Below are 71049 nucleotides of genomic sequence, written 5' to 3'. Positions count from 1 at the left end.
AATTTAAACAATCCATATGCCATAACATGCCCCCAAATGTTTAGTTGAGTGTCCCCAAATTTGTTTTGCATGTTTATCTTTCCATTCGTTAGGAACATAAATGTTCTTTGACTTCGCCCTGTGCCTTTCAGCATTATTTTATGGAAATTCCGATTTCCTGTCCTGAAAGAAACCCTGATGATAATGAGAGGCTTGAAGCTTTTCAAACAAAAAAAGCAGTTTGAGTCAATTCTGCATTTTGTTCTTAATCAAAACTAGTTGTGTGCATTTGCATCAACAATGAGCTCAGCACACAATGCTCCATATGGGTTTGGCTGCTGGCATTCAGTGAATGGCAGGAGCCACTGAAAAAGCACCCTGGCTTTCAAAGATTTAGGGATGACCTTGCAAAAGTGTCATTTGTCACTGCCTTGTCCAGAATCACGAGAAAAATCCCTGGAAACACGCTATGGAATCGCAGAGCCCAGTGCCCGCATTGCTGAAGTAGTGCAGCAGCACTTAACTACAGACAGACAGCGGGAAATAACAAACTGGAAGTTTTTGAAGGAGCCTGAAAAAGACTTTTTTCATGATGCTTTATCTGGATATTGGTCTTCCACTTCAGATGTAACTCATTTTTCAGGCACACTATGTCAGCTCGGTTTATACCAAGTCTACCATAAATATGAATGCAAACAAGCTACGGTCCATTAATCTGGACACCTATTTGCAATTCTAAAGCATCTAAAACACTTGGAAACAGCCCACAAACTTTTACTGTTCCCCAGTTCAGACCTGATCTCGCAGAACCCCCTTCACACTAATTCCAGTTGAGTTACACCCGGGAGGGGGTATCCATGTACGTGCAGTTTTAGGAGCAGGTCCCCATTTTTGAGCACGTTAATAGCACCCAGAAGGGCCGCGGCACATGGGCTTTGCAGGTCTGTTCTGCAGAGCATGAACAATTAGGAGAAATAGGGACAGCGAGTCACACAGGCATCCCTGGACGCGCTGTCGTGAGTGGCTGGACAAGTTCTGCTCAGAAAGGATTTATTTCCACTCATTTTGGTCTTGTGGCTGTGAAAGGCTTGCAAAACCTTTCACCTTCTTTCCCTGGAGTCATATATATTTTATGAGAAATTTAAGAATTACCTCTTATTAAAATGGGGATAGTGTAATTACCAATAAAAAGCAGATGTTATGGCATGACTAATGCTTGAAAACGTGTATGTAGCAAGCAGAACATACCAGCACATCCAGGCTTTTCACTAAGATAATAAAAGTTGTCTTTGTTGAAACTAACTGGCCCGGTTGCAGAGGTCTGAAGTCGCAGGGAAATCGTTATGGAAAACACTGACAGGCTCCACGAAAGGGCAGCTTTGCTCCCACCGATCTCAGCAGCAAAATGTAACTCCAGAAGGTTGAAATGGAAAACCCTCACCCCTGTTCATCTTGCCCACATCAGGAGGTGTCTGAAAAGGTGTCCTGCTAAAGCACCCCAGCTCCCCGTGCTGAGAGCATCCTTCCCCTACGAGCTGTAATGAGCCATAATTAGTGAACTCTCTGACACCTCCGGCACCTCTCGGGGGTCCATAACCCACCTGCAACAGTCAAGATCATTCCCTTGGATCAGTCCCAAGTATTTTGGCAAGGCGTATCTGGAGCGATTCGCGTAGGCTGACTTTTGAAACAGGAATGCACAAACATCATGTAAATGGAGTTGTTCAGCAAATCTGCTCAAGTCAGTCCCAGGGTTCACAAACTTCCGTAGTTCCTCTCCCTTCCTTCCCAGCAAATTGCATTTATGGCCGTAAAAGCATCTTTAAAGACATGCTTGGTTTGCATAAGAGCGTTTGCAGCTCAGGAAGACGGTCTGGTCTTCAGGGTGTGGGTCTGAATTTGGGGACACAGGGAGGATCTGCGCCTTGGTGGGGGAGGCTGTGAGGGTCATGGGAGCTCAGCACCCAGGGAGCCCACCCCTGCCTTTTCTGTCTTCGAATCCCATGTCTTTGAGTCCTCCTCTGGCCCAAACCCTGTGCCTTGCCCAAAGCCCAGTGATTCAGGGCGCACTGGAGGCAGCAGAGACCTCCCCATGTCTTTTCCTTAAGACCCTCCCATACTCCATCATTATTTCCTCTGCACGTTAACGCCATATTTCAATTTAAAGGAAAAAAGTATCCAAATCCTCAGACTGTTCTTGGCCCTGCAGGAGTGTCAGCTCACTGGAGAAACCTCCTGCAACGTGCTGAGTGTGTTGCAGGCTCCAGGGTTTTTTTTACGTTGGTTTGTACCAGCATTAGCTCTGTCATTTTGTGAAATGAAACTAAGACATATGCATAAGCAGCCTTGACAGCAATTAGTTCTGGCAGAATCATTGTGGTAATGAATTTCAATGAGGCTGGGGTTTTGGGTGCCTGAACACTTCATTAGCAGCCGGTATATCATACTGATGCAGTTGAGAAATCACATTATCAGAAACCACTTTTTACTGCAGGCAGCAACCAGGATAATAAATGGGATGAATAATAATGTAGTCCATTCAAAATAATTTCTGTGCTTTAGAGTGCTGGAATTTCAGTAAACAGATAAAATACTATGTGGGAAAGAATCTTATTCTGAATTTCTCTGTTACCCAGGTATTTACGAGCATTTTTAATGTATTGTCAGAGGAGCTGCTCCGCTCTATTACACTTGCCAGTTAAATGCTGAAATACATACATGTTGATGCAGTAATAAAATCATCTGTCATTTAGCACAAAATAGTTGAAGCTTGAATGGAGGAAAATAGATAATAACTATTGCAGTGTGGAATATCCAGGAGTCTTTGTTGGTTTCTATATATTTACAGGATATATTCTTTTTTTAAAGTATGGAAATACATGGCTTTAAAAATGCACAACTGAGGGATGACTGAGGCATTCCCCTACCTTCTTCTGTGTTTATAAACCAGGGAGAGACGCATTATTATGTCACAGTATCACCGTCTTTGCAGTGATTGTTATGAAAATGAAAGAATGCATTAATCTGATGCCATTTCTATTGAAATTTATCCTTTTGAATGTGTCACTTTGGCTGCTGGTTGCTTGGTTTGGAGTCCATCAAACAGGCTCTCCCGTGCCAGTGCAGAACAAGGTGCAGGAAGGGGATGACTGGTTTGCTGGGGTTTAGATCAGCAGTTTGTCACCTCACTGGCAGGGAGAAAAGCAACCGATGCTTCCTTAGAAAGAAGCCAGGCTGCCTGTGAGCCTCCCAGTAATCCCAGGATGTCTACAAGACTGTACTGGGGAGGAGGAAGGAGAGAGCTCTGCTAGCAGGGAGATGGGGTAGGTGGGTGGGGTGTCCTCCCATTTGTGATGCTGCCCTGGAACCCTGTCACCAAGGCAGCCAGGCGGATCCGGGACGATGCTCTCCCCACTGGCTTTCCCTTCTTGGGTGCTTCTTGGCTACCTGGTAACTATAGAAAATATCCTTTTTCTCTCACTGGTGAACTGGGTTGCAGTTATGTTACCCAATGTGTAGATTCAGGCCTATTTGAACGAGATATTTGTAAGAAATCCTTAAAATGCAAAAAGCCCTAGAGACAGGTCTTTTGATCAGAAAAAAACAGAAGAAAGTTGATGTGGATGGGGATTTAACAGCAGTAGCGAGCAGGCAAGAGGCAGACAATTTTTCCAGTAGCAATATATTAGTGTGTGTTTATCTATAACAGCAAGATGACCTTTTTTTTTTTTTCAATGAAATAGTGTCTTGTAGCAGTGGTGATCTTTAGCTTTTCACATAAAGACAGGGATAAAACAGGAGCTGAATTGAAACATCAAGTCCAAACTGTTTTAAAGACTCGAATTGTGTATGCCAGTTTTGATTGTATGGAAAACTCGAAAAGAGAATATCTGGAGGAAAAGAGGGTTCTACAGATATTTTTTCAGGTTCTACCCAAATTTTATTGTTCTTCCATTTTCAGAATGCTCACAAGCACCGCTGATCTACCAAGATTTTCAGGAGGCTGTAAATCACCCTAAGCAGCCCAAGCCTGTGGGAGTCTCATTTCTTTGTCTTGGGACGTGCCAAGGCAGCTCATGAAATCAGACGCAGGTTTAACCTCGGATCAGGTACAGACGCTGTCTCCGCAGGCTGTGGTTTCAGCTGGTGCCAACCAGCAGGCTGTAAAAAGTCAGGCAGCAGGGCATGGAGACCGAGTTTTTTATCTCTGAAGCCTGGTTATTGCTCCTCTTCATCAACACAGGGAAAACATGGAATTTCATATTTCTCCTGTGTGAACTACTAGAGACTGTTTGAGAGTATATGAGCTAACGTGGCATTAAATTTAACTGAAAACCCTATATGAGAAACCATTTCATTGCTAGTGGCTTTTGCCCATTGATAGCATCATTTTACCATATTTGATTAAATATAAATTCCTTCAAGGAGCTTCTAGGAGATCTGGAGACAAGGGATGGGACCATTCCCCCACCATCCAGCCCAGGAGTCTTGGAGCAAATCCTGCTGACCAGGGACAGTCCTGAAGATCTGAACACCAAGCTCCCACTTTGCAGTGACCCGTTATCCCCTGAGTACCTGGCGTTTGCTCTTCCCTACCTGCCCTACTACGGAACGTCTCACATTTTGATCAGCCCATCTTCCCTCACCACACTGCACATCAGAACAGAAAGAGAAGAAAGCTTCAATGAGGACAAGTTTAACACTAAGCAGGATGAGACAGTGAGTTATTTGCCCTATCTCCACAGGATTTTATCCATGTTACAGAATATATGAAGAGCTTCTTGGCCAGCCACTCACATATGGGTTAAATGCAGAGAGAGAAAAGCCTGATAATGATGAGAAAGACGAAAGCAAAGATGTTGAGACAGCAAGTTGCAAGGGTAATTGCTAAATCACTCCCCAAGGTTGCACAGCCAGGGAATGCTCCTTCTGCCACGAGCGGGAGCACCCACCCCACCAGCCTCAGCGCATCCCGCTTGCCCCAGGGCTTCGGTGGCCTTTCCGATGGCACCAGCGCTGCAGCTGAACCAGACACACTTCACCTGAACCAGACATGGTGACGTGCTTTGCCCGGGTATTGCTACTGCACCGTCCTTTAGTTGAGGTCACGCACAGCGGCACACAGAATTGGTGCAGGCAGCGCTTTGCATGAACACATACTTTAAGGGCAGGAAGAGCTATAGCTGGGGAAAAACTCCAAACAGGTTAAGCCAAAGGGGAGAGCAGGAACCCTTGCAGCTGCCTTCAGGTGTGTGTGGTGGGATGTGCCCCCTGTTCTGAGCAAGCACCTCGGCTCGCTCTGTCGTGTAAGGTCTCTCTTATGGGTGCTTATCACCCTGCACAGGCTGTTTCAATGTCTACGTGGTTAAATTGGGTTAAATACCTGCAAAGTAGTTGGGGTGAATCTCAACCTGTAGTGTTTCTGAAAGGGGGAGGAAGGGAGGAAAGGAGGTGGGCACATCTCACACCATACTGTTCCCCAAAATTAGTCCCTTAAGGACAAAATAAGGAATTGTGCTCTGAAAAGATAATGCAGGAGCAGAGCTATCTGTGAGGAGAAGATACTCGAAGCAGCCATGGCAAGGCCCCTGTCCCTTGAAACAGCCCTGTGGTCCCGGTCTCCTGCTGGGGGGACATGGCTGGCTCTGGATGAGATCTGCCCCGTTGCTGTGGGGGACAGCCACCTCCCCAAAGGCAACATAAGTTCCAATGTCTCATCACTGCTTTTTCATGCATTTAAGACCTTAGGTCTTAGTCCTCTATGTTTTTTTCAGACCATCCCACCAAGTTTGGGGTTGGACAAGAGGGTACTTTCTTCTATGACAGATGAAGAGCCACCAGCCCACCAGCTCCTAAGAGACAGCACCTCTGAACACTGCCTGGTCACCACCTCCTTCCCCAGCGGGCTGCCAGGTCCGAACCAGCCCTGTCCCTCCAGTGGGTACCTTCCTTACTACAGGACAGAGGGAGGGCTCTGCACTGGCCCAGCTCTGGGGGACAGGTTCTTCACCGGGACAGAAGGTTGGGAGAACAAGGAGGGAGGACAAGGGGAAGAAACAACTATTTGGAGTCTCAGTGCCAGCTGCCTGATGTGCTTGAGAAGAAAGCAGGGGGGTTGTCTTTGTCAGTGAAAGACTGAGTCAATGCAGGCATGAATGAGAAGCTCTTTAAACCTACAACAAGAAAATCTGCATAAATATGGAGTAAAAATCCACCTCGCTTCAAATAAAATGAGAAGAGAACCCAGACTGCGTAATGACAGCAGAAAGCAGCAGAGAGGGAAATGACTGATCTGGGGGAATCCAGGTAAACTTGCTCTATAAAACATCCCGAAGGAGGAGGGTGAGGAAGAGAACTGTGTTTTTCTGCAGGTAATCCCAAAGGCTAGATGCTCACTTGAGGGATGTGCAGCTATGAGGAAAGCCCAATGGGAAAAGAGTAAGAATTATTTAAATCCTAGCTGCTTGGAGGAATTAAGCAGAGACATAATTTCCAGTAGGGATTGGGAAATACATTTCCTCTCCCTTTCACTACAATCCTTCCATTGTATTAATGGCATCTGCTAGACCTGGTTACAGTGCACAACAGCCATACACTGGAGAAAAAAAATATTATTTAAATTCTTTGTCAGTAAATTTTTTTGAACACATTTCCATTATGTCTGTCTTCGTTTCACTTGCACAGTCAGTAATGAAAATAGCCCTGATTACTTTAATATGTGCAGCTATGAGCTTCTAATAAAACATCAGTTTTGACTCTGGAAAACTGAGCAACAGCATCCAGGAACAACTTGGCTTTGATGAATCTGGACCGATTTACACCAGATAAGGATCTGACCGAAAAAAAAGGCCAGCTTGGTGTTTTCTTTGCAATTGTGAAATCTTGCAGCAGACTCTCCTTACTGCTATGTCACCTCTCTGAGATGCCACACAAGTTGATGAAACACGGCTCTTTCCCATTCCTGCTGTGTGTGTGGACAATTTCTGGTCAAAATGGGTGTGTTTACCCCAACCAGTCAGTTAATCTTTGAGTGCTTCTGTAATGATTACACATGGGTATTGACAGCCTGCACCTAACCATACCAGCACTAGCTATTTTCTCTTAGTGATCGAAGAAGCATTTAGTAATTTCACATCTCCATAGTTAGACCAGTTTCCCTGGGAGTAAGCATGACACTGAGACCAGGAAGGCTACAGCCATGTAAGGTACATAATTATTTTGGTAATTTCTGGTCACACTGCACTGGCAGGGAAGGGCTTTTAGCTGGATGCTGGGACCAGGCAGAGGACAGGAGTTTCGATCCCGGTCTTTCCACTAGGGACTGCTCGGGATGAAGTGAAGCATCACCTCTGTTTCAAGGAACCTGGGGTCAGCCAAACTGAAGAAAATTCATCCCAATGTCCATGCACAGCTGCCCTGGCTGGAAATAGGAACATGACTAGAGCAGCCGGCGTGCCCCCTGCATCCCTGCACCCTTGTGGGCACCTCAGTATCATTCTGGCAGCTTCTCACTAAAAACCAAGATGAATCAGACTCTGGATGAACCAGGTCAGGCTGTCTGAAATGGCTTCTGGTTTTAAGCAGAAAGAAGGCCTGCGTCTTGGGCATGTTGAAAGAAAGCCATGCAAAATATAGTGAGATTATCCAAACTCAAGGGATCAGGCAGAGGAGGGAGGGAGTTCTGTCTGAAAAGCAGGTGTGATTCGTTCTGAGAATATTAAATTCAGCATTTCCATAAATTTGGCATATTAAAATAGTTTAAACTACATAGCATCAAATCCACAAGTCTGCCTGACTTCCACTAGATAGAAATTAGCTGCCTTCTATTGGCTTACTTGACAATTTATGGGAACAACGAACATCAGAAATCAAGGAATTGGGAGATGAGAATATTACAAGCTTTGCCCTTATGGATCAGAAAAGCCTAATTTTAATCAAAAGCTGGCAAATATCATATCATATGTTGCCATCTGGAAATTGGAGCTGAACAAAACTCATGATTTTAATATATTTTCCATACAGCCTTGCTCAGAGGTAGAAAGGAAAGGATGGAGGGCAATGTTGGAAGCTTCTGTGTTTCTCTCAGAGGCTTACGCTGCTTTATTACTTTTCCACATAGTTAACATCCTGTACACAGACAGCAAATGATTTTTCTCAAACTGCTCCATAGATCAGGTTGCTACCTTAGAGGGGACATCATGTACCTTTACCCCAGGAGAGGTCCTAGTCAACTGGAAACAACAAATAGTTCAGTTCAGCCTCGTATACTGATAATGTATCTCCTTTCATCTCTTCATTTGAAAAATTCATGATTATTGCTCTAAACCCTTAGTACTTCAGTACTAGTGGTCCTCTGGAGTTTGAAAAACAATCTGCAATTACTTTGATGCATGCTGTGTAGTCTTCATTGATCCCATTTAAGCTTTTAATCTCCTGAATTCACAAACTTAATTCATAAAACAAAACAAACAAACCACAGCAAAAGATGCCTTCTGATAACAAAAGTGGTGATGACCGTCACTGTCTTTGGGGATGTCTTATAACGCAGGTTCTTCTTACTCAAGAGCTGATGTTAGATTTCATTTGGAAAGGGGGGAAAGGGCTTAGTCACAGTATTTGTTCATCTGTGTACCCCTAGGGAAAAACCTACTTCAAAGTCAATAAAAAGACTCACACAGACATTGCAGGGCATGGAATGTGTCTCTGAGATCAGGTACAAGAGGCCTTCTTTACTAAAACACTGTGGGCCTTTGAGATCTAGACGTAAAGCTTCCTAAAAGCAGTAAGACACCCCCCCCCTCAGCCTCAGCAAGGTGGGGCTGGGCCTCCAGCCGCCCCCCCTGGTGCAGAGCAGCAGGCTGGAACGTTCCCTTGGCAAACCTGAACTCCACCACATGCTGTTTTAGGGAGAAAATTAGCTCACCGATGTTTAACTCCATTGCTATGCATCCTGCCCCAAGGACTGTGATTAGCTAAGCTCTCCTTCCTCTCCAAAATCCCAACTACATCGACGTATATGACTTAATAACTTTACTTTGAACTCTGTTAGAAATGAAGCTATTGGCAAGTAGCACTTATCACAGCGGAGCAGAACCCAGCATTAAACAAAGAAGCTTAAACAGGTCTCTTCCCAACGACGTGACAGGGAGGAATGGAAGCGATTCATTAATATGGAACAACTTGGCTTCCATTCAGAACTGTATTTATGGTGAGTGATTAGAGAATACCTCGAACATACACCTCCCATACAAAAACCAGCACACACACATCACCGGGTGAGCCCAGTGATGGTGGAACCACAGAGCCCTCCTGCTGAGACAGTCTAATCCAGGCTTCTTTGCTTTGCAAATGCAATTTATGAACCACAGCAGATACTAGGAACTGTGTTTTGCAGAACAGGGATCGGCTGAAGGTAGTGCCTGCAGGCTGTGCTGAATGCTAAGCATCGGTGGGAATAAATGGAAATGCAAAGGGATGAAGCAGTGAGGGATGCAAGCTCCACTGCTCCACATGGAAGCTGGTGCATCAGGAGGGGAAGCAGCTGTGCTTCCCGTCACACCTGGACCCTCGAACAGATTTGATTAGCCTATCGTGACACAGAGATGCATTCCTGTATCTATCTAGAGCTATATCTTAATCCTCACCAGAAGGAGTGTGCGTGGAACCCGAGTGAGGCATCTGCCCAGAGCGACTGTTCCCCAGCACACAATGAGGAAAGCTGCGCTGGGATGGAGGCGCAGGCTGGACCTGCCCGTAATCCTTCTGGGCTAATGACACAGATGGGAACGGATGGCATGGCGAAAAAGCCAATAGCCCACTGACCTACATAATGCCCCATAAATCTCCCTGTCCCTGCCCCAGCGCTACCAGTTCTCATTAACTCCCTCCAGGCTCCCAGGCTGCTGGGGGCACTTTCGCCTTTCCCAGGAACGCAGGCTGATGGGATCTGCAGGTGTGGGTAAGGCAGAAAGGCCAGCACCTGATCCAAGTTATGTAGCCTTTATTTTGACTTCTGCAGTGAACATTAGCCTCTCACACATGGAAAAACGGCATGTGCTATGTTTTTTAGTTAGCAGTCTTTTATCGAGGCTGGTGTCCTTGGGCTAGTTTCTGCTACTGGTAAATATAAATGGAGAAATGAATTCCCCAGGACAGCCTTACAACAGGATCACCTGAGTTGTGGGAGTCCTCCCAGTTAATGTTATAATAAATATATACATTGTGCAGGGGAATGAGTGTGTTTCTGCTTTTCTGAGCACCTCCCTCCTGTGCAGGGTGTTCTTGTGCATCAGTTACTGCCTGGGGCGCAGCAACCCGCATGGCAATTGCCTGTGGTCTGGGGTGAAACCGGGGCACCTTCTTGTGTTATTAGCTGGGAAGAAAAAAATAATGCCAAAGATGAGAGGTGGCACAAAACTGATTCTGTTGCAGTTGCACCAAGGAGCAAGCACACTCCACGGTGGCTAGGGCTGAGCAAAATTATCAAGTCAAAGCAGCTAAAATGGGAAATCTTGATGGAGCAAGATCTGAAGGCAACTGGCAACACATGCAATGCAAAGGGAGTGTGGCTGGGAGCGAGGAGTTAAGCTTGCCTGGCTGGACAAAGGGCTGTGAAAACGGACACCAACCTGGTTGGGAAGCCCGAGGACAGGACGAAGTGGCCTCTCTTTCCCACTCGAAAGCTCTGCAATGGCTGAGACATCAAAACCCCCAACACAATATAAACCTGAACAATAGGGCTCTGACAGCTGCAGAGCGTTTGAACAACGTGTCAGATGGGAAAGTTTGTAAAATCTTCTACATCCCACCGGAGCATGGGAGTTGCAGCTTTTCCTGGTTTCTCTGACTGTATTTTCCCTGGACAGCAGAGTTCCCGTCAGCGTGTGGGGTGAGCGTGGGTCCCGTCTGCAGAGGCGAGAGCAGAGGGAATCACCCCGGCGATGCTGAGACAGTGGCTGCGGTGCCACTTGCTTCGACCAGAGGCCGTGCCCCCGTCCCACCACATCCTCCCAGGGACCCGGCGCACACCCACAGCCACCACACTTTGCATTTGCTCCCTAAATCCATCTCCTCCTGCAGAAGCCTGCTTATTGCTTCCTTTGAAGACCTCATTTTCTTACAGCATCCTCACGAATGTGTGTGCTAGGTCAAGGTGACGGTAACTCACTCCAAGCAGCTGCCCCGTTAGCACCTGATGCTGGATAATAATAATGATTAATGAATCTTAATCTTTCTGTCACAATTCTCTTTCATTAATATTTATATCTGGCAGATGTACCCCCAAGGGGGAACTTGAATTGCTAAGTATTAGTCTGCTATGTACAGCTGGTATTTTCTGCAGCAACTCTGAGGATATTCTTCTAAACAGCGTATTATGTGCAATTTTATTTTCAACTCATTGTTAATGCTGTCACGTGTCGGCTTAGAGAAGAATGTTTATTTTAGGCCCCCTCATCTGATGAAGTAAAAAAACCAACAACCAACCTTAATACCAATATTCTTAGGAAAGAGGTTCTGATGTAAAAGAATGATTACATGCTTAAACAACTGGCATTATCACAGAGGTCAAGCTCAGCTATGGATACACCACTGAGCCTCCTAATTAGAACACGGTGTAATTTAAGGCATCTTTAGCAGCCAGTGATTTTAAATGTGTGCCATTTTCCAGTTAGACTTATGTGTTCAGCTGCTAAAAAAGAGTCTTGTGCAGCACTTTCGGAAGAATAAACATTCAATTAAATGATCTAGTCGAGTCCTTATGATTGGGCTGAAGTCTGTTTATAACTAATTCATAATATAGCATCATTAGCCAAATGATTAATTGCTAATTACTCTATGAAAACAAATTAATCACTGTGCTTCCCAAACCACAATCCTCTCTCTACACCATTGCAAACCATTTGGCTCTGGTCTACGATTGCCTTGATTTATTTCTAGTTATCCATCTAAGCCCTAGCTATTAAATTCAGAGGAATCTCCTCCCCGCTCTCAGCAATGCGCTGTCAGCTGCAGCAATAGGCAGCATGAAAAACATTTTCCATTTTTTAAATATTTTATTACCCTCCTCAGCCATGCCTGAACCCTGGCTGGCTGGATGTGATTTCTTTGATTGTGCTTTCACTTGAAAGTAGGAACATGAATCTTACAACTACGTTCATGTAAAGACTAAGAAAATCAGCAGATGAGGATGTAAAATACGGTCAGCCTTTGTGCCTGAAGCATTTCTCAGCCTGCAAAGACTTCAACCTTAGAGTCACGCTTTCCGAAAGAAGTTGTTAAACCAGGTGGGCCCAGAGAAAGCATGAACAGGTTGTATGTAAAAATAAAAATAGTTGTGTGCATAGTTGTGAGTTTTCTTCAGGAAAGCGATGGAAATGCCCTAGCACCTGGGAAAACGTGGATCTCAAGACTCGAGTCCTATGGAGACGCACCCTGCCGGTCCCACGCTGAGCTTGTGGTCCCTAAAAAGCACCGTGCTGGCTTCTGACACACGGCCACAAGAAGATAATGAGATTGTATGATTATATATGTAAGATCCTATATATAAGATTCAGATATACAGCCATGAGAGATTAACCACAAAGCACAGCTGGCACATCACTGCTGTCTGGTGGGTAATTTGCCAAATAGCCCCCAATTGACCCAAATCAGATCCACCTGAAGCCCCATGACAACGAATCAGATTTCTATCATCAATTTGTTCCAGCTTTTTAGGAAAAAACTGTGAAGTTGATTGTTGTAGCAGCTAGAAATTGGGCACAAAAGCCCTCTCTCTGGGTGATGGCACTACCATAGCACTTCACCGGGTGATTTTTATTAGAAAGGAAGCTGACATTGCTAGTGACAGAAGACATTGCCTTCTTCATGCTGTAGGTATGATTCATAGCAGCTTTAGTATTTTAACAGAGTAAGTAGCTTCAGTGGTGTGCTAGAAATAAGGGTCGAACCTGTTTTTCAGCTTGGATACCCCATGGACCCTGTGTCGATTGCCAGATTGCTTCCTGGATGAGAGCGTGACTCGGCCATCAAACATTTTTACTCTTTGTATTCAGCTTTATGTACCCAAAGCTGCTCCTAATGGGGTGCAGATGTTTCTCAGACTGAGTTATCACAGAAAACAGACAGGAGAAGGAACTACTGAAAACTCCAGAGGAGCTGAAGCACTCTTGAATCACCAGCAAGGAAATAGTTGGGTAAAAAAACCCACAAATTACTTTTTTTTTCTTTTTCTTTTTTTTTTTTTTCCTAGCAATCACTGCTGCTGTCTCATGGGGGAGAGAGGGGACAGAGATGAGAATGATCCTTCTTATGGACCATCAAGAAATTCTGAAGTTTAATGAACCATAAAAACACATAGAAGGGAAAGGAAAGGAGACAGCCCAGGCTGCAGGTCCATGCTGGAGGTGAGCTGGCAGGGAGCAGCAGCAGCTCAGGTTCCTCAATCCTGGCCCCAGCATGTGTGTGTGCTAACAGCACTAACGCTGCTAATTGCATTAATTGCACCAGCTGTGTGACTTTGGGGCTCGCAGCAAGCAGCCACAGCGCTACCTGCTCCAGGTATTTCCCTCTGTGCTCCCCAGAGCCTTCACTGCTGGAGCAGCTCTGCTGATGGAGCCGAGATAGCTGAGGAGTGAAGGGGATGAAGTCAAAGCACATCGGGACATGGTGCCTACAGGTGCAGCTCTGAGGTTTGGGTCACACAGACGAAAGAAAACACTGTGCAGCAGCAAGCAGCCATGGGGTAAGAAAACAAGCTGAAAATTTCTGTTTGCCTTCACATGCACCATAGTTCTGGAATGTTTTTTTATAGATTTTTCACTGTTTTTCCACTGAGCAGCAGCAGTGGATGGAGTGGGATGATCTTGGGATAACTGGGGAACTAGTCTTCTGATGTTTCCTTTAAGTCCCTCGCTGGGAACATTTTTCTCCCTCTTACCTTCCTTCTCTGCCTTTTTACAATCAAACTGCTGTGGTTTGAGAGGCAGGACTTGAGGGATGCTGAGGCTGGAAATAGGAGCTTTCTGCCTCCTCCCCACACAGCCCCAGCCTGCCCTCATTCTCCAGTGTCTACTCCTCCTCCCATCCTCACGCAACAGCAATAACAAAAATGCAGTCAGCTTTGGACTGACTCCTCTGACATTACTCTTCCTGATAGGTATAGGCAGAAAGCCAGAGAAATAATCCTGGAACTATTCTTTAAAAAACCCAGAACCCCCCCAAAAAACTCCACAGGGAACCTAAGAAGGTAACAATATTCTATATGTAAAAACGTCACTGTCCCAACTCAAAAGGGCATCCTTGGCCCCTTCAGATGAGTCTGTAGGCTGCATCTGCTAGCTGGCACCTGCGTGTACTCAGTGTACGGAAAAGAATTGCATAGGTGGTAGCCAAATGCTAAAAATCATGGTCCTCAAGGTGGTCTGCATCAGAGCAGAGGCATGCGAGAGCTGCAGCCGCCTTCGCTGGAGCGGCAAGATTAGAGGAAACCCAAGAGCAACCAGAAGCAAAACCATGGAAGGATTTTTAAGAGAAGAAAACAGCTTGTTAAACCATCGCCTAGCTGATGATGAGCAAGGCATATGCATTTGATGCTGAAATGAAATGGATTTAAAAGCCATCTTCAAAAAATGATCTCAGCTGCTGAGTGCTGTGAAAGCTCCTCCAAGATGTCTAGTGGCTGGAGTGGGCTCAACGGCCCCCACCATCACCCGCCACCCGCATCCATGTCCTCATCCCTGCCCTGACCTGGTGCCCCCCGCAAGCGCGGCAGTGAAACCTCCAGTGTGCTCTCAGCCCGGCAGCGATCTCCTCCAAATTAGGCAAAATCAAAGGAAAGGGCACAAGGCAGCGTTTGGTGGTGGGTGCACAGCCTGGTTTTATCATTACTTAGGGCAAGAAGCTGCCTTTGAAAACAGAAAATGAAGCTTTGGGTCATACCAAAGGAGTGATATACTTTTTACTGCCTCCTGAGACGTGATGCTGCAGGAGAACTCCAGCCTTCAGCCACGAGGGTAGGACTGACACTGTGCCTGGGTGGCTCGCCACAAACCAACCCGTCACTTTCAGATTGGTAAAATAAATAACAACTGCTGTTCTCATCGCTAATGAAATTCAAATGTTGGGAAGGGGCAAGGATCCTTAGGACAGTGATAAAGGACTATTTTTATACTTCAGCAGAGCAGGGAGGCCAAGCTGTGGTTTCCTCATCAGCAGATTAAAAAGAAATACAGACATACAGCCTCCCCCACCAGCAAAGAAAACACAACTTGTGTGAAGCTCACTGATCCTTTCTGCTCTGCTCCAAGCAATTAGCCTGGTCTCACCAAACTCCCTTTGCTGGCTTTGTCCTCCGCAAACATGCCTGTCTGGGGACACCCAGGGCATGCTGAAACCCAGCAGGGACTTGAAAGATTCCTCTACGCCCAGTAGCAAACCCAAGAACATTTTTTTGAAGATTTTTCCCAACTCAAAGCAGCTGGGTGGGATGTGCCAACAGGACCCAGCCTTTCTCTGTCATATTCAATGAAAGTCTTCAGGTGGGGTTGGAGCAGACAGGTCTGTGCAGAGCCTGACTTGACATCCTAAAAGTAAACCCCTTAAATATCTCCCTGAAGGCTCACCCAGCCTGCAGCGGGGTCTGTCCTGCTGCTGAGTCCCGGTTTCGGAGCGGGTGTACGCAGGTTAACAGCACCCTCTGCAGCCACCCCGGCCGCGAGAGCCGGGGAAACCAGCCTCGAGAAGCGTTTTAATCCATCTTGCCCTATAAATGGGGACCGTTATTCTGGCTTCTCGTTAATTGAAGAGAAACTTGCAGTTGTGCTATCAGCTTGATGTGAAGTCGCTCATCCCTCCCCGGCAGATCCAGGCTTCAGGCGGGTGGCAGCCGTGGCGAGCGGGCGATGTGGCTGTGGCCAGCCAGGCCACGGACCGTGACCGCTGTGTCCTGGGGCCAGGTCAGCGCCTGCAGCACCCACTCCCATGCAGCCATGCTTGAAATACCTTTAATTTCTTGTTGATAGTGCCTGCTTTGAAACAAAATGAAAAAAATATTCCAGGTCATCACAAGCAAATAAAGCATTGTTTTGCAGAATGTAGGGGAATACGTTATGTAAAAACTCTCAAAGAGTAAGATTTCTCTATGTGTTGCAATTTAGTATTCAAGCAATTTTGTAAGATTGTACTGTATAGGGCTGGAAAAATGTGTAGCTGTTAGGCTGAAAAGAGACTCTCCCTTAGCGGAACGACTACAACACTAATTTCTCAGCCCCGGTGCCTTCGGAGGGCGGTGTGTGTTTCTGACAGAGACATGCACCCCAGCACCGTCTGGGGAGCTGATGGGGGAACAAGGCAGAGGTCTGTGGAGGGAGGGTAGGCATGGCAACTGCCCGAAAAACACCAGCAAAAGAATTTTTAGCCTGGGCAGTTTATCATGTTTCCTTTTGGTGGCACTGTCTGCCCAAATATTATCAAATCATCAGCGGCTGTTAGGTGGAAATCCTTCCTTGGGCGTCTGGCTTCCTCCAGGGACAGAAATGCGACTCTTGCTGCTGGGGGAAATATATTGCAGCAAATTGTTTCTGTTGCTTCGACAGATTTTGGAGGAAAGGTGTTGATCTACACCATTAAGTTATTAGTCAGCGTTGCAGCAGCAAAAAATATCCACTGGGTAAACGCTGCTCCAGGCTGCAGCTGAAGTTTTGGTGTGTAACTTCCTTTTGGTAGTGGTCACACCGACGGGGACTCTGAAATGACAGCAAGGCTGCACAGTCATGAGCCACTTACCAAAATAACACATTTTGAGGAACAAGCATTTCCATAAGCTTTGGATGGATCCCGCAAAATTGATGGACTACATCTGGGCTCTGAATGGTGTACCTCTAGAGGGAAAAGCATCCACACAAAGCTCCAGCCCCTGCTAGAAGGCCCATCAGCCTGACCTATGTGGAGCCCAGCATGGGGAGACGAGTGCTGAGACAGCCCCGTGTCCCATGGCAGCACCAAAACCCAGCACCAGATGCTGGTGTGCAGGAAGGTGACCCTTCATGGCACCCAGGCTGTTGAGACTCAACTACCTGGTCGCCAGTGTGACTGTGTCTGATGAGCAATTGGATTTGCCAGCATTACGTTGACTTTATTTTTTTCTTTGAAATATGTGTTACAGCTTCATTCTGTTAAAGGCCAGCAGAAGACCTGGCTCTTTGCTCCAGCGTGTTTGCTTTCCCTGGTTATCCAAGCAGCTGGAGATGGGTAGCTCTTAATCCCGCAGCCTCTCACTGAGCACTAAGGCAGGTCCCACACATGTCCGAGGGAAAGGCGGTAGTGTTTGAGGTGCTTCTCATCTTTAATAGCTGGTAGAGCCAAGATGCTCAAGGAGCATCCAGCCCCAGCTAAAGCTGCGGTGTTCTTCCCTGCCTTACTGGCCTTTGAGGAGCCTCCAGAGGGACCTTCTGTGTGTCCTGATTTATAAGGTTAGACAATTGTCATGAAAAAGTTTGCAAAGGGTGGATTCCTGGCTCAGATAACTGCCAGGATTTCTTCAGCATACCCAAGATTCCCCTCTTAATTTTCCAGTTTTCACTGCTGATTTTTCATATCCGAGCCCTTCTCAGCTGCTGTCTTGATTTTTCCTTTCACCAGCACTGATGCTGCGGGTCCTGCCAGCAAGGATGAACGAAAATTCTTCCTATAGGCTCCACAGTGAATTAATGGAGCTTAAACAGGACATTGTGAGCAGGGAATCAGTGGGACTGAACACAAACAAAGGATTCTTCTCCATTAACACAAATGAGAAACCGTCTGACTGTGCTTGTTTAACCAAACTGTTGCCAACAAAGAAGTGGTGTTTGCTTCTCTCATGTAAATTTTCCTGCAGCTTTCAAGCACTCTGCTTAGTATTTGCAACTTCGAAGATCTCACTTCGACCCTCTTGTTTGCCATTCTTCTTCCCAATGTTGTTGATTGCAGAGATGTCTCCACGCAAATATGAGTGTTCACCTTGTAAAATTAGCCTGCTCCTCTTTCCCTGATGACGAGCTTCTACCCCAGCCCAGCTGGGCTTGGCAACCTAACAAAATCCTAAAAAAAAATAATAATAAAAAAAAAATAGAAAAAAGGGTGGAAAGATGTTTGGAGGGGCAAACACGGAGGAAACTATTGAGCTGAAGCCAATCATACACACTCAAAACCCCATTCAAACTACATTTTAGGACTAAATACTTAAATTACAATTACTGAGATTTTCAAGGCAATTTACAAAAGCTAAGGTCCAAATTTGTATTTCTAGGCAGTTAGATATCCAGCTTCCACAAGCTGAAAAGAATGATTTATTGTAATTTTCAATTGCCAGTGGGGTTTGCGTGAGGAGCTGTGCTTTCATGTGCTGCTATTACAGATGTGGTATTTAGCATATGCATATAAGTAGGAGGGGTTTGATCACATGAAGCCGGAGACCAAACAGAACTGACCTCATCTGGTGAGTCTCTGTCTGGTGTCTGACTTGACACAAGTCCTGAAAGCCAAGAATGGGAATAATTTTACCTAAATGTAGATTTCTGTAGTGGAAACATGTACATCTGAGCTTAGGTTCCCACTGGATCCCAAGCCACAGCTCAACTTCGATGCCCAAGGGTGCTGAGATGACCAGCTCAGGCAGACAACTGCAGAAGGGAAATGTGACGTTCAAAGAGACAAGTCCTGTCTCAAATATTGAGAAGATTCCTCCCCACCACCATCCCTTTCTCCAGGACCTTCTCATGTCTTGTCCCTGCAGACCTGTGCCCTGCCTCCTGCCTCCACCTCCCCTTCTGCTCCCCTTTGCTTCTGCTCCTGCCCACCCTCATGGACCCTGCTTTGGCTCCAGTCCTCCCAGCTCCCCTCCACCCTTGGAGAGGGCAGGACAACTGTTACAGCTGACAAACACCTCTTAGGGCTACACACACCTTTCAAAGTTTTTTCCATGTTTCTACTGTTGTTTTCCAATAAAAGCTGGCTAAGGCTCAGGTTTTCTCATTCATGTGTTTGACCAAAATTGCTCAACTTTCTGCTTGAAACATTAACCGTTGTCGAAGAAATGAAAATATAGAGAGCATGGCAAACTTCCAAGGGCGTTTTATGAGGACCTTTGTCCATCAGGAGGTCACTGTCAGGGTCATACTTGGAGCATTTTGGGGTTTAGAAAGAGAGTGTGAGCAGCCTGGGCAGGGCTTTGCCTTTCAACCACAGGTGGGTCGGAGGGCAGCAAATGCAGGATCTTTCCTGCAGCTATTTGTGGTGCAAGTACTTTGGAGTGGCTGTTGCAGATGCTTGCCTGATGGAGCGTGAAGCTCCCTGAGCTTGCATCTTGCTTGTAGCCTCCAGAGACATTCCTGTCTCTAACCTTGGAGAAAACCTCCTCCCTGCTCAACCACTTTCCACATGCCCCAGTTCCCTCTGGGAGAGTGTGGAGGGTCTGATGTGTAGGAGAGCAGGTCACAGGAGTCAATATTTCCCGGAGAGATCTGGGAAAGTATTTTTCCCGGGACTGTCACATTGCTATTGCAGGCAGCACAGCCTGTGCTGTTGAATTCTGATCTGGTTGAACATCAACCTGTCCCTTGATCTCCTCTTTGGCAGCTCTCTCTCTTCTCTCCCTGTAACGACATTAATGTAATGGTGGTGCTGGTGAAGGTGTCCCTTTGACCATGAAATGTGTTGGGTCCGAGTTGAGCGCTGGGAGCTGGCGGCTGTTGATGATACAGTCAAAGCTTGGAAAGTTGTTCATGCCTGTGAGCAAAGTGCTCCACTTAGGCTCATTAGCAGTATAACCACACGTTGCCCTCCCAGCTGCCTCTGCCAGGGAAACTTCCTGCTCTTTCAAGGTCTTATCAATAGCTGCTGTGTCGAAAATGAACCCGGGGGATGGGAGCAGGGAGCATGAGTCACAGCTGGCTGTCTCCTCCTGACAGGAGGCAGAAAAATGCCTTTTCTTCCATACTGTAACCGCCTGCTGCAGCCTTACTCTGCTCTCAGCTTCAAGCATGTCCGTACTGAGCTGGCTCATCTCAGCCAAAACCTCTGTGGCTTGCAGGAGGGTCAGCCTTGCCTGGGTGGGAGTGTGGCTACAGCTCACCAGGCTCCAGGTGCTGCTGCTTCTCCTGCTCTTCGGAAACTGGCAGAGGAAGACCTCGGTACACCGGAGAGGGCTGTTCATGGCCCTCAGGTGAAGAAGTTGGACGGTGCTAGGAGCCGCTTGCGGAACTTGCCCTGACTGCTGGCTGGTACTCAACCTGGCTGTGATCCAGGGGGATATGTTGGATGTAACTTGGAAATCTCCTGGCTGAGAGCAGGCTGTCCCAGGAGATCAGCTCCAGCATTGTGCAATTGCATCAGCCGAGTCCTGCCTGTAGGTCTGGAGACATATCTTCTTATGGGACATCAGCTACTCCAGGCATTTGTTAGGGGTGTTTGCTGTATAAGCATATGGGTGCGTGAGCAAATGGGTGATGAAAAGACCAAAGGATTCCCCTCACTGCCTAATTCTTCCTGGAACACTATTCCTCCAGTAAAACCCACCCAGGTCCTGGGCAAGGAAGGGCAGACAAGAGCTTGGCAGCCGTTCATAGTGGGGCTCTCCATGCTCGTTTCTGGTGTCTTCGTAGTCCCTAATCCATCTTCCACGCACATGCCTGCAGAGAAAGCTCTCATGTTTTTCTACCCACAGAAATGAGCTTGTTCGGTAGTTCTTGGAGGGCATAACTATTTCTGCTATGTGGCCCCTGATATGTCTTCCCGCTGCCTGGATCTGTCCGATTGCCATAGCCTGTGACATTGCCCTTCTATCACTGCTCGTGCATTGCCGCAGGGTGTTGGTGTACACTGCCTCCCAACTTACTGGCCTCTGCTCATGGGACTCGGCGCCTCAAAGAGACACCAAGCATTGGACCCTGACGACTAGTGACTGGTAGCAGCAGCGAGGTTTAATGTTGGTTTACTTCTATCTTGCCCAGCAGCTTAAGCCATTATATGTTATTAATAGGTTAATATTTAAAGGGAATTTATCCTTGTGTCAACTGTATTTCCAGTGAAATGCATCCTAGCCCAGAAATCTTTTACAGCTGGACAAGAAATTTATAAACCCTTTTCATCTCTCGCATACTCTGTCCCTGCTGAGTGATTTTGTTAATTCCCAGAGCAGTTAAGTGTGAATCTACCATGAGCTACAGTCTGCCCCAGTCCCCACACTGCAGTGCTCCCACAGAGGAAATATACGGCTCCTGGTAAGATGGTGGGACATCGCTTCCCTTTTATCGGTAGCATTATAAACCTGTTGTGGGAAGAATGTAAGCTGGTCAAAAGAGTGTGGTGTGGTGCAAAACAGTGGGGTTGTGGTTGAAGAGGAAGCAGACTCAAGAGTGTTCAGGATAACACAATCTCCCTGTTCCCCCTCTTGGCAGGAGGAAGAGGATTCCTCATTCCTAGTTGAAACCACACTCATCGCCCTCTGACCAGTACTTCTTGTGAGTGGCTACAAGCCCAGGCTGGGATGCAGAGCAGCGGAGAGGATGGGTCCCTCCCCAGTTCTCCCTGTGGCACTGCTGCCTGCTGTCAGCACAAGGAGCTCCTTCGGCAGCCGGGGGATGGGGGTCTGTGTGCAGGGCTTGGTGACACTGCTGGCTGAAGAGAAGAGCCACCAGCTTCTCAGCCCATGGGCATGGCTTGGCAGCAAGCTGGAAGGTCTTTCTGAGTGCAAAGACACCCCTGCTAGTGCTGCTGCCCAAAGCAGGGGAGTTCTCCCTTGCTTTGATGGGTCCCAGTTCACTCCAGTATAACAGCAGCACGGCAAAGAGCCTGCAGCCAGCCCAGCAGCGGCACAGGCTCACTTGTGCAGAACCATGAGGTGCTGCAGCCTCTGTGGAAGTGCCTCGTCTACTCACAAACCATAGCCGATGGGATAAACTCACTTTTTGAGTTGCAGCCACTTCACTTTAGGGGCAAACACACCCTCACAAACCACAGAGGAGCAGGGCACCGAGGGGCCCAACTATATATTAATATAGATATTAACCACTCCAAGCTTGTGCACAGGTCTCTGCCCGCCCTGGGGCTGGTTGATAGGTTTGCGGGCGCTGCTAACAGCAGCTGATAGCAAGAGCTGTTGGTGTCCTGCACCCTGTGTCCACCCTGCAAGGGCACCCCAGGTCACCCGCTGTGCCCATCCTAGCTTCTCTACCTTCCTCTTCTAGGCTAGGAGCTGTTTGCAGTGAAGTCTCCGTAACATTTGGCTTCGACCACCAAGACCATTTCCAGTATTCTCCCCGAGTTAGCAGATGTTCTGAATCTGGCATGGAATCGTGTACTCGCAGTAAAAGAGTATTCATATGATTAATGAATAATTACCTCATTCAGCCAGCTTTTCTTCTGGCTTCGCAAGAAAATACGCATGAGACGTGAAGACTTTTTCTGTATTACTGTATATATGGAATCACATTTCTTCTAAAAAGAAAAAAGCAAATTAATTTGAGAAAACAAATAACTGGCAAATTTCCACAGTGCCTGTGCACACATGTTGTCTCCAAGATTTATCCAGCACCACAGCCCCCCTGAAACCCACTCTGCAGCATTAAAGACCTGCTGCTTGAGGAAAACCCTCCTCATGGAGAACATGCATTGTTATACACATTGAAAAATCTAAAGTTTCAGGTGTAGATTAGCTGAGCTGATAACCATGCTCTAATATCACATTTCTATAAGCAATTTCTAGACAAAAGCTGCCTTCAGCCAACTTGGTGATAAGGTTTCTTGTGTGTATGTGCATGCACATAAGGGGACATTGTTTTAAGGTCTTTTTGATTCATTTATTGATGGAAATTAGAATACTAATTATTTAAGTTAAAAATTAATAAATTAGATATCTATCTTTTCAGCCAGTATTTCAGCGTTCAGGATTTCTTGTTTATGAACTATCAACATTTTCTGTAGTTACCGGAATACGTAGACAAAATACATTTCAACAAACCCCAGTCTGGTATTCTGGGAAGGCAACGTAGCAAACCCGATACCAATCTTTTTAGAAAGCCTCCAAAACTGATCGAAGGAACTGCTGTCTGCAGACACCTGATCTCTGTAGAACAAAATTCACTTTGAGCTGCCCTACACAACAGCCAGATGAGACAGATGTATACATATGGTGGTGAAGGGCCAGCGCATCTTTTTGCAGAGCAAAGCCATGCCCCTCTAGCACAAAAGGACTTTTCTGATGGAGTTGGTGAGCACAAGGGTATCAGTGATCTGGTGAAGGGCCAGAAGGATGTCCTGCTGTTTGGTGGCTGGGGCCATTCAGGCTAAGGCATTAGATTTACTATTTGGAAGTGCCACACAGGTGGCATAACAGCCAGGCTAGGCTCAGAATCAGGTATTTACCATTTGAGAAAGAGAGCCCAGTCTTGAGTGTCAATCAGAAAAATATGTTAGGAATTGCCAGAAGAGGGTTTGAGATGAAAACAGAAAATATCTTTACACTGCTGGGTGCCTGGTTTGTTCCTATCATTTGAGATTCTGGCTGCCCAGTTCAAAGACTTTAAAAAAAAAAACAACAAAAAAACAGACGAGAAGGGTGAAAAGGAATATCTTGCGTGAAAGGGGAAGGAAACAGAGCAGGGCTCTTGACTCCGGGAAAGACAGGAGTGCGGGAGCAGCAGGTAAGAGAGGGATAAGAAAATTGCCTGCCCCGCTCCTCCAACCCCGGCGTAAAGGGGAGCCCGGTCCGACCCCCGCTACCTGGCAGCCAGCCGTGCCCCTCGGTCCCCGCTGTCCCCCCCGCCCCCGCCGCAGCCCGGGCGGTGTCTCCCCGCCGCGGCGCCTTTAAGCCCCGGTGCGTGATGTCACTCGGGCCGGGAGACACGGGCGCGGGCGGCGGGGCTGCGCGGCCGGAGGGCGCCGCTTCGTGCAGGACCCCTGCCCAGAGGGGAGCCCCGCTCGGTGGGGACCCCTGCCCGGAGGGTACCGCTTCTTGGCGGGACCCTCCGCCCGGAGGGATCCCCCTGCTCGGTGGGGACCCCCTGCCCGGAGGGGACCGCTTCGCAGAGAGACCCCCTGCCCGGAGGGGTTCCCCTGCCCGGAGGGATTCCCCAGCCCAGCGGGGACCCCCGCTCAGTGAGGACCCTCAGCCCGGAGGGGATCCCTGCCCGGTGGGGACCCCCAACACGGAGGGGATCGCTGCCCAGTGGGGACCCCCAGCCGGGCGGGACGGGCTCGGCAGCGCAGCATGGGCAGCCTCCAGCTGCAGGACTTCGCGGCGGGCTGGGTGGGCGGTAAGTGATGCTGTGGGCTCGGGGTGGGGGGGTGGGGGGCACAGGAACGTGCGTGGGAATTAAATCCCGCGTGTCACCTACGGTCTGTGCCCCCCGGCGTGTTCGTGTCAGCGGGTGCGCGCTTTGCTGCGCTTTGCTGCGGTTTGGCTCAGAAGTGCCGTTTACTCCGGTTTCCACGGGCGGGATACTTAAACTTTAAGTATCGGTACGCTTGATGCTGCTGCGCGCCCAGGGAAGTGGGGGCGGCTGCCAGAGCTCCCCCCACCTCCCATCCCCCCGGCCACAGCCCCCTCCGGCTCTCCCTCCCTCGCTCTCCCTCCCTCGCTCTCCCGGCAGGAATCACCGCCGGGCTCGGAGGCGAGCAGGAGGGGCTCGCCGTAGCCACCGCGCGGTCCCCCGGCCACGCACCCCCCCGGGAGAGGCACCGCCTGGCTGTGACCCCGCCGTCCCGCTACAGGCTAGTGGCCAGGCAGGGGTATCGATCCGGTCTGCTGAGAATGCTGATTGCACACCCCGGCACAACAGCTAGCAGAAAGAAAAAGAAACGTGAGGATCCGTAGGGGGGCCGGTGATGTGGCTTACAGCTGGATGGGTGCCCGGGAGCGGCAGGACAGGGGGGCCACCGCAGCACCCACCGCAGACCCCAGGCTACCCCTCGCACCAGGCTGGGGAAGGGGCTGTGAGGTGACTGACAGGTCCTGGCCAGCCAGGTGAGGTTAATCGGTTAACTGACTCCCAAAAACCCCAGAACCTGTGCCAAAAGTGAGCAGCTGTTTTTTGGATCTCTGCAGCCTGCAGAGGCTGTGCAGCACGCAGGCACTCCTCTGCCCCACTGCCCCTCTTGCTGCACACCCCGCGGGTGGGACAGCGTGGCCCAGCGGGTGGCAGCCACCATCGTGGCGTCAGTGGCAGTGGCCAGTTTTCATGCATAGCGCTGGACCACAGGGGGTCTCAGGTTAAGGTCCAGGAGGAGAGGGGACATTTTATAATACATTTTTGAGTCAAGTCATAATGTGTTGACCAAGGACACGGTGCTCTTTTCAGTCCTAATTGACTACAAGTGAGAAATTTTATGTCACTTCTAAAGCACTTGGGGATACTGGTTTGCATGGAGACTTGCAGATGGAGCAGCAGCACAAATTACCCACCATCTCCACAAACACCCTAAAAACTGCCCGTGGTGTTTGCAGCAAACACACAAAACTGTATCTTGGCCACAGCACATGGGTTGCTCCTTCCTCCTGGAGAACGGGGAAAGCAAGCTGTGCTCTGCCCGGCCACAGGGCCTGCTGGCAGTGAGCGGCGTGGGTAGGTGGGCAGGATGGTAAGGGGGCACGGGCCAGTTTCTCCCAGAGAGCCATGGGGAATGAGGCTGGATGTAGAGATCAATACAGAGCAGGATCCTCTTTACCTGAATCATCCCTGACAGCTACCTATATAAAATGCTCTTAAAACACAAAAAGATGGGGGTTCACATGTCCCATCAGCAGTCAGCTCTAGGGCATCTCCATCTGAGCCAGGATAAAGCATTCCCTTGTAGCTAACCTGAATCTCACCATTTTGAGGCTAAAACGTTGTATGGGCTTATAAGCATGCAATAGGGGTTGTTTGTGGACAGGACATACAAAGACAACACCTTCCTTCTTGCTCAGATGCCTTTGAGATGTGAAGTTGATGGAGTCCAGGAGGGTGTTCAAGGAAAAATGTGCAAATGTTTCTGCCCAGCTTTTACCTGTTGTTAGAGAAAGGGCGCTGCGGGGAGCATTGCTCTGGCTTGGCCCAGTACCACTGTTCCTGTGGAAATCTCTCCTCCTCCTCTACAAACCCATCGCTCCATCACAAAAGCTTCCTCAATGTTTTGTGTAATACTTTGCTGTCATCCCCAGGAGCTGCCAGCGTGGTCGTGGGCCACCCCTTGGACACAATCAAGGTAAACCACTTTGAACTGTGCTCTGATGTCACCACCCAAAACCCCACTGATGGGGAGGTGGCCTCTCTTTAGAGATGACGCTTCAAAAGACCTTCACCTCCCCCGTCACCCCAAGGGGGAATTTAGCCAGGGCAGAAATGTTTTCATAGACTTGCTTCCTCTCCAATGCTGATTTTGAATGCGAAACTAAAAGAACTGGCTGGTAACGTGCAAGTTCCTCTGGTGACGATTAATGCTGAAAATTAAACCTGGCCTTACTTAATGTGTGGTTTGCTGAACAGTTCTGCCAATGTTTTATTGAACTTTGCCACTGACAAGTTTTCAAAGGGCAATGGGGGAACTATATTTGTTTTGCTGCCGGTGCATTTTTGCTTGTTTTCCTAGTGTTGGCAGCGCTGCAAAGGTGGAGGGCTGAAGTTGTTATCCCAGGGCTATGAGATGCAGTATTTACTGTTCCTGCAAGACAATTCCTCAGAGGAAAGGATTTAGAGATGTAAGAAGATATTTGCTAGCATGACGCAGACAAGCCCATCACACACCAATACAGCCTGACCCAACCAAGTTGACTGTCGCTATTCATGCAGAGATAGAGGAAGACCCTGTACCTTTCACTTTTTGTACATTGGGGTGGGCGTCTCTGCCCAGCTTTCACTGTTCCAGCTGCTCTGCCCGTGTGCTCTGATCTGCTTTGAGCCTGGTTGCTGGCATCAGGTAGGGCTGTCACATGAGGCAAACTCAAGAGCCAGCGGTCCTGTTTGCACCGGAGAGACCCTTGGAGGGTGATGGGGAGGAGGCAGGGTCAAGCGCAGTCCACACCACGTCCCTTCCCCAGCCATCACAGCCACCCCCTTGCACACACCTGGCTCTCCTGGGATCAGGAGGGACCTGCCAGCCCTATCTTTCCTGAGCTGCTAAGGTGATACCAGCTGCAGAAGCACTGCTGTGTGAGGAGGGGTGCAGATCCCACACGGGAGGAATGGTCAGGATGGGAAGGGACCTCCGGAGCTCACCCCATCCCCCCCCGCTGCAGCAGCTCTCCTAGAGCAGGACCCACCACGTCCAGGCGGGTTTGAATGTCTCCAGAGAAGGAGACCCCCCCGCCTCGCTGGGCAGCCTGTGCCAGGGCTCCGTCACCCACAGGGCAGGGAAGTTCTTCCTCACGTGGAGCTGGAACTTCTCGTGGTGCGGTTTGTGCCCGTTGCCCCTTGTCCTGTCGCTGGGCGCCACTGGAAAGAGCCCAGCCCCCTCCTCCTGGCACTCGCCCTGTAGATATTTGTAGCCATTGCTAAGGTCCCCTCTCAGCCTTCTCCTCTCCAGGCTGAACTCCCAGCTCTCCCAGCCCTTCCTCACCAGGGAGATGCTCCAGTCCCCCCATCATCTCCGTAGCCCTGCGCTGGCCCCTCTCCAGCAGCCCCCTGTCTCTCCTAAACTGGGGAGCCCAGCAGTGGATGCAGCACTCCAGCAGCCTCCCCAGGGCAGAGCAGAGGGGAGCATCACCTCCCTTGAGGCCAGGCTGCCTGCAGCACCCCGGCGATGGGCAGGGCACGGGCAGTGCAGGCAGGCTCTGCCCAGCTTGCCAAGGCAGTGCCCATCTCGGGCTGGCGGTCAGGGCACCGGTGCCAGTTTGGGGGAGTTTGGCAACAACTGAGAGAGGATCCTGCTGGGAAGCATCCAGTGTCTGGATGCCAAGAAAGACAGAGCCCATCCCTCAGTGCTTATAAAAACAACTGTCAGGGTGACCCCTCTGTTGTCCTTGGCTTTGGACGTTGCCTGGGAATACCAAGCAGGCAGACTTGTTCCCTTTCCAAATTTAGGGGAAGGGGAGAGTTTTTACACAGCACGAAGCCAGTAAAGGGGCAGCTCAGCGACATTCACAGCCCCCAGGGTATGGGGGTCCTTCCCCACCCGGAGGAGGAGGAGGCAGGGCTGAATATAAGGTGGGGTGGGTACAACGTACCCCCACCCCAGGTTCCCATCACACAGGCTTCCTCCTTCAGCTCCCCCCTTCCCAGCACTGCAGCTCCCCTCAAACCCAAGTGGCTGTTTCTATCAGGGCCTTGCAAAACTCTAAATAGCTTTACATTTACTCACTTTTCATCCTCCACATTGCATTTGTTTCCCCAGAACTTTCTTCAGTTTCTTGGTATCACCCAAGAGCCCTACCTAATCAAAACGTAACAAAAAGGAGAATTTTCCCAAGGAATATCCGTACTGGTATCAGTTGACTTTGACAGAGATGCCAGCAGGGATTTCAGCGCCGGGTGTTAACAGCTTAGCTAAGGGGCATGTGTGCGAGGAGTGGTTTGTGAGGACACTTAGTTGCCCTTAGTTACTCAAAACATGTATTAACCTGAGCCTCTAAATACCTGGTTACTGTGTAAAAGAAAAAAAAACAACCCCATGGAGGCAAAATGGAAATGTCTGGGTTAAGCATTCAGAGGAAGCCAGGAGGGAATGCAGGGCTGTGTACCACGGTCACCCTGCCCTGGGCTGCTCGGGGTGCCACCAGCCTCCCCACCAGTCCCTCTGGCTCCGTTATCCCCGGTGTGAGTCATGGCACGCACGGCTCAGCACCCGCCGCCCGGGCCTGCCTGCCCTGCACAATGCATGCTGTGCGAGCCGTAGCCGGCATCGTCACGTACCAGCTTGTTTATATATATATAAATATATAAATATTCTGCTTTTGCTGCTGCCTTCTTGTGGTGCTCAGCGTGTGCAGGTGTCTTGCACCGAGAGCCCTGGGGTGAGCCTGGGCTTCGGTCCCTCCTGCTCCCCAGGGGGGTCCCACCACGGTGCCCCACCGGCCAGCCTCTTTGCAGGGCTCTGGGCCAAATGATTGTGCCATTCAACCTGCTATTTGCTGTCTAAAAGCTCTCCTTAGGCACCAGCTCTGGAGGACACACACTCTTACGGGCTTTAAATTCCCAAATAAAATTCCTGCTTCACTCAGGGTTGAGCCATGGGAGGGGTCTGGGCACTGTCCCTCCAGTGCAGGTTGGCATTGTCCCTCCAGGCTTCATCTTCCCTGCTAGCAGCCCTGCTGATGAATATGATCAGATATGCTGATCCCATTCCCGAAAAACATCCCTGATAGAGCATGTGTGCGTGTTTTCCTATAAAAAATGGGCTCTGCCCTCAGCCTAAAGTAGTTGCTGAAGCCTCAGGTCCTGCGAAGCCAACAGCATTCCCATTTCCTCACACACCTCTAAGCCCAAAAATGCATCCCTTGTTAGGATGGTTTTAGTGCAAACTTGTGAGCAGCTTGAATGGAAGATAATCTAAATATATATGGGTATATATATATCTGTGTAGGTATATAAATGTGAGAGGGGGAGAGTATGTTGTGGCACACAGGCTTTGTCGTGACTTACGTGCCATTTCTTACAGCTCTTATAGGCATTTTGTGGAAGGCACGTAATCATTGCTGTCCAGAACCAAAATGTCTGTGTTGGAAATGATGTAAAAATGTATTTTCGGGTGAAACATGGAGAATTTCTGAGATGAAGCTGAGTTACATTGGCTCCATTTAGTATTTCTATATCTTAAAATCCACCTTGGATCAGAAGGGCTCTGGGAGCCTCCCAGGGGAAGTCTCCTCTCCATCCTTCATAACACATCCCAACCTCCGCTGAGAGCCCCCACGATGTGAAGGAGACCACGTCACTCTCCAATTTCTACCTAAATCAGGATCTTGCCAATGACAGCACCACACACCAGCAGTCTGCTGTGACGCTCTGCCGGGCCAGGGTGGCTGCTCTGGACTCCAGAGCAATTTGACAGTCATTGATTCCAGATGTTGCAGAAAGCTTCACGGACCCCTCTGAGGTCTCGTTTAGCCCTGCTTCTGGCAAAGCTCAAGGCGGGTGGATGCACATGTATCTTATTTTATTGCTCTGTTTTCTTTACAACCGAGGAAGGATTTGCTCTTAAAGCAAAGTACACATTGTTTACATAGCATGAGCTTTCATTGGGCTGGAAGCATGGGATTTTAATCACATTTTATGAATATCTTTTGCAGACTCGTTTGCAAGCTGGACACGGATATGGAAATACACTCAACTGTGTTCTCACTGTGTACAGAAATGAGTCTGTAAGTACTTTGTCTTACTTAAAACGTGCTGGTAGAAAATGTAAATAGATAAACAGATGAATACATAAAGCAATTATACAAAATCACTGTTGACACCATCAGCTATGTAATGACCAATTAAGATGGTGCAATTGAGCCTGCAAATCTGTACAGCCTTCTCTTGCTTAACTCTAAGGTAACTCATGGTTACTCCTATAGGGAAAAGACTGATCCCTGGCCTGGAATGATAAACGTCTCCACAGTGGCTCTTCTGCCTGTATCTGCTGGCAAAGCTCTGCTGGAGGTATTTTACTGACTTCAGTGATGCCAGGACAGAAGCTGTCCATAAGAGGACTTTTACGTGGGTTCCTGTGCTTTCAGCATACCCTGTGTTCTGCAAAATCTTTACAGGTCTTAGCAATATGAATTAATTTTCGTTTGCTCAGCATGTGCAAATGGCTGGTTCCAGAAAACATCTGCTACTTGGATTTGCATTTCTGGCCCAATAGACAAGCTGAGGTTGACGCTGCTCAGTCCCCTTCACTCTCTTAGCTCTGGTCCCTTTTCCTGGGCAGGTGGCTGGCTTCTTCAGAGGCATGTCCTTCCCACTGGCCAGCATCGCCGTCTACAGCTCCGTGGTGTTCGGTGTCTTCAGCAACACGCAACGGCTCCTCAGCCAGCTCCGCCACGGGGACCCGGCCCACGCACCGGCACTCACCGATGTGGCCGTTGCCAGCGTGGTGGCAGGGTTCGTCTCTGTGGGCATCGGCACTCCTGTGGACCTGGTAAAGATAAGGCTACAGATGCAAACGCAGCCATACAGCAAAGGTAGGAAGCAAGAGTTTCTTTTTCCTTTCTCTGCCAGTCCTCAGTGTTTACTGAGAGCTTTAGGATGGCTTTGCTTCAAGGTTCGTCTCTCTGCTGCCGTGTGCCACCACAATTCAGCTGAAAATGCTTCCTTCTGCCTCAGGATGGACCCCATCCTGCTCAGCTCAAGGGGAGGCTTTTTATCAATGACATTGATCAGATCTCTGCGGTGCATTGGGATCTGTAACAAACACAGGGGCAGGTCTGCTCAGGATCAGGAGCCACGGGTGCCACCTCCCCATGCGGCCATGGGGCAGGAACAGCCGAGTCCCTGGGGAGTCCCACGGAGATCCCACCAGCAGCTCCAGCTGTAATGCCAGCTCCCCATCTGCTGCACACTCAGTCCCACATATATTTGCCCATAAACCTGCTCTGTTCAAAAGCAAAAATTTCACATGTATGTTTAAAACCCGCTGGCTGTTTGGGGCAGGGTAACCCAGACGCAGGCACGTTGGGTCAGGAGGAGGCACTGGCAGGATGGCAGTGGGCAGCCATAACCTCTCCAGAAGCTGCAGGCAGGAGCTGCTTCTGCTGGAGACGGCGGCTGAACTGCACTGCTGGCACTGCCGGCGGCCAGCGGGCAGCAAACCCCACCGGAGCACATGCACAGCCGAAGGGAGGCACGGCACAGCTTCAGAGCTGAGCAGCTTGGATTCAGCAGTTCAGCACCTTTCTCATGATTACACTTGTGGTGTTTAACTGTTAAATCGTGATTTATTTTTTTTATTGCTTTGATAAAATAATATGATGTCTATTTTTAAAGGCCTTCATGCAGCTTAGCAGCCTAAGGCCCTTTCCAAAACAAACTTGGTCTACACGGGAAAGGCCAGGCTCTGAAGATGTCAAGGTTTTCGAAGATGCAGCTTGGCACCAGACGTGGTTAAAATCCATGAAAAATCAGGCACATAGCCTTAAACCCATTTGGAAATCTCACTGGGCACATGCCTATTGGGAGGCATCTAAGGAAAATCTGTCCGGATGTATCTAAACATCTTTTAAAAACAGAGCAAGTTTTCTTCCTGAAAATCTTTTTTTTTCCCATGCTACATGTTGACCCCTCCGAAAGAAAACTAATGGCAGCAATTTCTGTTCAATGGTGATGGGCTTTCAAGGAGTTCTGTAGCAATATATTATAATGATTGTATCTTTTTTTGCAGCAAACGTTAACCCAAAGCCCACAGTTCCGGGATTTCCTGTGTACCGAGGCCCAATTCACTGTTTTAGGACAGTCCTACAGAAAGAGGGGATAGCAGGAATATACCGAGGCATGGGAGCTATGCTTCTGAGGGATGTTCCTGGGTACTGCCTCTATTTCATCCCTTACACATTTTTCTGTGACTGGATTACCCCTGATGGATGCATTTCCCCTAATCCCTCCTCCGTCTGGCTGGCAGGGGGTGTAGCAGGTAAGCACCTTTTTTCCCCACAACACTGGCAAACCAAGGAAGGTTCCCAGGGCAGATTACAGGGGTGGCTTGGGGGCCACCGCATCCTCCTGGTCACCAGGAGAGGAGATGGGGCTGAACAACCTTCCTCCCCCAGGGCCAGGTCCCCTGGCACCACGCCTGCGCTTTATGATTTGACAAACTTTATGGATCGTGTTATCAGACCTTCATCAGGCTCAACGTCAGCGAGAAGGAAAACAGCCAGCACCTTCATCTCCCTGGATGTCTCACGGCAGCCTGCATATCGCATTGCCAGGGATATATGGCAGCCAAGATGCCTCCAGAAGAGAACTTCAACCTGTTGGCTGCCCACCAGGAGGGTGTGCACCCAACCTGCACACACCAGAAGCAGAGCTGACTGTTACTGATCTTCTTTTTTTCCTGTGTACACAAAGCAAGGCTGGCATGTGCGTCCCCCGCCACGCTTACGTGTCCGGGGTCTCCCCTGCACCCGCTCCCCATTTCTTGGCCATTTCTAAATTGCAGACCCCTAAATGCCAGTTAGTCCTTAGCTCAGGTAATGATTACAAAATGCCCTCTCTGTTTCTTCTGCAAATAAACAGAGCCCTGACCCACCTGGACAGCTTCTTTAGTATGCCCCAACACCCAGGTAGGTCCAAACAAACTCTGGTCTGTCCAGCTGGGCCAGGTGTTGTGGTTGCACACTGACCTCCCCAGAGAGGCAAAACATCCCACCCAGCTGCAGGCTAATCAGTGCAAATAGGCAGCTGCTTTAAAGGGACAACGATGCATCTCAGCGGTTTGGAGCTTAATCCTGGTTGCATGAGGTGGACCTGCCTCTTGTATTCCCAGCTCAAACTTTGCTTTTCAACGGTATTGTCTGAGGCCTTCATTTTTTCTGAAACTGCCCCAAGCAGCAGCTCCCTGCAGCTTGGGCTTCTCCCATGGCATGTCCATGTCCACCAGAAGCACGGCAGAAGAAGTATTTGCATCTGGGGGAGCACCTCCTGGGCTGCCCGCATTTGATTACCAGCATCACCCCCAAAATCTCAATGCTTCTTCCAGAAACAGGGAACTTTGCTCCCAGAAATACCCTTCCTGTGCCTGAGCAGGGTGAATGCCCTGAAAGGAAAATCCCATGGATATGATGTGGTAGATGAGAGGTGAATTTCTGAGTTCACTGACCTTCAGCCGAAGAAATATAGAGAAGAAATAGTTCAAATACCTCTGCATTTTTCTAGGAGTCATTTCCTGGGGGACTGCTACTCCAATGGATGTTGTGAAAAGTCGACTTCAGGCAGATGGAGTTTATTTAAACAAGTACAAAGGGACCCTTGACTGTATCTTGCAGAGCTACCAGAACGAGGGCTTAAAAGTAAGTGATATTTGAAGTAAAATCTGGGTATTAGGCATTTAATTTTCAATTGGAAAATACAATGGCTGTTACAAACCTGTCTGCAGCATTGAGAGACAGCTAAAACCAGTTACTGCTAAATTATAATAATGACAGTAGGTAATTACAGTGCAAATTCTTTCTAAAACATAATAGAGTAGTAATGTGCCTTACAGCAATGAGAAAAGGAATGACTGGGGGTCATGGTCTGATGGTGTAATTAAAATAATGCTTCATGTCAGTGCATTTAATTGTGAATATGATCTGTCTCATGAATCAGAGGTAGAAAATCTTGCCTTTGTGATTGCTTCTACAAAACACAGAGGTCAAATGCTTCCCATTGGCACTGAAGTCAATGGGAATGATTGCAGTGGAACCGTGCTGGCACCCTGGCTCCGTTTGGTTGCCTTGGGCAATGCTTTGGTAGAACTGATGCTGTGCTTTGCACTGCCCACCCTCATTTTGCACCAAAGTACAGCTGATTGAAAATATTCTTAAATCAGACCTACCTTGTTTTCAAATGTGAAGGAGGGCTGTGTGCCAAAATGACCTTATCTCCTTTTCCTGGTTTTGTCTATTAGGATCATAAAAGATGTTTGTTCTACCTGCAAACTTTGCCTCAGTTAAATGTGAATGGCAGAGACCCAGGGTTTGCAGCTTTATTGCATTGCCAGTGCACGGTTAGGAGAAGCAACGCCTTCTGATGTTAAACCAAATCTGTATTTCAGTTGCCATCCAAACATCATGCAGGCTCTAGCTCCAAAGTGTTTTCACATTTTGAGGGAAAAGTAACAAGTTACAAAAAGAAAAATAACCTGCAAAATCACAAGTTGGTGTGATTTAAATATTTGCCAACATGCTGCTGTGTTATGCCAGCCATCCCAGAACCTGCAGCCTGGATCAGTTTTTGCCATTGAGTGAAGCAAGTCACATTTCTATGAGGCAGAGGCAGCAGGAGGGATGCGCAGGGCCGTGCTCGGAGGGTCCCCGGAGGGTCAGGGTGCACGAGGCTCCGCAGGCTGCCTGCTCTGTGTGCTCGCTTTGGCGTGCAGTTTCACTGGAGGCATAGTGTGGCTGAAAAGGGAATTCCTGTGTGTTTTCCCTTCTCTCTCCATCCTCATCCTTACGCCCTACCCTCCTTGTCCTGCTTGAATATTAACAACTAGTTCAGGCACTTATATTTTGTGGTTGAGGTCTGAGCTGCTTGCAGTATTTCCGCTATTATGCCTGGCACCCGGACCAAAGCTGGCAATTTGACTGAGTAATAGTTGATGATAAGACTGGACCCTTCTCTCGTAAGGAAAATCTTTTTGGATGTTGGGAGACACACAACTGATAAATGGCAGAACCAGGTCTGGATGTTTTTATTCTGGGACAAAGGAACAGCATTTGCAGTGCTGGAAGTAACTGCTTGATGTACATTAAAAAAATGTAAATATAGCCCTCTTCTTTCTCCATGGTCAGGTGCGTTCATTCTGATGAGAAAAACTTACACCTCTGGGCTTTTCTTCATAAAACTTCATTATTTAATTTGGCACTCTCTTGTTACTTTATGGATACTGCAAAATCTGAATTTCCTCCCAGAAAATTCTATCTTCCCTTACAAAATAAACACCCCAATAAATCAAGTAATATCCTAAATATCCCAATTTTGCAATTTCATGTTGCAAACTTGGATGCAAACTCCATCCCAAACTATGCGAACATATTTCGATTCTGTCTCATGTAAGTTAGCATCCTGCACTGGATCTATTGGATACAAGATCTGGTGGTGTTTAGCAGAGCTCAATATTTCAGGGGAAATGCTGGTTAGACAACTAAATCTAGATGGGCTTCTGGTCCTGGAGCTGAGATTTTTCCATTCTTTCTCACAGCAGCTGTGGGAGCTTTGCCTTTGTGAAGCCTAGAAGGGGGCTTGCTTTGCTGATGTTTTCATGTCTATTCTGAACTTCTGGTGTTTAGACGAGTGACCATGGTGATTAGCCTGGGTGGTTAACGGAGTGTTTTGTGAGAAACAGGCCACCAGAGATAGTCCCCGCAACCATCACTTTATAAATAGGCTCAGCTCAGAGTGAGGGGTTTCTGCTCACCCCCTTGCACGTACCAGGCAACAGTGTTTGGAGTGAGGAGGGGGGTCAACATGAGACAAGCCAACGCCAGGAGCGACAAGGGCCCCTCTCCGCTTTCCAGAAACCACTTTACTGTTCAAGCACTTAAAAGCAGCAGGGTCTTTTGCTCTTGTAAGTGCCAGCATATTTTTGAAAAATATATATTGAGCAGAATGAGGAAGCCCGACTGCAGATATTCATTATCTTAATGAAAGAAAATGCTGGGATATGTATGAGCCCCAAAGCTTGACCTTAGGAACCCAATGTGAAAATACGAGCTGCTATTGACTATTTTTCCCAAAGCAGGTGGTGAGAGCTAGTTCTCAGCAAGGTACGGAGTAAGTCTAGTTTCCTTTTGATAGAGAAATTCTTTCTATCCTCAAAGCTGAAGCCTGCAAAACAGTCCATGTGGCACAGTGCCCACATCGGCTGGGCTGGCCCGCAGGACACCACTCCCTCTCTGCATCCCAAATGTCTTCTGTGCCCATGGACCCAGCCCTGGGAGGCAGAGCATTTGCTGCGTGAAAGCAACAGTCTTCTTGTTGTACCCTGGGGTTTGCGTGATCCCCACATGCTTATGTATGCAAAGGGAAGGAGGGACCGTAGCTGGGTAGGACAACATTGGAAGACATTGTAGGTCTCTTGCTTTCTGCTCTACACCAGTGGCATGAGGCTATTTTTTTCCCCTGTACCTCTTGTAGCCCTTGCTGGCAGATACGGATAGGGTCCATAAGGAGCACGGAGCACAATGACACCAAACCAGTGACTTTTGCCATCACATTTCCATTCTCCAGTGCAGACTTCAGCAAAGACCGGCAGTGAGAGCTATCGTCTGAGCAAACCAAAATTTGGTTCTTCAGAATCCCACTATGACTTCATTCAATGTTTTCTTCTTCTTCTTAAAATAGCCCGTATATTCCTATGCTCTAACCTTTCTCCATCCCCAACAGGTCTTTTTTAGGGGCATCACGATCAATGCAGTGCGAGGATTCCCAGTGAGTTCAGCCATGTTTCTTGGCTATGAACTTTCCCTCAAAGCAATGAAAAGAGACCAAACTGAGACCAATCCTTAACTTCCAGGTCAGCGCATAAAGACCCTCTAGCTTTTTTAAAATTAGAGAATTAATCTTTGAATCAAATGGAGTTGCAATTGTATAGATCCTCTGAAAGTCAGGTAACTTACATGGGTATCTACCTCTGAATAGTTGAACACTTCACATTTGGGTCTGTGGGATTTGGAGCAGACAATAGATGTGCCGATGGATTTTCGTTTCATTCCAGATCTCCTGGAATTTCACTGCAATCTGTTCTGGTTGTTGTGATTGTTTTGATTAGTATGAATCAGAAAAGAAAATCTGAAAGAATACTCTCTAACATTTTATAAGCTTTGAAATATCTCACTAAAATCCCTGCACGGTATCCTTTCCTCCCCTGATCCATCCACAAAGACCTGAAATTAAGCCCTTTCCAAGTGCCTTGACTATCAGCTCACAGTTTTACTCTTTCCCTCGTAAACCTAGGGGTGCATAAAGGAGCAGCATTAAAAATATTTCATTAAAGGAACTTTTTTAGCAGTTAAATACTCAAGATTATTCTTGGCAGTCTGCTGTTTTCTGTAGTACTTCATAAACCTCCTTCTTTCTTATTTCAAGTGTTACCAAGAAGACCTGAAAGTCTCCTACTTCCCTGAGCCAGATGAGCAGTGTGGTGTGGGCGAGGGCTCAGCTGCACTGACCGATGCCGCCCGTCCTGCACCTACAGCATCTGCTTTCTCTTCTGCCACGGACTTAGTCCCTGGAGGACTCTGACAACCGCACCAGCTCAATCAAATCCAAAGACCATTTTCTTATCATATCTGTCACTCTGTTGTGTAAGAGCACTTTAGTAGTCCCCATGGAGGTGTTGGGCTTTTTCACTGACGACCTTCTTCCCATTGAGCCAAGAGAACAACTCATTTCCCTTACCCACACAAGTGACATCCCCAAATCCAGCCCACCTGACATTGGCCGAGGGAGCAGCTTTTGTACAACACTGTGTATAATGCTCATCTTTTTGTAAGCAAGGAAGGATGTGGGTGCACAGGTGCTTTTTGCGTTGCAGGATCTGGAGTCCCACCAAATCCTAGCTTGCTTTCAGGATCAAAGAAATGCATGACTCCACCTGTATGAATGGATACTTGTGTTTTACATCACAGAACCCTCCAGTTTGCCACAATTTAACACTCTGTCATGAAAAATTGCAAAGGGCTTCATCTTCAATTTGTCATCCAAGGTATAAATTACATTGGGGAACAGAGGGATGTTAAATTTAGAGACTAAGCTGCTCTTTTTCTTCAGAAAACAATAAACCCAGTCCACATTTCACATAGATGGCTGCCTGTTAATTTACCGAACTCGCCTTGTGTGGCCCTCCAGGGACCTGTTAGAGGTATTTTGTTAGACCTTCTGATCTCCCTGACATGACAGTCCAGCTTGCCAACTACCAAATCCTGCTGGCATCACTTTGCAGCCTTGAGACACCATCACCAAAGGGAGTCTTTTTAAGGGATGCAGAGTTTATCCCAAACTATTCTCTAAAATACACAGGCCAGCTTCAGACCTCCAGCTCTTTGCTGCAATCCCACTGAGACAACTGGGGCAGACCCAGGTCTCTCTTTGGTCTACCTCAGCCTTTCAATTATTCCAAGATCTTTTGCATCATGGTTATTTCTGTTTATGTTGTTAAATATCTAAATGCTTTATTTTCTAAGCATGGAGCTTATGATGCCAAAAACCAAGAACACCCAGCTGTGCTGGGATGAGAAGACTCTGGTGGCACTGGTAGGAAAGGCTGAGGGGTAACAGCCTCACGAAGACTCTGGTGGCACTGGTAGGAAAGGCTGAGGGGTAACAGCCTCACATGCAGAGGGACATGCAGCATGGGGAATAGTCTGCGACAACACTGTCCTCTGGGAAAAGGATGGTTCCCCTCAACCTTCCTTGGGAGAAGAGCTCTGGGAAAAAAGCCCAGCAATGGAAACTTCAGCAGATGACCTCAATAAATGTTTCTGAGGACAACCTGGAGCAGCTGAGAAGCTTTCCTCCATTAAAAGGAGGAGAAGGAAAAAGAAACTCCTGTATCCTCTTCCCTGGATGAATGGAGGAATCAGCAACAAGACTTGAGGACCTCAGCAGAAAGTGCCTAAATCTCGGGTCTGGAGCAGTACTCAGAAGTGGGGTCCCCAACCTTGGGCTCCTCTTCACTGGGGCCTGAATTAAAACCAGAAATGTGGCTTCCCCCAGAACTGGCCTTAAAAAGTGGGAGAAACAGCTGGCATTGCTTCATCTCAGGACTTGCAGGCAAGGAGGCTCACAGTACCTTTGAGCTTGGCACAAGCACAGAGAACTGGTTTTGATAAACATTACGGATAAAATTGATGAGCCTTCACACAAGTATTTGTTGCTGGCTGTATTTAAGGATTCATCCTTTCCATGCTACCTATTTTAATGCATATACGTAAAACATGTTCTTTAGATGCATAATATCCTGTGTCTCCAGGGGTAATACTAGGGGAGAATGTTTTTTCAGTGCAAATAAATAGTGTTGCTTATCTGCCTGCATTATATAAAATGGACCATGAATTAACTGATGAGATTTGCAACAAGCTGTGCATCTGAATGATCCTGCCCTCGTGGTGCCCAGGTTTGGTCTGATCAGTGTCCCCCTGGGTGTAAAGCCCTGAGACCCATGTTGGAGTGGGTGATTCTTTTTGATCTTCTTCATCCAATTATGCTGAGGATTTGCTTGGACAAAACTCTTTGGCAACATACACCTGCCAGAAGGAGCTGTCAGGGAGAGCTGTGGACTACCTGGTGTAGAAAGGAAGCAAGAGGGCAGGAAGGTTTTAATATAAAAACATGAAAAGCAAGTGAGACGTGACTAAAAAGCTTTGGCCACATGATGGCATCCTCGTCTGTGGCAGAGCATGGCCCTTGCCCCTGGCTGGAGCTGCCAGGCAATCTCCTGTCTTGCTCCATTCAGCCTCAAGTCCAGGTTTGCTGCAGACCAGCACAAGCTCCCTGCCCCGCGCAGCCCCATGCTGTGCAGCGTGCAGGGATTTTGGGGTGACCCTGCCCTGCCAATGGCTTCCTGAGCCTGGCAGCGTGGGATGCAAGCCCTGGATGCGCTGGTTCATGAGTGCCTCGCCCTGTTAGCATCCATAGACAAACCACCAGCGAGGCAAAGCAACACCAAGGCTGGACCAGGAGGGTTTTGAAGGTGGCAGCAGCCCTGGTCCCCGTGCAGGAGGTCGGGCTGACTCTGGGTCAGGCACAGCAGGACTGGGACAAGCAGCTTTTGAGGCACAGCACTGTGGTACGGTTGTACCCATCGCTGTGATTGATCTTGGCACATGGAGCCCAATAAATAATTCAGTCTTGCTTTTGAAGTAGTGCGCGTGTGGCTGTGTCACCAAGGAAAGAATCCAGGTGTGGGGCTGGGTGACACCACAGAGGGTCAGCCCCATGTCTCGAAGATGAGGGATGGCAATTACAATTTATCCACACAAGAGACTTGACAGGTCTACGTCTTGTGAATGATTTTCTTTATCATACATCAAATGCATTAATTTGTAGAGATAATATTATCTGTAGAGGAATTGCAGAGAAATAAAGGCAGGTTAATTAACATTGATAATATACAGCTGTGGGCTGGCTTCAGGGGCGGTGGGTTGGCTGACGTGGATAATGTGCAGCTGTGGCTGGTTCCTGCTAAGTAGTTAAATAGCTCTAAGGGGTATGGAAGAGCAGTACTGGGTGAAGGGGGACCTGGAAGAAGCAGAGAGCATGCCCTGGATGTAGAAGAGACAAGGAGACAATGCAGCAGAGGCAAGAAGCAGGGTGGAAACCTTATGGGGGATTGGTGGCTGTGCCGGGGCAAGGTGTGCTAATTACTTATTGAAGTTAACCTGGTATGTGGTGGTAAAAGCCTTGTTGCAGCCTATTAGTTTGTTTGTGCTGTGACAATTGTCCATTGATAAAAATTAGGATCTCTAAGGAATTCTTTTCAGGGACCTGGTGATGGGAGCTTAAAACAGTGCCTTATCTGGCAGGCAAACAGCCAAACATACAGCTGATTCATATCCCTCATATGGGGCACTGATTACATATGTTGGTGATTTTTGTCCCTGAATTACACAAAAGAAAAATCCCCCTTGTCAACAGAATTTAAGATACAGACCTGCTCCTCTGTCCATGGTGTGGCTGTCAGTGGCACATTTCCCAGCACCATGCACGCTGCAGTGGGAGAAGCCCACTTGATAGCTTGTTCATAGATGGTCAGAGCCCCACATTTCTAAGATAAATGCAGTAAATCCAGACACTGGTAAAAAACAAGAAGGGAGACCAGAAGGATGAGGGATCCCTACTCCTATGCTTTTCTTGCCTGGAATATGAAAGCATACTCAGACCTGTGATGCCTCAAATAAGTCTGTAATTACCTGACTTTCGTGTCGCTGGGTGTTCCAGCTCTTGCAACACCCCATATTACTTAATGAGATGATTCTGGCTGTGTAGCTGTTTTTCCCAGTTTATACACTATGTAGTGCTGTGGAAGGAAAAACAGGTAGCAGCAGCTCACTTCCCCATTTGGAGAGGGGGGAAAAAAACCAAAACAAAACAACAAAAAAAAAACCCAAAACCAAACAGGAACCAATGTCTCGGTGAAAAGCTGTTTTTCTGGAAAGGACCCCTGACCTAGGGGAAGGTCTTTGGTGCTGGGAGAAGCTTCATGATGTCCATGGAAGGTGAGATGGGAGCAGGCTGGGGCTGCCCTCCAGTCAGGGGCAAGGATGGGGCCACCTCCCCTCCCTGTTTCTGTATCCCCGCTGCTGCTGGGCACCTGCATTGTCCCTGAGTCCTTCTCCCAGGCAGGCTGCAGCTGACATCCCCTGCAGAAGCTTGTCCCCAGTGTTTTTAGTGCCTGCTGAAGCCCTCCCTGCCTGTGATGGCTCTGAGCCAGGCTGAGATTTTCTCATGCCTTGGGATTCCCTGTCTTGTGTGTCCACGCCTCAGGCGAAGGCGAAATCACAGTCCCATCTCAGTTTCTCTTTCTCGGTTGTACTCTGAGAGGAGTAGGTGACATCTTTGCAGGCATTCAGATATATTAGATCTCCTTGGTTCATCTGAAGTTCTGTGTTTTGTTGTAGAGATTGTTACAGTAGAGATTTCCCTCCTAGACATTGCATTCAGGTAAGCCAAGAAGGCCAATGCCTGTCTTGTGCCTGGGAAGAGAAAGGTAAAATGCAGAGTTAGAGGAAATGGTGAGATCCAAGGAGACAAGGGGGAAGAAGTTCAAGTAGCTAAATTGAATATAAACTGCACAAGAGCAGCTTCCTTCTCTGAAGCCAACTTGCTCCTTTAAATGCTCCTAATAGTGGTGCATAGGCTGGTCACCACCAACTTGGGTAAGCGGTATGTAAAGCATCCTTCCAGAGATGGGCTCTGAAAGCAATTAAACCTTGCAGTGAGGGGAAATTTAAGTAGTTACACTGACTTCCAAAGCAGTTTTCCTAAACTGTAGATCCTGTTACAGCTTCAGAATCAGACACCAGTGGAACCACCCACCTGTTAAGAGCCATGCATGCAGCAGGAGAGTGTCTTTTTAAGGGGTTGTCAGAGGTCCCATATGAGGTTAATGAGATATAAAATGCTGGGTACATCAAGAAATCCCTTCTTATAATAAGTGAAATACTAAGGCTACTGGACTGTAGAACACCAACTGTCTGAAAAGAATATGAAGGTCCTTTTGAGTGATGGAGAAAGCAATGGTTATCCTTGGGTCACAAGGAGAAACAGCTGGAAAAACAAGAACCTTACAAGTGGGGAAGCATAGGCTGAGACTGGCCTGCCACCAACACCCGGTGCTTCCAGACTGGCACCTCCGCGGTGCTGGCTGTAAAACACACCAGGACTTACACAGCTCATCTTCATGGGCTGCACCAGCTTGTGGTCTGCTCCCCCCTGTTTCAAAACGTTTTAGCACTAACTTAGCCTACTTTGCACATAGTACAGAAAATCCTGCCAACCCTTATGGAAGAGAGCCAGCCTATTCTTACTCATGCAGCTAGGTATGAATTAATATCCGTGCTAATTTCATGATGAAACTGTGATTGCCGTGTTTCAACCAAGCAGTCTGCAGATGGTTTTTCAGCATGAAAAGCAAGCTGCAATGCAGGTCTGGCTGGTGGAGGACTCTAATGCAGCCATGGAGTGAATGCCTAGTGCTGTCTGTCTGTCCTGCATCTTCAGCCCTCCTCTACATGCTGCACTGAGGAAATCCAGCACCCAGGATCATCTCACAGTGGGACAAGCAAGGAAGGGTGAGTGGACTTATGATCTGAGAACTCTGCAGTGTTTCTCTTTCATGGTGTGAAAGCAGTCAGGCCCACAAAAGAGGATGCTGAATTGACAGCAATGGCATCAGGAAAACCTTAAAATAAAAGAGAACTGGTGATCTTTGTGGACAATTCCTCTTTCTTCTGCTTACTTCTGGAGACTGTTGGTTGTGACATACAATACATGCAACACCCAGGATGGCTGGCATGTTCTGTCAGGGCTTTTTGCTTTTAGATGCCTCGGCTCTTGCTAAATATCATTGCAACCTGGAAAGCTTGGCTTCCCTGCTAGAAAACCCAGGAAATCTCTGGTGACTGTACTATTGCATGAAACAAGGGTGACTCGCAGCTCTGAAGGTCCCTCTCAGGTGTGCTGCCCCATTTCACGGTTCCTGAGCACTGCTAGTTTTGCTTAGTTATTGTAAATGGTTTCAAATTAATTACATTTTTAATGGAAGTAAGGGGAGCTCCATTACCTACAGAAGCTAATGCGAGTCCTGAGCATGTCCCACGGTTCATCTGCTAGGGCAGAGCAGAGCATGCGGCTGTCAGGAGGTGCCGCTGCCCTCTCCCAGCTGGAATGCGAAATGCTTCCCGAGTTCATCTGGATTTTACACATTTCTGTCACAGGCAATCTTGCTATTACTATGCTGTGGTTGACCCTTTTGTGGAGGAATTAGAATGACCCTATTTTCCTTTATTTCTGCACTAGTGTACTAGGTCTGGCTGAGCCCCATAGCAGCCCTCACAGGGCTGTGCTTGGATCGGTAGCTAGAAAGGTGGTGATAGCACACCAGTGCTCTGGCTGGTGCTGAGTAGTGCTCGCACAGCATCACGGCTGTCCCTCCAACCTTCCCCTGCCTCCCCAGGCTGGACGTGGGCAAGATCTTGGGAGGGGACACAGAACTGAAGCCCGGCTTCCCAGGAAGCAGCCAAACATTGCCTGCTGATGGGAAGTAGAGAATAACATCTTTTGTTTTCCTTCGCTTCCATGTCCACAACTTTTGCTATTGCTTTGTTAAACTGCATTTATCTTGACCCACGCGTTGTATTTTTTTTTTATCTTATTCCCTCCCACCCCCCCACCCCCCCCATTCTGCTGAGGAGGGGAGAGATAGAGCAGCTTGGTGAGCACCTGGCATCCAGCTAAGGTCAACCCACCACAACTGGCATATATCTTCTTAATCTAAAAGGAAAAAAAAAATACTCCAAGCCATGTTATCTCTGGAAAATGAAACTCATCAATAGCATCTCTTCATTTGTGGTCTTTGCGAGCTCTTACATCTTGGTCAACATATAGAGCGAATGTACAACAAGCTGATACATTTTCTTGGTGTTTTTCTTCTACAGGGAATCTTTTTTTTTCCTACATTAAAAAACCCCAAACTGTACAGAGTTTCTTGGAAACACTACAGTGGGATGCAAATTCTCTCATGAGAACTCAGAAGACCTGGAGGTTTACTGCTTACCAGGTTAAAATACCAATCTGGAAATTGGATGTTTGCACAGCATTTTCAGTTGATCAACCCACCATCAAAATAGGTGCATTAAAAGACAATATATACCGAAGTATTTATACGTAAACCAAAAATGTACAGGACATTAGATGAGGATTTTCAAAGGAGCCAGAGGGAACTGCCTGTAAGGGATCACAGAAGTATATTGGGAGTTTTGTGTGTTCGCCTTTTCCAAATACCTGTTCTGGGCTGGAATCTTACAACTCCATCACTCAAAAGGTGTGACCCCAAACCAGGCACCCCTGGCTGGTGTGCTGCCCTGGTGCTGGCAGTGTCCCTGGCTGATGGAGCTCTCTGCCCCCTTCCTTACCCTGCTCATCCTTTAGTCTGTAGCAAAGTGATGTGAAGTACGGGGATATAAGATTTGCTGATGTATGGTTCTGCCCCAGGCTGACCACAGCGAGTTGCCCTGCTCAGGTTTCCCAGTGGCAGTGTAGGGGATATTTCTATGGGCTATTGCACTCACTACCTTTGAGCATTGGGACCTTTATTACAAATCCTGGGTTTCAGTTCTTCATTTTCTTTTTTTTTTTTATTATTTTATTTTTCCAGCCAGAAAACTTATAAGGGAACAAAAAGCCTCAGAAAGACCAGACATAGCATTGGTGGCACCCCACTGGTCTTTTAAGGCTTGTGGGTTTGCCACCTGGGAGAGAAGTGGACTCACGCAGTCACCTTTCTACCTACTGCAATTTGGCTACTGAATTTGTTACAAATATTTTTCACGTTTTTTGAGCCAAGGTTGAAAAACCAGTGCTTCCTTCCTACTCTATTTTGGCCTGTGTTTCTAAAAGAGAGATTAAAGAGAGGAACAGAGGGAGATCAGATACCTGGACATGAGGAGAGAAGATAAACTGGTGATTGTATTTCACACACGTATGACAACATACTTGTGAAAATACATTGCCACAGCTGGTCATCAAAATGAAGACTTTTAAAATATCAAAACTAAATGTTTAATGATTATATAAAAGAGATGGTCTTTTTGCTGGGATGGCAGCAAATACTAATTTCCTCTAAATGCTGGAATTGAGCCTAAACTCTCCAAAGAGAAGCCGTAACCGGTGCCACTCACTTCTGTGCCTGATCCACTGCTACTCATGGCAAGTTATTTCTCTGCCAATTTCACTTCTGGTGGTTTCTGATTCACTGTAAATTGAATACAGCTTCTCTAGTGGACCTACTTGCCCTGGAGCAACAACAGCATGAGATGGATCTCACTGAGCAATCAAATAGAAATTGGAAGATGTAGAGATAGTGCTGGCACTGCTGTGAGGCGGAACCACGGGCTCAGGGAGCAGCTCTGGAAGCTCTGCCATTCTGATTTTCAACTAATAACAAAAATACAGATCTTGTCCTTTTGGGCTATAGGCATGGGAAGTTGTTACCTAATCTGCTCACTGTCCAGTGAACATAATTAAGTCTCATATATGGAAAGGTCCTGATTATATATCCTGCATACAATTTACGCCCCAATTGTTTTCACTTAACGAGCATGGCAGATGCATTGAGACATCATTCCTTAGGTGAAGAGGCCCTAGAGACCCTGCTAAGTAGATCAGATTTTGTAAAATCCTTGCAAAGACAGAGCGTAGCAGTTACTGGCCAAAACAGGATTTCTAATGAACATATTTTCCTTAAAACCAAGAAGCAGTAGAAACTCCTGCATGTCATGAAGAGCCCCTTGCCCCACTCTCCCCATGGCTTGTTATCATATTCCTCACACAACCCTGGCTAAATCAAAGATGCTTGTGAATTCTTTCCTTTTAAATCGTGTAAAATCATTTTTTCAACCATCTGAGAAACCAAGTGTCCCACAAATGTTACACATAGTTTACTTCCTTCAGGGATTTATGTTTCAATCTAATTGTTCTAGCTCTTGCTGCGGGGCTTTACTGGCTGAAGAAATAGAGAGCAGCACACCCATTGCTTTGCTTGAGCAAAAAGCTGTTTCCTCAAGGACGACATACCCATCACAGAAGTCTCTTCATTGCTTTTCACAGAATCGCAGGCTGTCGATCACAAATCAATGATTTTAGCCCTTCTCTAACCAGCCAGTACCTTGAAAGATGACACTGCCTGGCTCGTGTGCCATCCATCCCCATGACACACATTTGTGCATCTGTTGATCTTAACGTAGCCTGCTGCCAGCTTTAACGTGCCAAGGGAGGGTCTCTGGCTTTTCTAGGTATTCCCTGGGGCACGTGTGAAAGCTGTAGCTGCCTAATGGGATGCATATTTCCCACACTAAATTACGTGAGGACAACTTCAAATAAAAGGCAGGGAGCATCCACCCCAACCCAGAGCTGGTGCTGCAAGGAGGCAGCAAGGCAGGAGCAGCAGGCAGGTCCTCCTCCGCTCCCCTTGGCGTGCAGGCAGCCGAGCCGCGCTCCGCCAGATGAACCCCTTGCCGGTAGGCAAATGCTAGGGAAAAAACAGCCAATTGCAATCCAATGTTTTCTCTTTCCAGGACAGTTTCCAGAGGGATTACACTCATCCTCTAGCCAGAGTGACCAGCAGAAGGCTCAAGCTTTTGGAGAAGATCTTTGGGGTGTAGCAGGATTTAAGGCATAGCAGGAGGAAAGCTTAAAAGTCAACACTGGGGACCTAAAAGAAATCTGAAGGGCTACCACTTGCTCTGCCAAGGTGTGCAACTCTGAAAAAGGAAACTTCTGTGGCCAGAGAAAGCTCTAGTGGACGTTCAACATAAATTGGAGACTCCATGTTAGAGAATTTCTGAGTTAATACCATTTTGGTCACTTTTTTTGCATCCACTCCTTTCTGCTTAGAAGGGAATGGGTGGGATGCGACATCGCAGGCAGTGTTTGCACTCTGAAGGCCCGACCCTTATCTGCACACTGGTGTACTTGCACTTGGCCGAGGTGGGATCACAGTCCTTGACTGTGTCCCGAGTCCTTGATCGCTCTCCAAAGGCAGCAGCTGTATGTAATTCAGCATAACAGCTTCTACAGGCACCACTCCACAACTCTGTCTGGCTGCTCAACAGACCCCTGCGGTGTTACCAACTTTCTTTGAGAAAGGTCCTGCTTTGAATCCACGGGGAAGCCAGCTTGCAGCCTGTCACTCTGTTTTCTCAGGAACTTTGGCAATGCTGAACATTCTTGTGTTTTTGCTTTCATGGAACTATAATTTACATAAGCACAGGAGACAAAACCCACATCTGAAAAAAAAAAAAGCTTTCATAGATTTTTAACTATTGTTTCCTGCCGGTGTGTGATATCATAATGTTCAAATTAATCACTTCTGAGGAGCAGTTGTGAATTTCCGCAGTGCTAAAGAAAGTCACGGCAGTAGGTGACTCAATTCCACATTTGTTTTCTCTAAAATGCTGTCCAAGCTAGTGGGTGGGCACTTGGTATCAGTTTTATAATTGGGTTTTTCCATATTAGAATGGGAATTTTGTGAAGACTCTATTAAAAGGAGTGTTCTCCTATTCTTCTGTCACCCATCAGACTGAGTTGCACATGAATGCCAGCATGCTGTCATCCATACTCTTCTCTTGTTTGCTGCTCTCTGTGCAAGCACAGAATTGCAGTGTCCGTGAAATTATCCGGTATACAAAACGTCTGCTCGTAAGTCGCTGTTTAGCACCTTCATTCTGTAAAAATGCATGCTTGTAAAGTAGATTATAATAAATACTGATGTCTCGCTTCTTATTCTTTCAGGAGGGAAGTTCCGTAAGTTGCCCATGTAGGGAGACAGCTGCCAGTGTGAGTACATCGCTTTTGAGAATATCATGAAACTAAACAAAAACGTACTTGTGTGTTGAATGCCAGCAGGGCTGCATTTTAACGCTCACTCTTCTCATTTTCAGTCATGTTCGTGTCTTCCCATCGCTGAGGTAAGTATTTTTTTAACTATTGTAGGTGTTAAAGAAGTCTGGGATTTAGTGAGTTTAAGTTTGTTCACTTTGTTCCTTGTGTAACTTTTGCTTTTGGTTATGAGGAAAAATTTAATCACTAGTAGCACCAAAACTGAGCCTGGTGAATAGTGGTGGGGAGGGAAGCAGAAGTCCTCCCATTATCAGTGCAATCAGAACCAAGCCAGAGTCAGGCAAGAGTCCTGTGTGGACTTGACTTACAAATCAAAAGATACAGGCTCTCACTTTGACAATCTTTGCCAGACCTTGTTTGATGGTTGGGTGCCTAACAACTGACTGAACCTGGGCCAGAGGTGGTGTCAGGCCTCAGACGCTTAGCTCTAGGTGTTTCCAACACTATTTCATTCTTTAAAGCCTCCTCAGATAGAGTAAAACCCAGCATTAGCCGAAACTATACTTCAAAAAGGTTACTTTCACAGTTTGAGGTTTTCTGAGAGCTGTGACAGGTGTTTCTTACACCATACATGATGATTTGGTGTTTTACAGCCACCCCACCCCCACCTCCCCAAAGTTTTGAATAGACGCCAGATATGTTACATTTAATTGTGCCATGCTGCCATGTTTAGCAATACTTATTTCTTCTTCCTGAAGATAAACACCAAATGAATTCTAACTTTTTCTAATGCCTCCTTGGTTTAACAGTCTGGCCATGAATTGGCATGCTTTGTGGAAGGAACCGAACACATGCTGAAAAACAACGTATCTTCAAGTGCAGTAATTGCAAGACTTAATCTAACCTTTCAGACTCAGCTGGACAGAAAATTCTGTGAAGTAAGACTACATTTCTCTAGATCCTTTACCTTTTACAAAAGAAAGGATTTTTTTTGTGATTTAAACATTTGTAGCCAAGTGTTAGATTAATTTCAAATGTGTTTTAAATTCTCACCTCATGCAGGAGGCAGGTATGATAGCTGCAACATGCAGGAGGCGATGGAAAGCCATGAAAACTGGCACAGGATGCAGGGAGATGGGTTCTGCCCCACTGGGCCCTTTCCCTTCTCCAGCTGCATGAGGACCTTTAAACATAGATCTCTGGGAGAGGAGCTTTATTTAAATTACCTTTTTATTCTCCTTTCTCAAAATGTGTTTCTATACTAAATAGTAATGATATAAAACCGGAGAGCAGATGTGCAGAAGCTGCATGGCTGGGAACAGGCAGGCAGAGGCATCCTTCTCCTCTGGAGCATTAATCCTACCTAAGCTGCAGTTTCTTCAAGGATGCTTGGATAGAAATACTGCTGCGACCTGCAGCATCTTCAGACTTGTGGTGATGCTCAGGAAGAGTCCTGGATCCCCAGATGCAGGGAAATAGCCTTTATTTACATATGAGCAAAACTGCTGTCTAATTCAATGAGACACAGAAGATACTAACGTTGCAGTGTCTCAAGCTCCTTTCAACTACTTCAATCTTGCAAGGGGGAATATTGTCGGAATGGCATCGCAACACCAAGCAGACCCATTGCCCTAGTCCTACCCAGCTTCTTAAATTGCTGTTTGCCCTATCTTCTGAGTTGAAACCATCTAGTTTAAATTACTTCAGCTATAACCATATGACATTCCACCTGTCACCTTCTTAGTCACCATGAAAAGCCACTCTTACACTCACTGATCAAAAAACAGTTCTTTAGGAACTGGTTTTGAAATCCTTGCTTGCCTCCAGAGAATGTATATTTTATCTGCTTCAAGTAAATCCTTTATTTTTCACAAAATCTTTGGTAACCTGATCTTTGTTCTTGCTTCTATCACAGAGCCTGGCGCGTGGGAATCAATGCCAGTACAAGACCAAGGGAAATGTGAAGGAGTTTTTGAATAAAATCCTGACAACCTATCAAGAAATCAATAAATCTAGAGCTTAAAAAAAATATAAAAAACCCAAAATTCTTTTATAAGAAGGGGGAGCAGAAATGTTATTTATTGTATTTATTGTCCACCTGAAATATAAAAGATAGAAATAACAACTGCTAAACCAATAAAGCCATAATTAACCTGAACACCAAAAGTATTCAAGAATCATAACTTTATATGTTTTGTACTTGGTGAAAGGTTTGAACATCCTGTTATCATACCAGCAGATGTCTAAATGCTTCTGCAAAGCTCTGCTACAACAATTTCACTCACATGAGATGCTGCAGCAAAATGCACACTCTGCCCACTATGGTAGCCCCAGGAATATTTGTGGACTTGAGATTCAAACAGAAATTCTGGGTTTTCTTCCTGCATATTTGTGTTTTTTTTAATAATATCTGCACACCATGAATAAGTCACTTAGCTTCTTTCTTGCAAGGTTGCAGATTTTCCTGCCCATAGCCTTGTTTGTTTTTTCTCTTCTAAATAGTCAGTAGTAGAGAACTCATGAACACCTTAACATACAAAAGCAAGACCATACCCAAGGTTAATTACAAGTTAATGGGTTTGTGTACTTGGAACATTGTGCACAACTGTTTCTTTCTCAGGATGTATTTAACACTGTCTTTGAAGAATGCCAGGAGCTCAGATACGCTCTGCCACCTCTCCACTCAGCTCAACAGAAAGAGAAGAGGCAAAAAGGGAGCTTTACCGGAAAAAAACCCACATATCAGGGGAGACACCTCTGCCACCTATTCCAGCCTTGCTAGTAGTTTCTTAGATCTCTTCACACAAGGGAAAATCCCGACCAGGTGACAGAAGGTCAGACTTCATCTCCTTTGTGCCTCAGAGAGGAACAAAAGATACGAAGCATTTTAACAGGGCCTTTGAGATGGAGAATCTCAAAACAAACCTCAAACAAAGTAATTTCTTCGCCACCTCCACTGGAATATACTGGATTTTTCAGACTTCAAGGAACAAGCGCAAGCATATAATTCCCTTTCTTTTTGCAGCGTAAAGTGTGATATTGGTGGGATGAACATGTTCTAAGATCAAAAGCATGACAAATGCTCATCAACTACATTAGAATTCTTAAGGCTTCCATTAATATGGGCTTGGGGGAAAAGACAGAACTAGATCACAGAAAATGCATCTGATACAGCTACATAAAAGGAGTTAAACTTCTGTAAAGTATATCAGATCAAATGCATTTCTTGATGTGTTTATGCCGCCTGCTTCAACTATGACAAGAAGATAATAAATATTAAAATAGAAAGACTGTTTCTGTGATAATGCCTAGGCAGATGAAACCAAGAAATAAAACAACTGTTTAACTCTTCTCATGTTTTCATATCTTCCTACAATTTCTGCTCCAAATTCAGCTCAGACAGCTTTCTCCTAAATAACCATTTTTTTGTATTCTGGTATAAAGCAGAGTCATCCACATTTCTGATAAATCAACAGAATGCTTATGCATGCTCCTGGCCTTGAACAGAAGAAAAAGGCTCATTAACATCCATAGATCTAATTGAATCTATGATTTCAGATCTAAAGTTTCCAAATATTGCCTCACCAAATACTGATATTCGATCTTGATATTATTTTCCAGTTGCAAGTCCAAGCTATTTCAGTGTTTCCATGATGCTTTGCTTTTCATACCTTTGTGTGTGCCGCTTACCAGCACTGTGTCTAGTCATAATCTGTAGCAAGTGTAAAATCTGAAAAATGCTGATTAATTTTTATAGATGAGCAAAAGAATTCCCAGGTCCTAGGGCTGCAGACAGCTGTTCTAACCTGTGTTTTCAGCAACTTTAAAGAACAAGAAAATTCTTTGTCTAGTACTTCTACTCTGAAAAGGACTTAGGTTTATGAAATGGATACAGTAATTATGAAATTGTGACACAAGAGAAAGCTACATAAATTCAGTTCTACCCAGCATAAGCTGGCAAGAGTCAAATGTAGTCAGTCAGATTCCAGTCAAATCACTTCTGCGAGCCAGTAATAGGAAACTCTTGCACAGAATCTGAAAAAACAACCAAACTTACTAAACTGCAGAAGATACATCTGCAAAATATCTGCTCATCTGATGGCTCGGTTTGTAATCTGCGTGAGAGAAATGATAATCATGTGCCAAAAGCATTCGGTGTAGAATTGTGCAGCCTGAAAGAAGTGCCTCTGCAGCTGTCTCTACACCTACCCCTTGCATCTCTGAGCTGATGCAAACTGTTTGCTTGCACTGGTGACCTCCCCCAAACCCTTGCGATCTAGAGTCCAGGAAACATGGTAGTCCTCCATCCTCGAGTATTTCAGCCCTCTGCCTGCCCACAGGCATATTCAGATCTTCTCTCCGTGGGACTCTTAACGGCCTGCGAGGCTTTGCGAGCCCCAGGGCAGCCCTGGGGGAAGGGTGGGATGTCTCCTGGCAGCACCGACCACCCCTGCAGCCAGCCCTGGGGCAGCCCCTGAGCAGATGTGGGACCCAGCAGATGCTCATGGGCCTCTTCTTTCTCTCTTGAGCTTGGTTCATAATAGGAGTGTAAAACTGCCAGATTAAATGTAATGTAACCATTGAGTTACTCAATTAGTATAACAAGTACCTTTTCCTGTTATCTCAATTATCTTTCCCTAGCAGCTCTCTAGAGAGACATGACATGTTACACTCCGATGGAGAGGATGTGAAGAAGGTCAGACATTTGGTGTACAAGATGGCTTGTCTGCACAACAAAAATATATTGTGGAAGAGATTTGCAATGGAGAATTGATAATCAACTGTGATTTTAGGAAGAAGCTCTTCTTCCAACCATTCGTGTCCACAGCAAGGCGTGTGCTTGTTTTCAAGTACGTACAGCTCCCCACTTGCCTTGCTTCTACAGCTCACATCAGAAAAAGGAGGCTCTGAACGTTATTTGCTTTATGATTTCTGAGACAGAAACCCTCGATATCTGAGGATGCAGGGCAGGGGTGGCTGCTTTCTTCATACTGGAAAGCAGCACCATTACCTCTGTAGACATCTTTCTTCAGGAACATCTGTCTCATGAGAATTAAGTGTTGGGGATGTGCAGAGCAATTCCACACCACATATCACCACAGCTATATGATTTTCTCCATTAGCAAGAAGTAATGCTAAACCGTATGCTATGAGTGACCCAAAGGCACTCAAGAAGTTACTGTTCAGCAAGGAAGAATCCTCCCAATTCTGCTGCACCATCCAGCACACAACCCTTGCTTTGAAAGCTTCTGTTGCCGACAGCAGTCAGCCAGAAACCCATTCACAAGGTCTGCAGTTCCACAGGAGTATTTTCTTCGTTCAGGCATCCACTTAGTAGCATTGCTATTACAAAACTTTTAGTCTTGTCTTCAGAAACCTGGCTGGGACAGCTTTATATGCTTGAGTCTCTGCTACGATGCTTTACCAAGGCAGAAGTACAGCAGCCGAGCCAAAGCTCTTGTGCTCCAGTCCGCTATCCCTGGTATAACTCCATGACCCGCTGCAGGACAAGCCCAAGCCCTAAGCAGTGTCAACAATCTAATAAGAAGCTGTCTCCAATGACATACAGGTGAACACTGGTTTAGAAGGTATTTGTGGAGGGACTAGAACTGCCCCAGTGCATCTGTTATGTTCTTGTTTTTTCTTGGGCTTCTTGCACCCCTGTAAGAACAAGCCTGGTATAAGCCATGCTATGGGAAGGAGAGGCACTGGGCTGTCATTTAACACTCCCCAGTAATAAATCACACACGGTATTTAAAGGAAGTTTTACATATTTGTTTAAGAAAGCTGATCTTATCTGGCTAATCCTCACAACACCCTCCTGAGGCATGTGGACAAGCCTCACTCTTCTTAGCTTTACAGAAAAGTAAGGAAAGAAGACTTTGAGAAGACAGAAATCTTTCTCCGCAGCACTGTGCATTTTACAATTGAAGACTGACAGCACTTGCCTGCAGGGCTCAATACACACCAGGGTTTAACATTGCCAAGGCACAAATGACAGCACACACAGTATCAGGTGGTGCTGCTGGGAAGACTAAAGCCAAAGTAACTACCATTTCCAGTCTGTTTTCCCCCCAGATAAATCTATACCTGCCCACAGCTGGTTATAGCTCCCTTCCCATCTTCTCTGTTGGTCTCCCACTTTTGATTCAATCAACTAAAAAAATCTCCAAGAGTTAGAAGTAAAAATTCCCAGGAGTTTTACGTGCATCTCTCATGGAAGCAACCACGGTGATCTATAAATAACAGCATCTTCATGGACACACACTCGGTAGTGGAAGTTGCATACCAAGCACCAGGTCAAACAGTAATTTTTGGTTGTCTTAAGTGAACTTCTGTAAATAAGCCTAAATGTTCACACTACTGTTATAAGACACAAGACAAATGTTGCCTTCTTCCTGCTGAGACACAGGATGGATTACAGCTAAGCAACAGCCGCATGGCTCAGGCAACCAGAGAAGCGAAAGGACTGGAACAAGAAGGCAAAACGCTTCTTCACTAACACCACACCTACCTTGCTATAATGGTCTTTTTTCCTGATTCACATATGGGCTTTAAAAATCCAAGACACTTACAAATGAGCAATGTGTCTGAATTGTTTCTGCTATCTTAAATCTAGTAGCATAATAATACATGAAACAATCCTTAAGTTTAAACCAGGTTATAATTAGAAAAAAGTGATAGTAAGAAACTCCATTAAAGATATTTTTCCATGTAAAATATCAGTGAGATTTATTTTTACTCATGTCAGAAAGAGCAACAAGAGGCCTCACAAGAAACAGATGCCCTTGATTTCTTTATTGCATTTATATTGCTAGTTTTTAATTTGATAACTTTCAGACTAAATAAATATTTTCCAGGAGTAATAGGTCAACAAAAAGCCCAGGAGTGAGGGGAGTTTCCCCTGACTCCCCACAAAACTGGAATTGTAAAAGAGCAAAAGAAGAGGGAAATCATGACTTAAGAGATGTAGATAATGATCAGCCTACTTCTGACTTTGCAAGCAGCCTGTGGGAGAGAAGAGAGATGTTCTGTCTGACATCGACTTCAGGCAGGATATAAATCAGCCATTGAGATATAAGATTGTTCCACAGTGGCAAAAAACCTTTCTTACTCTCATTCTGCTGTGCTTCCATACACCTGACATAATATTATCAAGTAAAATGCAATAGAAAGGAAAGCATGAGGCTTAAAGATCCCCATTGACCACAAGGTATTTTCAGCAGCATAGTGCAATTAGAAATAAAGGCTATGGTGTTCCCAAGGAAGGAAAAGTGAAAAAATGCATTTAATCAGTATCACCTGCACCCCTAAACACAATGGTTTACAAAAGCAGGCATTTAGGGCCCAGTGATCCCCTTCTCTGGTGGCTGACTGAGGCAGAAAAAGTTGTGCAACAGTTTTGGGGAAGAGGGAAGGGAAATGTAGGTTGTTTTAAAGTACGGTCTCCCTCTCCTTGCAAACTCTGTGATATCAATGGGCTACGGAGGACAAGATGGGCAGGTGAAGGATAATTTAATGCAGCTTTCACCATTTCAAGAATCCTCTTATTGATCTATGTGCAATTAGGAAGAGCTATGTGTCTACAGTACATATTATGCACATTTCAATACAATGCCCTCATTCCTCATTTACATAGGACATGAAGATGAGGGGAAAAAAGTGGCAAGAACCTAACAGACTTCTTGGGTTAAGTGGGAGCCAGCGCTCAGCATTGCTGTTGGAGCTGTTCTTGCCATCCTGCACCAGCTTGGCTTTGTGTCAAACCTCAGGACAGAGTAGAAGACCAGAAGATCCCAATGACTGCTGATAATTTTCTTCCCTTCTAACTGCCTCCTGGAGGGGTCCAGCAGGCAGAAAATGCTTAGGCACTGGAACAACCTGGTTATGGGGAAACAGAGTTTTCCAGGAAGTAAACTGAGAAATCCCCTTGCAGAAGGGGAAACCACCTGGGAAGTGGAGCAGTGTGGGTAAAGCACGGCAAGAGGTGAATACTGCAGAAGTGCTCTACTGCCAGCCCCACGACTGCAGAGAGCAAGGCAATCCCAGCTACAGAAACGAGCAGGGAATTTTATCCTACTCTTGTTTAAGGAAGAGGAACTATGAAAAAATGAAAGAGGAAACCCTCTGTCTGATTGTATCTATAAGAGATGCATCAGAAAGTAGTCAGCAGAGGCATATGGAAGTCTAGTCTGATGCTTATTTGATACTAGAGATATTTTATCAAAATGACATGCCCTAGCAGAGGTCATTCTCTTGAATACAAACACCTTATGAAGACATTTAAAATGTACTTAGTCAAAATGCAGACAGAATTCCTGACATAAACAAAGTAACTGAAGTTCTTGGCAAGTAGACTGGCTACAGCATCAACAGAAGGTTCAAAAATTCTCCAGGGAAGTGGTGGTTAGGAAATCCTGACCAGTGTTGACAGCTTTGTTACCTGCCGTCCCCAGGAGGTGATCCAGTGACTAGAAAATGCCTGGGGCTTTGGAACAACTGGTCTGTGCTAAACAGTCTCCTATGCAGGAATCACAGGGCTGTGTGGGATGCAAAACTGTCCAGCCTAAAAATAATCTTCCATTTTCCATCTGACTCTTCATGCAGCTGGAAGAGGGCGAAGACGAACAGGACTGTACCTGCACTGAGTACCCTCAGTAAGTTTAGGCATATCACGAATTTGTACTTGGACAAGACATCAGTTTTTCTGTTCACAAGGGCCAATTCTACATGTATTCATTAAAGGTATCTTTTCAATCAACAGCCAGGTAAGTACTTGCGGCAACATGCTTCATCTTCTTCATATTGACCACTAATGAAAGGAAAACTGACATAACTATGACTCCTTACAAGTCTTGTCTGACGTGAAAAACATAATGGATGCATCTACAATGAATTCTTACAAGATCTAGCTCAATCTTTTTCATAATAAATGTAAAATCTAAAGGTCTGTGTCCTCAAAGTAGAAATATTTCCAAGCAGTATCTAGCTATTAATGTTCTTGCTGGAAAATTTACAAAAACATTTTTTTAATTTCCAGCAACTGAAAACTAAGGAAAAACTCCTGGTTTTGAATGAGGTATTCTGAAAAAAACTGAAGAGAATCAATAATGAAGACTAAATGCTTTTTGTTCCCATTCAATTTTTCCTCAAAGTTTCTTGGAATGAACCAAACACTGCCACATGGTTCTTCATGGTTCACAGCTGGCATTCTTCTGGCTCCATTGTGAAACGTTCAGTTATTACCATGCTTTGGTTTTACTTCACATTTTGGTAACTATATTTGCAGTCACCCCTACCAAAATTCCTGATCAAGCTGGAAGACCAGTTATTGCAGATTAACCCACAAAGATTACATTGGCTAGAGCCCAGCCTCACAGAATAACAACAGTATCCTATCACACACTCTTTTCCAAGGAGCATCCAGTCCTGTAATTTGACTGTATTTATTACAAAAAGACACACATACACTTGTAAAGTGCATCTAAAAGTATATTGAGACACAAACCGTGTCCAGAATCAGCAACAGCACACAAAAATATAGCAGCTAAAAGACACAGCCTTGAGAGTGTCTTGATCTTTCCGACAGTGTGTTTGTGCTCACATCCAGGTTGCGGTCCCATGTGGTAACTCCTAACAGCATGAGACATGTTCGTGACTGTACACCTGGCTTGAGGTCTGATCTTATTATTTGTAATTTTCTTGGACCAACCCCAGACTTTTTAGATCTTCAAAATTAGATTGTGCAAACTTTCTTAACCCGCCAAGTTAAACAAACAGAACAATGGTATGCGGGTGTGGTGCAATTAAATTAATAATTAGATTGTTTAATAAATCAGACGTGCAGATTATGGATAATGATTAGTTACATGTAACCTTCTCTTAGAAGTTTCAAGACCAGCAGCCCTACCATCTATCAAAACTGACAGACACCCATGTGATTCGTGGTTCAGTAAGCAAGCTCAGGTTAGGAGAGCTGACTTCTCCTGTCTATGGCTTCTTTCACTGCATGAACAAGAATCAGCTTCACAGAATCCACTCTGTGCTTCTTGAAACTTGCACATCTCTCCAAACATCTACTCCCAGATCCAAAACAAAATACATTAACAGTTCTTCTAGGAATCAGCCCTATGTTGCAGGACACCTCCTCTTTTCTAAAGGGCCCCAAATTCATTGCAGCACATCACCGATGTGTGGCCCAACATCCACCGCAGCTGTAGCAGTGCCATCAGCCACAGTGGGGATGTTCTTCATGATGCTGTACCTGAAGGGGAGCAGTTGTACAGCAAGAAAACTTGAAGGGAACTAGAGAACTCACAAGGTCAGAGGACAAAATGGAAAATTTGCAAAATGGATGATACATCTGAAAGATAAATCAACCAGGACTGCCTCATGCTAGCATAGTGTAGTGGGTTTGCACTGCTTCACAGCCATGGGATAAGCTAAAGGGCCACTACAATTTGTGCTTGAAACAGCAGTGCCTAATGAATCTGTGAGGGACCAGGCACACCGCAGGGGTGAGTGAGACAAGGTAGTTCACTTCCACACAGGAAGGTGGCTACCAGTTCCTAGGAAATCAACCACACTGCTCATCTACAACTCAAATGTCAGCAAATCCAGATCCAAATTCAGCTACTGAACTGTCAGGGGTTATCTTGTAAGCTGCATGCAGGCTGTCTTCTCCAGCAGTTGTACAGAAACACCAGCAATGTTTCAAAGAACTTTCCACACTGTACTCGGTGTATTAGGGCCAGTTATTCCGTGTTTTCTGGGAGGAAATTACAAATACACTAGCAGGATTGCTGGCTGGTTGCTTGACCAGTGGGAACATCACTGTAGGAAGACGCGTGACAACAAGTTCTGAAGACAATGTTAATTCAATGTTAATACAATGACAATGTAATTAAGGTTAGAAAGCTCTGGATTTATAGGTTTATTTATTTAAAAAAAAATGAGCCTCGAACAGATTGGATACAATCCATGCTGTTGCCACTGGCATCTAGCAGAAATTGCAAGTTAATTAGTATTTGAGTCTTCTCCTTTAATAAGCACAGTTAACAACCAAATGATATGCATGTACATTTAATACTATGAATTTTGGGATAGATCCCAAGTACAGTCAAGTTTTGGCTGGCAAGGGACTCTCTACAAAGGTGAAAGGCAATCCTGGGCTCAAAACAGAAAGTTAAAACTCAAGGCTGCTCAAAACTAACGGTGAGAGTAATCCCTGCTGGTCAGGCTCTGCTGGGAGGGCACATGTTCTGCTCCGTCTGTGCCCCGATACCGTATGTTAGAGTTAGTTTTGAGATTTACACAACCACAGTGTGGGAACACAGATAAGCCATAACCCATGAGCATATACTCATGAGTGTAAGATATATACCCATGAGTATAAGAAAGTTATTTTGGGGCCATCCTAAGGCTCCTTCTGCTGTCATGCTTGCTGGGGTTATTGTTCCTTATTTCTATGAATGCTTTCCCTTCTTTGGTAACTAAAAAGCATGGGCATATAAATATGCATAGATTTATGTATGCACACTTACGTGTCTCACACATATACATATCCCAAACCCCCCTCTTTATTAGTCTGCAGAGTCCTCAGTTTTAATAGGAAAACCAGATCGTAGAGACTGATATGTGAGTTCCCTCTTGTGACCAAGTGATGCTATAGCATTATGTGAAAGTAAACACAATATAAATATTAAAACACCCAGACCTTTAGAGAGCAAAAAACCAATTCAAATTGCAGAGAACATGTCAGTTCTGAATTTTTTTGTTCACTGGCCATGACCTAACATTAAAATCCCCCCCTACTTTACACCATCTGTGCACAGTACAGAAAAGAATTAGTAGAAACATGTCACTGGAAAAGATTGTCATGAATATGAATCAAAAGGGAAGATAAGGTTGCTAAAGCTAAAATATTATTTTATCTATGCATGAATCCTAGGCCCCACAGACAAAATAAAAAGGTTGGAGGACACTGGTCAAAACCCCTTTTATAAGCTTTATCGTTGTTATAGATTTCTCCCCTGGCAGAGGAACTGCAACAAACCCACTTCCTCCTCTTGCCAACTGGGTGAACTGATTTTCTCAAATCTGTGAAAAAAACGAGCACTTGCCAGTAGCAGAAAAAGAAGATATGGACATAAAGAGTGCATGAATGAACGGAACATAGGACCGAGGGGGAACTAAATGGTCAGTGAATCCCTCTGACCTGAAACAGAGTTTCATATGTCTAGGTATCATCCTTGACCAAAATCTTGCTTGCTTCCTCTGAAATCTTTCAGTGTTCCACAGCTTTCACAGCTAGCCTGTTTGAGCCATAACTCAACCATAAAACTACAAAGCTTTTTCTAGTATTAAAACTCAAAATATTTGTTGCTACTTCAGGTGTTAACTTATTATCAGTTATTTCTATTATCAGCTGTTTTTCTGATCAAATCAAACCTTCAGCTGCCTACTTTGGACAGCCTTAGTCCTCCAAGGTTTGTGTTTTCTTCAGCATGGAGGGCACTTATTTGTTAAAGCAGGCAATCAGAACTGCAGTTATTACAGGCGACACCTTCAAGACAATTTATTGTCTGCTCAACCCAAAGACATTTATCAGAACCTAAGTGGGTACAGTCATTTCTGAGGATTTCATTACTCAAGTCAGCCACACTGTGGCATTTACCAAACAGCTAATGACACAAAAAGTCTGAATCAGAGAATTTTTTCTTTTCCCCAGAACGACAATCTATTATCAACACCAGTAAACAGAACTCTAATGAGCTGGCAATTTATTTTAATGCTGCTCAGAAAATACTAAATCAGAGAATCAAATAATCTCTGTTTTATGGATTAGTGGGCAGAGTTACCTATGGAAAGTGTCAGGCCCCTAATACATTAATACCTTAATAGGAATTAATGACCCTGAGCAGCCTCATCCACACCCTTGTCCCTGGGCCCCAGGTGCCCACTGAAGCTCAGCCCTGGCCCCTTACTGCCCCCTGAGCAATGCCGCAGGCTCTGCCACCTCTCTGCCTGGCCAAGGACCTTGACCTCAGACCTGCCTCACCACCAGGGACTTGCCCGCTGATGTTGGACTCTTGCTTGAATGTAGCTGCTGCCTCTGGACCTGCCTCGCTGAGCTGGTTGGTAAGGTTGGTTGGACCAACCTGAGCTGGTTGGTGAGACCCCTGCCCAGCTGGCTGTGGTGCCCCCTGGGCTCCCAGCCAGCTCTCATGATGCCTTGACTGAAAACTTGTTCAAAATGTCAATGACTGAATAACCACTCTCTGCTAATGAAAGATGACATATGCATGTATTTTTATTTTAGAGATTAAAACACTGGTTCAATGGGATTTTAATAACAAGCCTGTATTATACCACAGGAATACAGAATCTCTATTCTAAATAATTTATTTTCAGGCAAGTAAAAAATTCTTAGTATGCCTTTGTGGTGGCTCTTTCCACAGAAAGTACAAACAGCATCTATATCAGTACTCTTACAATTGTTTTGCATTTTAATGGGCACTGCTAACTTTACATATTATTAGTTTTGCCTGAAAGACATAGGTCTAGCATATATGTATAAAGCAAGTATAATATATCTTACATAAAAACCAACCACCTTATATACTCACACCATCAAACAAAAGGGTAAGATTACAACATACTTGGAGTTACTCCCTTTAGTGATTCATGCTTATTTCTGGAGACAGAATATTAGACTGTTATTGCATTTCCAAAAGCTTAATATTGTCTCATAAAGATTTGTCCATATAAATTCATGTTTTATCTCTTATAAAGGAAGGCATCTGCAAGCAGGCATGTAAACAGGCTATTGTTTTCACTAATTTTATTTCATATTCAGTGCAGCTTACAGAAACTTTTACAAAGGAACTTGGGTGACTTCTATTCCTAAGACAGGTTGTTTCTTGTTGCCTGCCTGTGCAGCAGCTGGTGTCTAGCAGAGCAGCTCACAAGCCTCCAGCAAACATGACATACTAACCTACTTTCTGGGCATGATCATCATTTACTGCTCTAGTCTGATCCGTGACGTTTAAATTGTTAGAACTGCCGTGTTTGATCACAAAGTTCAAGTATCTGAGTTTTAAATTAAGAATGACAGTATGTCATTGTGTTTTCAATACTGTTTGTGAAATACATGGTTCTTTCTAAAATGAATCTTTTAAAAGGAGAAGCTACAACATGGTACTTTTTTGGTTTAGCACATTGATACAAATGCAACTACTTTCAAAGATAAGCTAGCCTGGCTCTGAGTATCGTTCAGCATGGAAATGATGGTGCCTGTGTAAAACTTTAGTCGAAGCCCACGCAACTGGCCTCCACTGTTACCTGTCAAGAGTTCAAGATAGCAAGCGTGCAACCATGAGAATCCTTTGGTTATGTGGATTTGACAGAGTCATGGTCATGGTGAAAATGAAGTAGGGCTTGCATTAAAATGTAGAAGTCCTGCTATGAAATTCAGTTATGCCAAGTTAGCGTATCAAAAAAAGCTGGCGGTGATATTTTTTTTTTTTTTTTTTGGTGAGAACTACCTGTGTAAACTATTGTACAGCACAATATAGTGCATGGTTTCCTACTTGATCTGACAACAAACATGCTTGACTTTATTTCCTTCATGATTCCTGCCGCCCCCCCCCCTTTCCCCACCCCCCCGTTCCCCTCACCCCCAACCCACACCCGTTCCCCACCCCCCGTCCTCTTGCTTCTGGAGCCCTTCTGCATAAAAACTAGTTTGAAATTGGCCAATAATCTCAAGAGACTAGTCTTGACTTTTCACACAGCTCTTGCAAATCTCCCAAGTACAATGGTGTCATGATTCTGAATGGACACATTCTTTCTTCAGTCTCAGGAAACTTTTGATTTCCTGAAAGCTTTCTTACATAAATTAACTCATGGGTTTACTCAAATTGTTTATCTTGATTACTACTTCAAAGCCCAATGATAAAAAATGTGAACATCACTCTTGATCAAAGTACAGAAAGAGTATATTATGAAACCTGTGGGAAATACTATGCAAAATATTCCTGTAACCACCATAGACGTGAGAGGTGAGTAGAATATCTCTTTCTGTAAATCTGTCTCTGGCAGAGACAACCACAGCAGAAAGGCTAAGCTTGACTTTGAGAGGCTGGATGACAGGAGCAGCCCCCAGTAACAGGTTAGGTAAGGAGGGCCTGTATCCAGCAGTGCAGTTTGCCTTCAGCTCTTTCCATCTTGTGTACGAGATGAAGGATCTGGAGACGCTCGCAGCACCTCTGTGCCAGGCACGTATGCGATACCTAGAAGATGAGTAGAAGACAGAAGCTCCTGGTGTGTGCCCATGTTTGTGCTTATTTCCTTCCAGTACTAACAAATCCACAGCTATTTTTTTTGTTGTTGTTTGTATATACCCATAAGCATTTTACAGAAACAATTAATATAGCTATAAAGTGCATAGTATTCTTTTATACTGTTCTATACTTCTCCATTTTAAATTAGCTATAAAATGTCTTTGCTAGACTAGATCAGCAGAGGAAACTTATCTATACAGAAAGCCTCAGAGATTAGTCTATACGAATCTTTCTGAAGTACATTTGAACCTGTTCCTGTACAGCAGCCCAACGGTTATTGGCAAGGCACCAAAGAAACCCATGACTTTAGATACTAGCTGCAAATCTGCATTAATCTCCATTTACAATCGATCCTCTATTACTGTCTACAGTTAGTAACTCCTAAGGTAAAGGTGCTTTTTGTAGTAGCATTTACTGAAAAATCAGTTAAAACACATATACTAGGAACAAAAGACTTGAAAAAATTAACTAGAACTTAATCTTCTACTTCCTTTAGAGTCTGAGTGAAACAGTTGAAAACCATATAGGTAAGAGTAGTTTTGGTAATTTTCTAAACTAAATTGATTTTAAGTATGTGGTTATTTTGTCATTCTTGAGGAAACTATACATTGAAGATGTCACAGTTACTGTATGATAAATATTCCTTTCAGTTTGTTTCATTAGGTCTCATACTCATTTCTTAGTTTTTCAGATCTGTGTGAAGAAACTGTATTTTGATGTCACACAAACACTCAGTTGCATTTGGCCAGCTTTGATATAGGGTGAATACAATCTACCACTGAAATGCTTCACAAGTTTAGTATTATCTCTTCATTAAAAGATGCTACAAAGGCTTGTTACTGGTTCATTATTGTTATATGCAAGAGCCAGGAAATCTGTGGTTGCGAGTGTTTTGCAGCAGTTGGTAATAAACCCCCAATTGTTCAGATATAACTAGAATCATAAAGAAACACTGACTAGCAATGGGTTGTTATGCAGTATGTTTGCACTGATAAAATCTGCAAAATTTTTTTTGTTATGATTTAGGTTGTAAATGAAGAGGTATACTTTTGGGATCTCTGGTTTGGACGTAAGACGCATTCTGCCCTTGGCAGGGTGTTTTGAAGAGACAGGCAGTGAGGATACACATAGCAAGTGGGGAAAGCCTTGCTGTTCAGAATGAGGCCCTTTTAGGCCAACAGGTAGCTAACAATCAGCAAAAGGTGTTTGTATTCCATCTTTTTTTTTTTTTAAAAAAAAAAAACAACACTTTTTTTTTACACTTCTTTTGAAGTGTACGCAGTCAGCTGCAGACTAACCAGCCTAGGCTGGCAGAGGCTTCCCTTGAGGGGGGCAGAAATGGAAGGCTGCAGAGAAGGTGTTTGTGATAGAAATGTATTGATTACTGCTTATGAAAAAGTCATTATCTTTAATTAGGAATCATTTAGCTTGGACAGTGAACTCGAGGAGCTCAAGGACAGCAGGTGGTGTTTGTCCTGTGCCCCCTGAGCAAGCGAGATACGAGCAGGACCATCCAGACAATAATATTGTGTGTGGCCTTGTCATGGTGGTAACTCTACCGCGCTCGGGCATCTGCCCAACGTCCCTGGCAAGAGTGAACCTTACAGATCACGAGATAGTGCACATCTGCACTTAGCCTAAACGTAAAAAGTTTACACACACTCGGTATGTAAACTATTTTTGTTTTACACTGAGTGTAAAGATGGGCAAGCTCTGGGACTGGGCCAGAAGCCTCACCTATGGGTGGACGCACCACACAGGAATTTTCCCAGTCACCAAGAGACTCCTGGCACTGGCTACAATGAAACTCCCAGCCAAAGTGCAGACCTGGGTGATTAATTAAAGTGGTAATTGGTGATCAATCCCTTCCTTAGTCTCTGTAACACTTTTCAAGAATGATCTGATGCTTTGCTCCTATTGCTTTTTAGCATATTGTGCATAATAACTGGTAGTTTCCCTTTACCGTGTTGCATGCTATATTCCCTTGTATTGTAATAGAATATACTACATTTATTCTCATCTTTGACTTTATTTTTGCTTGGTCAGCACAAGTGTGTTGCTCCCACATCCATTCTGACCCTGCAGGCCACAACACTGCCTCAGAGACCCAGCTCTGGCAGCAGGAGGCTGTGCCTGAGTAAGGCTCACAGGGCACTTTACAAAGGCCAAAGCTGCCCCAGCTCAAGGAATATAATGGGGTTACAGGTACTTCATGTCAGGGAAAATGAAGCACAATACACAAGGCAGAGATTAAGTGGGAGACAGGTCCTCAGGAGACCTGCCCAGGAGAAGCAACCACCCCTGCGGCTCTGGGGAGGCAGGGGAGAACGCTGGCCGACTGGGGGGGGGGGGGGGGGGGGGGCGATGGTGGAACCTCTCCCTGCCGGGCAGGCGGCACAGCCGGCTCCACAGGCGCAGGCCTCCCCTCGCCGCCCGCCCTCCCCATTTTTGCCGCCGGCCCAGGCTCGCCCGGGCGCGAAATGGCGCCCGCCGCCAGGGGCCGGGGCTCGGCACTGCGCCTGCGCGCTGGGGCGGTGGCCGGCGGCTCCTCCCCTCGGCGGGCCGGGAGGATCCGGGGCACCTCCCCTCCCTCCCCCCCTCCCCTGCGCTCTGCGCCCGGGCTGGGCCCCGCCACTGCCGGGGGCGGCCGGGGGGCGGTGGGACGCCGCGCCTGGAGACCTTAATTCTTGTTGAGCCGTGAGGAAGCCTGACCTCAGCAGGGCTCCCGCGTACGTGTGGCGTTTGTAAACTCCCGCCCTCGGCCTGAGGGGAGGTCAGGGAGCTGGCCGCGCTGCCTCCCCGCCGGAGGACACCTCCGAGACAGGTAATGCCTTGCCCCGGGCCGCGTTCCCTCAGAGCCGCCTGCTGCTGGAGCTTCAGGTGGAACAGAAATTCCAAACCTCAGGAAGAGCTGGATGTGCTTTATCGTCGGGTTTGGGCCCTCTGAGATGGCCTGGCTGTCCCCACGCAGGGGGGGAGCAGCTGGGCATCGCAGCTGGGGATGCCCAGCCGTCGGTTGGAGGAGGAGGGTCTTTTCCAGTGTAAAGAACTTAAATGGCTTGTTAAAGTCGGGTCAAAACATTTCTAGAGAACTTGTAGAATATATGTATATTTTTTGCCTGCCGGTGTCATGCTTGGGCAAGCCCTCAGGAGAGCTGGCAGAGCTGGAGCTTCAGACGCGTTGTGTAGTAAAACAGGGCGGGGGCCTGGCTGGTGGTCGCGGTCCGAGGGCGCTCCGGGTGTGGGTGGCTTCTGAAAATAGTACATCAGTAGACCACAGATTGCTGGATTCTGCTGCTTAAATAAGGCTAAAAGGGATGATGTGTTTGTATTTCTTCAGTTAAAACTAATGCAAGGATGAGGGTGTTCAGCTGAGCGCTGTTAGTCTTGAGTTGTAGAGGTTTTATCATGCACGTACTGAAAATGTAATAAACCCCTTGAGACAGAGGCTCAGCTTTGAGAAAAATGAGGATGGATTTAAAAAACCAGCAATAATCCTGTTCAGCAGCAAAAATGCCACACATTACAAGATTGCTGTGGCCTAAACAAAGAAAAAGCTTAATCTTGGAGCTTGTCACACTGAAGGACTAGATCTTCTGAGGCTTCAGCTTAAAATGCATTTTGGATCTGTGTTTGAACCACACTCAGCATCTGAATTTGAAGCTGCATCAGCAGCTGCAACATCTTCCCAGCGCTGCTTTTCTCGTGTACGGTGTCTGCTGCTCTTGTTCCCCAGCCGGACTCTGAATTCCTTGGTGGTGTGAGTGGGTGACCTTGATATTTTCACTGAACTGTGATATCTTATAGACACTATGATTAATGTGACAAATGCTGCACCTGTTAAAGACAGATCTGTAAATATTAATTTCCAAGTATTAGAAAGTTAAAGCTTAATTATGACAATGCTTGCTTTATCACAGTGAGTTTCCAGGCTTAGTTATTTGAAAGGTTTTTTGCTTCTCGGGAACTTCATTTCTGCTGGATTTGTTTTGGTTTGTGGTTGGTTTTTGGTTTTGGTTTGTCTGGGTTTTTTTACTGTCTCTATTAGAAACCTGGTTTTATGGTGTTTTATTAATTCCTGCTGAGTCTTGGTGTTGGGAACTGAAAGGGCAAATCGACAAATTGGAGGAAGCAGTTATTTCTTTGTGGCTTGAATCTGTGATATGTTGGGTTATAGTAATAAACCCGCTTCTTTACAACTGACACTGTAGCATGGGAAGTAGTGTGCAGCTGCTTGCTTAACTGAGCCACTGCTGACCACTTCTCAGAATCCCCTGCCGAGACCCCATGTCACGGGACAGATTTTAACATCTTAACTTTAGCAGAAGTTTATGGTTCTGTTACCAGGATAAGCTGCAGAAACAGTTATTTAACTTGGATTTTTCTCCATCCCTGTTGTTTTTTGTGGAATTGAGTTTGTTTGAGTAGGGTAACGTGCAGCTGTGCAAAATACTTGATCACAGGACACAGAGATCAAAATGTTTATGGGGAAAACAGCTGTATAGGGTTGTGCATCAATATTTGATACTTTGCTCTACACAAGTGAGGATATGAATAGATTTGAGAAACCATCAAAATGTTTCAATTCAATGACTGTGTTGCTGTTTGTCTTTGATAGTAATCTGGGTAACTCTGCCTTAGACTAACAATTTACTGTTATTTACATAAGAAGCTTGTATTTTATTGCATTTCTAATAACTAGTTATTAATTATAAACATTTCTGCTTATATGAGCTGACATGGTTTAAGCTGCTTTGGATGGATGGTTCTTTTGGCCTTGGACACTTGGAGGAAGCATTATTAGACTGTACACCTACTTAATGTCTTTTTGTTAACAAGAACCTTCAGTAACTTTTTTTGGTTTTTAAATGTAGTATCTGAAGTTTTGCTGCTTCTCTCTGAAATGTGAAAGTATAAAATTCCTTCTGCACTGAGGGGTTCTAGGACAGGTGTGTGAAAGAGAAGCTCACTTCATCACTAGGTATTCTGTGGTTAGGAAGAAGTATTCAGCTGTTACAGGTAACCAGTCCAAACCTTTGTGAAATTTAGAAGCCAGCTGAACATTGTAGCTAGTTTTTATCAACTACATTAACAGAACTGTATTTGATACATTTCCTACTATAAAAGGATATTACTATCCTTTTCTTAATTCTCACTTGTAATTTTACCATTAACAATTGTTTTGCCTGCAGCCACACTGAGAAGTGTTGGGAAGAATGCTGAAATCCTGAGTTTAGGACAGGTGGAAGGGTATACTATTCTTCTTGTGCCCCCCCCCGGAATGAAAGTTTATCATGAGGAAGATTTCAGTTATTTGGTGTGTTTTTATAAAAGCAAACTTTGTGATATTTTTGGGGGTAAAGCTTTAAAGGATTACTTATGATGGAAGACACTGAAACACAAACTTATATGTGAAGCAGTATTAAATGAAAATGATGTGGAGGGAGACAAGGGACTTCGAATCTCAGCCACCTTGATGTGATAGTTTGTGATACACTGCCAGGTTGTACAGACTGTCATCTATTTTCTGGGAGCTCATAAACAGGGAGGAGGCTGCAGGCTGGGTGGTTTATTGTTGGTGGGCTGTGGCTCCTGTCTTGCTCCTTGCCATGTGACGGTATGCCCAGGGCTGTACCAGCTGGTGACTGAAGCCTGCTGCACCTTTGGTGGTAGGAGGCTGTAACACGTGGCCTCTGTGATCTGATCATCTGTCACATAGTTCCCTAGGCCAGTAGACAACCTTGCCAATGAAGGGAAAAAAGACAGAAAAACCATTTTGGGTTTTTCCCCCCGCCTGTGTTTTCCATGACTTTTAGATTATATCAGTAGTTACAGGTGGTATTGTTTACCAAACTTCTCTACTAATGGTAATAATAACGCAAACATAGAATAACTTAGTTTACGTTGTACTTTTGGCCGGTACAATGAATGCAGTTGCAACACTTGTTTCCCATAGTTTTGTACTTAATCTGACCTCACATTTCTGTTAATCCCACTGTATTTGCAGTGTGAGGTAAGATACATTGTGTTAAGATGATGCCCTCAAGCTCTTTTATTAAAGCAAGAAAATGTTTACATTGATGTCAGCATTTTCCCCTATCATTTTTGTATGGATGTAACACAAGGTTTATTTTTTCTCAAAACTAATGAAGGTTATTGTGGCATTTTATGTGGACAGGAGGGGAAAGCAAACAGATGCTTGTGAATGCCCCATGGCCGCACCTGCCTCAGTTCATTCATTTATTGCCTATTGTAACTTGGAAGCATTCTTCAGGTAAGAAAGCTGCTTCAAAATATGTCATGTGGTTTATAAACTTACACTTAGTGCACTTCTGCGCTGAATCTTTAAATTGCATCTCAGTGTTTTGCACTCTCAAGGATAGTGTTATTTATGTATTCTGTTTACATGTGTCATTATAAACCTACCTTTATGTGTTAGCGACTGACAGCAGTTTTGCAAATGAATTTGGTGTACCATGCAGAAATTGCAAAGGGACAGTCTGCTCACTTCACCGAACATGTAATACTTGTAGACTGCAATACAAGGCCACCGTAAATTACAAACTTCTTCAGATGCTATCTACAGAGTTACTAATGTACATAAACTTTCTAATTATAGGCAAGCATGACTAAAGACACAGCTCTTAAATTTTCTGATGCACGAGCTGACCAACAGCATTACTTGCACAGATTTTGGGACTTGAGTTTTTGCTTAGGAGGTGGGGGCTGCTTCTTTTGTATTCATAACTAACACGTGTATTACACCCATGTTAGAATTTACAACTATAAAGCTGATATTAACTGGGTAATTTTTCAAAAGATGATGATATGATCTGGGAGAATCTAAAGCCTTGTGTCTCCTATCTTCTAAAGAAAAATAAAAATGTTTAGTGTTAGAAGGTTTCTAAAGATGTTGAACACAACACTGTAAGTACTTTCAGTTTCTAAATCTATTTTTTCATTTCAAGTTTGTCATGATTTAGTAAGGTGTGTGTTGCTGTTCCCATAGCTTTCCATTAAACCATTTTTGAATAATGTAAACT

At 45.8% G+C, this 71049-nt stretch overlaps 2 protein-coding genes across 4 annotated transcripts; both read left to right on the top strand.

Moving 5' to 3' along the window:
• Positions 1–23862: 23862 nt before the first annotated feature.
• Positions 23863–38404, top strand: SLC25A48 (solute carrier family 25 member 48). 3 transcript variants are annotated; one of them, XM_056350027.1, is made up of 8 exons: positions 23863–24266; positions 26153–26196; positions 30215–30286; positions 30841–31093; positions 32290–32538; positions 33780–33913; positions 36990–37119; positions 37692–37788. In XM_056350027.1, the coding sequence occupies exons 1-7, from the start codon at positions 24221–24223 to the stop codon at positions 37110–37112; spliced, it is 921 nt and encodes a 306-aa protein (XP_056206002.1). In that variant the 5' UTR covers positions 23863–24220; the 3' UTR covers positions 37113–37119; positions 37692–37788. The 3 variants fall into 3 exon arrangements, with proteins under 3 accessions (XP_056206002.1, XP_056206001.1, XP_056206003.1); XM_056350026.1 differs by lacking the exon at positions 36990–37119 and having other exon boundaries at positions 37692–38404; XM_056350028.1 differs by lacking the exons at positions 23863–24266; positions 36990–37119 and adding an exon at positions 24645–24976 and having other exon boundaries at positions 37692–38404.
• A 6143-nt stretch (positions 38405–44547) lies between these two features.
• Positions 44548–50820, top strand: LOC130154186 (uncharacterized). Its single transcript, XM_056350030.1, has 5 exons — positions 44548–48521; positions 48615–48659; positions 48764–48790; positions 49472–49600; positions 50578–50820. The coding sequence occupies exons 1-5, from the start codon at positions 48414–48416 to the stop codon at positions 50683–50685; spliced, it is 417 nt and encodes a 138-aa protein (XP_056206005.1). The 5' UTR covers positions 44548–48413; the 3' UTR covers positions 50686–50820.
• The last annotated feature ends 20229 nt before the right edge of the window (positions 50821–71049 follow it).

The sequence above is a fragment of the Falco biarmicus genome, chromosome 8 (genome assembly GCF_023638135.1).
Source record: "Falco biarmicus isolate bFalBia1 chromosome 8, bFalBia1.pri, whole genome shotgun sequence".
Classification (NCBI taxonomy): Eukaryota; Metazoa; Chordata; class Aves; order Falconiformes; family Falconidae; genus Falco; species Falco biarmicus.
The sequence above is the reverse complement of the archived record's forward strand: the minus strand, read 5'-3'. Positions and strand labels throughout refer to the sequence as shown.

What these genes read in the sequence shown, in the direction of transcription:
- SLC25A48 (XM_056350026.1), top strand. Translation starts at nt 24,221, where the DNA reads ATGGGCAGCCTCCAGCTGCAGGACTTCGCGGCGGGCTGGGTGGGCG. An exon ending in GCTGGCAGGGGGTGTAGCAG is followed by an intron (nt 32,539 to 33,779) that starts GTAAGCACCTTT and finishes GCATTTTTCTAG; the next exon opens with GAGTCATTTCCTGGGGGACT. An exon ending in ACCAGAACGAGGGCTTAAAA is followed by an intron (nt 33,914 to 37,691) that starts GTAAGTGATATT and finishes TCTTATTTCAAG; the next exon opens with TGTTACCAAGAAGACCTGAA.
- LOC130154186 (XM_056350030.1), top strand. Translation starts at nt 48,414, where the DNA reads ATGAATGCCAGCATGCTGTCATCCATACTCTTCTCTTGTTTGCTGCTC. An exon ending in GGTATACAAAACGTCTGCTC is followed by an intron (nt 48,522 to 48,614) that starts GTAAGTCGCTGT and finishes TTATTCTTTCAG; the next exon opens with GAGGGAAGTTCCGTAAGTTG. An exon ending in GTAGGGAGACAGCTGCCAGT is followed by an intron (nt 48,660 to 48,763) that starts GTGAGTACATCG and finishes TCTCATTTTCAG; the next exon opens with TCATGTTCGTGTCTTCCCAT.